The sequence below is a fragment of the Nicotiana tomentosiformis genome, chromosome 6, assembly GCF_000390325.3.
Source record: "Nicotiana tomentosiformis chromosome 6, ASM39032v3, whole genome shotgun sequence".
Taxonomy (NCBI): Eukaryota; Viridiplantae; Streptophyta; class Magnoliopsida; order Solanales; family Solanaceae; genus Nicotiana; species Nicotiana tomentosiformis.
The window spans coordinates 128,063,467-128,134,765 of record NC_090817.1 but is presented as its reverse complement, the minus strand read 5'-3'; the positions used below and the strand labels follow the sequence as shown (position 1 = coordinate 128,134,765).

The window sequence follows — 71,299 nt, the reverse complement described above, 5'->3', positions numbered from 1 at the left end:
TACGGTGTGTTGATGCCAAGGAAGCATCCAGATTGCTTGAGGAAATACATGTCGGAATGGTTTTGTCTTAGCCAAGAAAATACTAAGAGCGGGGTATTTCTGGATGACCATGGAGACATACTGCATCAGGTATGTACAGAAGTGTCACCAATGCCAGATACATGCTGAAATGATACGAGTGCCTCCCAATGAACTCAATGCAACAAGTGCACCATGGCCTTTCTCCGCTTGGGGTATGGATGTCATCGGTCCAATCGAACCCGCTGCTTTAAATGGGCATAGATTTATTCTAGTGGCTATAGACTATTTCACAAAATGGGTTAAAGGTGCATCTTACAAAGGTGTAACTAAGAAGGTCGTCGCAGACTTTGTTCGGGATCGCATTGTTTGTCGGTTCGGGGTTCCAGAGTCAATCATCATCGACAACGCCGCCAATCTTAACAGTAATTTAATGAAGGCTATGTGTGAAACTTTCAAGATCAAGCATAAGAATTCCACAGTATATAGACCGTAAATGAATGGAGTTGTAGAAACCGCCAACAAGAACATCAAGAAGATATTGAGGAAGATGGTAGATAATTACAAACAATGGCACGAGAAGCTACCGTTTGCTTTGCTTGGATATCGTACCACGGTTCGAACATCAGCTGGGGCAAATCCTTATTTATTGGTTTACGTCATTAAAGCCGTTATTCCTGCCGAAGTGGAAATTCCTTCTTTAAGAATCATACAAGAAGCTGAGCTCAGCGACACAGAATGGGTACAAAGCCGCCATGAACAACTGGCCCTCATTGATGGAAAGAGAATGAACTTGGTTTGTCACGGTCAACTCTATCAGAACAGAATGGCAAGAGATTTCAACAAAAAGGTCAGACCAAGGAAATTCACATCGGGGCAATTAGTGCGAAAGCGAATTTTTCCGCATCAAGATGAAGCTAAATGGAAGTTTTCACCCAATTGGCAAGATCCCTACATGGTTCATCGATTACTAACCAGAGGAGCACTTATACTTGCAGAAATGGACATAGAGATTTGGCCAAAACCTATCAACTCATATGCAGTCAAGAGATACTATGTTTAGGATTGTTTACATTTCTTCATTTGATGTAACTGAACTACGCTTGACCTGATTCCCGTTTAAGAGGGGATACCTAGGCAGCCCTGTGGGTTCGGTCATATCTTAATAAAATCTTCATTTTACCATGATCAGAAAACTGGGGCAGAATTTTGAGGAGGACCCTCAAAATTCTAAAGCAAGTTCATCCAACATCGTCATAAACAGAACAACCAAAGTATTGCATTTAAACTGGGGCGGAATTTTGACGGGAACCCTCAAAATTCTAAAGCAAGGAGGTCGCAATGTCTCTAAAATATGTCACAGTCACCGGTTCATCTAAATTATTTGAAATCTCATACTACTATATTTCAAATAACTATATTTATCAAATACATGCATATTTTTCGAAAACTTTATTTCTATGACAGACAGATGTTACCCAGGGTAACCCAAACAAGACCTCAAGACAGGAGCAAAGGCAAAACATAAGACAAAAGCACAACCCAACCTTTCCCCACAGAACTCACAATTTTTCTTTGGATGCAGGTATAATAAGACAATGATATCCGCAGACACATCAAGTCACTGCCTTCTAAACAACAAATTATCTAGCGCAAACATCTCCATCAAAGAAACACTTTGCTTTCTCACTATCACTTATCATGAGGCTAAGTATTGCCTCCTTAATTGCATAAGGCTAAGTACTGCCTTACCCTGCATGATACTATGCATTGTCTCCTGATTGCATGAGGGTAAGCATTGCCTCCCTAATTGCATAAGGTTAAGAACTGCCTCTGCTTGCATGGGACTAAGAATTGTATCCTCTTTGCACGAGGCTAAGCACTACCTCCATAATTGCATAAGGTTAAGCGTTGCCTTTCCCTGCATGAGACTAAGCATTGTCTCCTCTTCCTGCATGAGGCTAAGCACTGCCTCCCTCTTTGTATGAGGCTAAGCATTGCCTCCCTAATTGCATAAGTCTAAGAATTGCCTTTCCCTGCATGATACTAAACATTGTCTCCTCTTTGTATGAGGCTAAGAATTGCCTCCCTAATTGCATAAGGCTAAGCGTCGTCTTTCCTTGCATGAGACTAAGCATTGTCTCATCTTCCTGCATGAGGCTAAACACCGCCTCCCTTATTTGCATGAGACTAAGCATTGTCTCTTCTTCCTTCATGAGTCTAAGCATCGCCTCCCTAATTCTATAAGGCTAAGCACTGCCTTTCCCTGCACAAGACTAAGCATTGTCTTCCCTTTTGGCATAAGTCTAAGCACTGCCTTTTACTTGTATAAGATTAAATACTATCTCCGCTATGCCATCTAAGGCTTAGCACTATCCTCTATTCGCCCGGGGCTAAGCACTACCCTAATCTTACACAAGACGAAGCTTTGTCTTGTTTTATTTCGCATATGACCAAGCATCATATCTTTGCATCTCATGGGTTGAAATATTGCCATTTTTTTCAAAGGCGTCATAGTCCAAAGGCATCATCCTCATAGCCGGAAGACACTATTCCATGGCCTGGGAATCTCTCAAAAGTGCACATCATTATTCAAAGGCGTCATAGTCCAGAGGCACCATCCTCATGGCCTGAGGACATCATGTCATGCCCTGCGAATCCCTTATCACACGATTCAAGGCCCAGGACGTCATAGTCTAAGGACATCATCCTCACCGTCCAATGACAACTTTCATGGTCCAAGGGGAATATGCATCATGTTTAAATTTTTGCAATAATCCATATATACCTGCATGCATCGTGTTTTAAGTTTTGCAGATAATCCAGGGAGTAATCGTTATTCAAACGGGAGCAATCTTCACTTCGGTTTCCGTTCATAACGTTCACATCCTGCACTCATTTCAACATAACCAACCACCATCAATTATCCGCCTTTTACTCTATAACCGTTCAGATACTCGCTCTGAGATACATCCATAACATTTCAAACTCACATTCATGATTTCGTATAAACTCATTTGATATTGTCCTACCCAAAAGAACCCTTTCCGAAACATATGACCATTCCTATAACAACTTCATCGGTTCAGTTCACCGTTGGATCCAGAACTGCATGTGACTTGATTCCCGTAACACCAGGGATATGTAGGTAACTCAGGAACTAGGGTTCAGCCTCTATTTTTTCAAATCATATCATTCGGCCAAAATTGGTCATCATTTTCTTTATCCGACAACTCCTTCATTATTCCCGGGTAAAGAAGGGCAGCTATTGATACCCAATTTTGCCCTCATATTTTTAAATAGTATATATATATATATATATATATATATATATATATATATATATATATATATATATATATCAACATGTCATTCTGCATCACTATTTAAGTTACAAGATTTATACAAGCATTTTTTTAAAATGTTTTCACAATTTTTAGAGCCTAAAATTAATTTTCTTGCATTTAAATTACCTGAATATTTACTAATTATTCCTTTAAATTATTCTCGTGATGATCTAATCATCTAAAATTATTATTTGCATCCATAATACATGTTTCAAATATTTTTACTTTATTTTATATAATTATATTGGTATTCTTAGGCTATTTGCACAATCTTGCAATAATAACCTATATTTTGCATTTTACTGCATTTGTCATTTTATTCAGGGTCAAAATGATATTTTTAATTTTTTATAATATTCTACCCGTGTTTAAAGTATTAATTTGCATAAATAGCATTCTTTATATATTTATTTAACTATTTTATTAAATTATTTCCTTTTTAATCTCTTATCTAAAAGCTAGCCCAATTTTTGAGTTATTTTTCGGACAAGACAGACCCAAATCCCTGGCCCAATCCTCAAGCCCAACCCCAAGCGACCCTGCCCGGTCTAAAATCCGACCAAGCTCATTTTTAATCTCAATCGTTGATCAAAAGCGATCACCGACCCACAACACCCTACTCTCTTTTCTTATATCCCCAAAACCTAACCCTAACCCCATTTCCTAAAGATAACCGTCTCTATTCCCTCTGTCACTCATCTCCTCTTCACTAAACCCTATCTGCCTCCCCTTAATCCCTCTCCTAATTCCACTGATAATGGGATTCGACTACTATTCTCTTTCCATATTTGAAACCTTTTGGTACTGGTTGTTCATTTGTGGTGTTACCTAGGTGCTTGCCTAAACATGGCAAGCAATACCTTCTGAAATCGAACCACCAAAGTAGTTCGAATCTTTGATTTTGAGCATTATTTCGTCTACATACGTTCAATACCATATTATGTGAGTACGATTTCATTTAGAGCTCTGTTGATTTATACTTTCCCTAAAAAATTAAGGTTTACCCGATTTCTCTCCTAAATTGAGTTTGAACTGATTTTGCATGCTTTCTTTCCTTATTTGTTGTTCGATTTACTCCTTTCCTTGTATAGTCATTCAATATTTACTGCTATATAAACCCCTCCCCATTACCCTTCGAGAATGACTTTAATCGACATATTCTTCACTAAAATTGGGGCTTTTGCTATTATCTTGTTCTATATTCTATTTTGGCCGGCTGAAAGCCAAGGCCACTAAGACCTTGTTACTCAATCTCCTCTTGGTGCGCGCATTGCCCGGAGTTCTTTCGAAGCTCTTGAAAACTTTGACGCATTGAGATTCTGGGTTCTTGTGGAATTTTGATTCTTTACTATTATTCGTTTAACTTGTGAGTTACTGTACTTTTGCAATTTCAATTCTTATATATCTGAAATTCACATATGTTTTCACTTTTGAGGTTCATAGCTTAATGTATTTTCTGGGTTATTCTTGTGTGCAATTCTATTTGCTTTACTTAAATTTTAGGTCTCTTTACCTTTAACTTCATAATGTTGCTAGTCGAAACGTGCCTAAGTCTGATTCAAGTAATTTAGATTCTCCTTAGTATTTAATTATGCTCAAAATGCCAATTCTATTATTCGAACATGCTTCATCTGCATAATTTGTACTCTCTTTAGTTTAACTAGTCGATTGTGTTCAAAACCTAAGTGTTTGCATTTTCTATATGGCACGGGTTTCTCTTCCTATTATATTCTGAATTTCTGTAATGGTATCTTGCATATGTAGCATGTTTTAATCCTGTATCAAGATCTTTTATTTTTTATCAACCATGACTAGTTCTCTGTTAATATGTCATATAGCATATTTTTGGCTCCCTTGATTCACTAGTAATTATCATAATCTGCTTCCCTATCATGTTTAAATTAACACGATATTTTGTAACACCAGGACCTATACTTAGTATAATTTGGACATTTTAGATTTTCACTTATTTGGTATTATGAATCTGTGTATGATAATTTTTGCCAATCTTACAAACTTGTTCTTTCCTTAACTCTGCTAATGTGTGACTGCCTATGCGCTAAGTATTGAACTTATTTCTAAATCTTTACTAAGTTTGTTCTTAAATCCTGTGACATGTTCGATTATCTGCTCTATATGCTCAACTTGACTATGTATGTGTCCCTCAATTCTTGTCTCTCAACCTTGGTTCACTCTCCTTCACTTGTCACCTGTGCTCTCTTAACTTCTTATTCTTAGCCGGCTGAAAGCCAAGGCTACCAAGGCTTTTACTACTGACCTCCCTAGTGTGAGCACTCCTCAGGATCCTTTTGAGGCCCTTGTGAATTCTGACATACTAGGATTTGGGTCCCTAATCATTTCTCCTAATACTGGAACCTGAATTATCTCAGTTCCTTCTTCTTATTATCCCACGAACATGTAAGTTGGTTGGTTTAAGTAATCCAATGCTTGGCAATATGATTGTGTGATTTGGCTTCGAGCTCTTCTATAGATTCTGGGTTGTGTTGATGAACATGGCTCTTTGTTGAAAGTCTGGGTATGGTGCTGAAGGCCCAGACAGTGTTGGGTATTTTATGTGGGCCTATTGTCATTATTTTTATAACATTTTATATCTTACTCATTATTGAGCCTGTAATAACTTTTGTATAAACGATTAGGGTGTTAGTAAAAATGGGGTAGAGGTAGATTCTTAATGTTTGTGTAAAAGGGAGTAGACAACATGCATATAAGATTCATTCATTCACTTGCAATATGTGTCGTTCAATTTATATGTGCACTGTAGAAACCATGTCATTAGGATAAACACACACACACACTGTCTGTTGGCAAACATGAATTCAAATGCTGCAATTATTCTTACTACTACGTGTTACTAGAAAACCTGCCTATATGAACAAATGTCAATGAACTTTCTTTCAATTCATTTCAGCAGATTCACTAGAAAACATGCCTATAGGATTTTGATCGCCTCATTTTCTATTATCTCGTACTGTTCACTAGAAACCATGACTATAGAATTTTTTAATCATCTCATTCGTTACTGCATCACACTGTTCACCTAGAAAACATGTCTATAGGGTTGAGTGTAATGATAAAATCAGCTTCAAGTGTTAAACATTATAGATCTTGTTTATAGGACAACACTGTTCCGTCTTAATAAGAGTCAATGTTGCACCTCTCAATATGGTTTATTATGCACTTATGTGATCCTCCCAATGGTCCTTTCATTATTCCTTACTGCACGAGTCACCTAGACACAACATGCTTAATAACCAAAAATCTGCAATTTCATTAATCAGCATGCAAATCGTATAATCCTGAATATGAGCAACGCTTGGCCTTTGAAATTGCTTGCAAGCCTTAATGCCTTGTCACATAGAAATCATGCCTATAGGGTTTAAGTTTCTTAATTATGAATTGCTTAACATGAAGATTGTCTTGCGTGCATTTGTTGCTTAAGTGTGGAGGCAAACTTGAGCCTTAACTGCCTATACCAGAGGCAGATCCAGGATTTGATGGTTACGGGTGCCACTTTGATGTAAACTTACCTCTAGTTAAGGAGGTCGAATTAGGGTGTACATTTGGCTAGAGGTGTCAATCATTCGGTTCGGCCGGTTAATTTATAAAATTTATACCATAGCAATATTTCGGTTATTCTATTATGTATAACCAAAATTAGACTTTTCGAAATCGTTCCAATCATGTCGGTATCGGTACGGTTCTGTTAATTTTTGGTATTTTTATAAATGTCATTTAAATTCACCAGTAGATAACATACATTCTTTTATAGGACTTAGCAAAACTTTCTAGACATTTTTACTGTTTAAAGGGTGATAAATTTAAAAAACATGAAAGATGGCTAGAGTATATATAGATCCATCAACTATTCGACAACAACGTAAAAGAAGCCAAGTAAAAGCAAAGAAAATAAAAGATATTAACCAAGGTGAGATTCAAGAATAAAGTCTATATTAAATATTCAAAAAGATAAATCTAAATTATATGATAGAAAACATATTCAATACATTATAGTTTGCTACTCATAATCGCTAGAATATTGTGTCTTGCTAATAAAGATACTTGAAATAACTTAGTTTAAGTATAAGTAGCATAATAGGTTTTAGGAATTAGTATTTTGAGTTTAATTACTTGTTGGTTTGTAACAATTTTCATAATTCCAAGGCTCAATGAAAAATTTAATGCTTTACGTATTAGTTTTAAACTTACTATATAAGTATTCCACATGTAAAATTTATTCGGTATGGTTCGGTATTTTTTTGGTTTATTTTTATGAAATAAAAAACCTACCCTAATTATCGGTACAGTTATAGATTTATATAAAAATATACAGTTTCTTTAAAAGAAACCTAAAAATTAGTTCGGTGCAGTACGGTTCAGTCGGTTTTCAAATATCCATTGACACCCCTACATTTGTCTAGTTCGCTCAATTTTGAATTAACTTGGTTCGATTCGGTTCGTTCCATTTTTTAATTAATTCGATTCACTTCATAAAATTTTTGGTGCATAAATACACACGTGATAAGCAAACTAAAAATGTTTGGTCCTTGAAGGAAAAAATAACATTAACCAGATCAAAAGAAAAATAATTAAAACATATTGAAATATCAAAGTCCAAGATTCAGAAAAGGAAAATAGAAATAAACATATTTTTATAATTTAAATAACTAATAAAAATGAAAATGTATAAAGAGAGAATACAAAGATGAAAATAATAGGAAAGAGAAAAAAAGAAAAATCTGGAAAAATAGGGAACAAGGAAAAGTAAAATAGGCTTTATTAGAAAATGAGGGTGAGGGGAATCGACCCTGGGTCTCGGACATGACAAGAAGCATCTAGACCATGGCACCTACCATAACTCTGTTTGTCAAGGTGCCACAAAATTAATTTATACCTCTTCCACATGAAATATCAGTGGAATACCAATACTAATATAAAATTCTACCGGAACGATCGGGTGGCGTACCACCCCCTTCCATCTACATAGATCCGCCCCTGCCTATATGTGAAGTCCAATGTATTTTTGTGTATCGCCTGGTTTTGACATTTCTGAGCAGCCTAAGTGAGGTCTAGAACCACCCAAATAGAGGTTCAATACCTCATGGACCATAGTTATGGGACGGGTAGTGCACGCATAGGGTACGACTTAGAATTGAATTAGAACGCTTTTAGGCAATAACTTTAACATAGTAATCGGGTAGCAGAAGATGATAGTCTGTGCTCGCTGAATAATATGAGTAACTCCATATTCCAAGGGAGTTACGAAGTATTATTTATGTTATACGGGGTGATCCTTTAGGCTAAAAAAATTTAGGACCCCTCATTTTTTTCTTTATGTGTGGTTATTAGATCTAAATAATTGTATCCTTATATTTGTACTAACACGTGTACTAATCATGTTCTTTGACTTATGAATTCCCTTTGTTTATTTGATCACCTAGTTTAAATGTAATCCACATAATCTTAAGTTCAGTCGGGACCCACAGTTGTGGACCTCGAAGAGTGCCTAACATCTTCTCATTGAGGTAATTTGAGCCCTTACCCGATCTTTGGTGGCGTTGACTAGTCAAATAGAGTTGTTTGCAAATAGGTGCTCTAACGCACCTTAAAACATCGTTAGGTGGCGACTCTCCTCTTTTAATATCCATTTAAAAGAGTTGTCACAACGTCGAAATCCGCTTTCGCGAGAAACAAGGGGCGCGGCAATATGTGCATGTAGCACCGCCATATCGCACCAAAATGGGTCCCCAAAGAAGGTTAGGAATATATGTTGGGTTTGAATCTCCCTCCATTATTTGCTATCTTGAAATATTAATGGGGAATTTATTCACTGCTCGATTTGCAGGCTGTCAATTCGATGAAACATTTTCCCCAAAATTAGGGGGAGAAATTGGTGAAACCAAACAGGAGATTTTGTGGAAAAATCCATCATTATCTTATCTTGATCCACGTGGCTCTATTTGTGAAAAAGAGGTGCAAAATATTATTCATTTGCAGAGAATAGCAAATCAAATGCCAGACGCATTTACGGATCTTAAAAGGATAACAAAATCACATATCCCTGCAGAGAATGTTCCAAACCGTATTGATGTCCCCGTTGGACAATCTTCTAGTGCCATAGCTAATGAGTCAAAAGCACGCCTAAAACGTGACAGACCATTGGGTTCTAAGGATCGAAATCCTAGAAAAAGGAAAACAAATTATCAAGATGCCACAGTGAAAGAGCCTCACGAAGAAATCCACGATTTAACCAATCCTAAGGTTCATGAGAAATCAATGAGCCTCAGACTCAAGAAAATAAGGAACTATCAATAAATCCAATCAATATTGAGACAAATTTGAATCGATTGGATATAGTGGTGGATTATTTATTTGCATATAATGTTGCATCTAGCATTATGCAATATAGTGAGGATCTTGAACCTCAAACTGTTGGAGAATATCGACAAAGATGTGATTGCCAAAATGGCAAGAAGCAATCCAATCAGAGTTGAATTCACTTGCGAAACGTGAAGTTTTTGCGCCTCTAGTCCAAACACCTAATGGTGTTAAGCCTGTTGGCTATAAATGGGTCTTTGTACGTAAGAGAAATGAGAAAAATTAGGTACAAAGATATAAGGCATGCCTTGTTGCACAAGGATTTTCACAAAGGCCTGGTGTAGATTATGAAGAGACATATTCACCCGTTATGGATGCAATAATATTTCGTTATCTCATTAGTATTCCTGTCCATAAAAGGCTTGACATGCATTTAATGGATGTGGTTACAGCCAACCTTTATGGTTCACTTGATAATGAGATATACATGAAAATTTCTGAGGGATTTAAAATGCATGACGCACATAATTCAAAGTCCCGGGAAATATTTTCAATCAAATTGCAAAGATCTATGTATGGTCTAAAGCAATCAGGACGAATGTGGTATAATTGTCTTAGTGAGTATTTATTAAAGGAATGTTATATAAATGATGCCATTTGCCCATGTATTTTAATAAAGAAAACAACATCAGAATTTGTTGTACTTGCTGTATATGTCGATGACATAAACCTTATTGGAACTCATACAGAACTCCAAAAGGCAATTGATTATTTAAAGAAATAATTCGAGATGAAAGATCTCAGAAAGATAAATTTATGTCCCGGTTTGCAAATTAAACATATGGCAAATGAGATTTTTGTTCATCAATCTACCTACACAGAAAAGGTATTGAAACGGTTTTACATGGATGGAGCACATCTATTAAGTACTCTGATGGTTGTTCGATCACTTGATGTGAATAAGGATCCATTCTGACCGCAAGAAAAGAATGAAGAGCTACTTGGTCCTGAAGTACCATATCTTAGTGCAATTTGTGCACTAATGTATCTTGCTAATACTACAAGGACTGTCATAATCTTTTCAGTTAATGTCTTAGCAAGATATAGTTCTGCTCTTACAAGGAGACATTGGAATAAAATCAAACACATATTGCGGTATCTAAATGGGACTACCGATATGGGCTTATTTTATGGCAATAATTGAAGTCCTGATCTTGTTGGTTATGCTGATGCTGGGTATTTATCTGACCCACACAAGGCTCGATCTCAAATAAACTATGTGTTTACATATGGAGGCGCTGCCATAACTTGGCGATCGACTAAGCAATCAATCATGGCTACTTCATCCAATCATGCTGAGTTAATTGCTATTCATGAAGCAAGTGGATAGTGTGTGTGGTTGAGGTCTATAATACATCTTGTTCGAGACAAATGTGGTTTGAAGTGTGACAAACTACCCACAATTTTGTATGAAGACAATTCAGCATGCATAGCCCAATTGAAGGGAGGATTCATAAAAACAGATAGGACAAAGCACATTTCACTAAAGTATTTTTCACACATGATTTTTAAAAGAATGGTGATATCAATGTGCAACAGATTCGTTCAAGTGATAATATGGATGATTAATTCACAAAATCTCTACTGACGTCAACCTTCAAGAAGCTAGTGTACAAGATCGGGATGCTAAGGCTCAAGGATGTGAATTGATGCTCACATCAGGGGGAGTTAATACGCGTTGTACTATTTTTTCCTTACAAGATTTTGTCCCACTGGGTTTTCCTTGCAAGGTTTTTAATGAGGCAACCAAAAAGCATATTTCTAAAGGTGTGTACTTTTTTTCCTTCTCTAGAATTTTTTTCTACTAGGTTTTATTTTAGTTAAGGTTTTAACGAGACACATTATCTGTTGAATAGATATTCAAGGGGGAGTATTATAAATAGAATTGTATTTAGGGTGAATGTCTATATTTTAGAGAGATTTTAGGGTTTGTTACTTGGTGGCTAAGTCACTTTTTCCCTATAAATAAAGGGGTTGAGGTCCATTGTAATTCATCACTGATCAATAAGAATTCTCTCTATTTTTCTCTGCAATACTCTTCTTCTTCTTTTACTGTTTTATAACAGTTAACAATATGTCACGACCCAAAATTTACATGTCGCGATGGCGCTTATCTCAATACTAGGCAAGCCGATAACCTCAATAAAACACTATATTATTTTAAGTTTAAAAATATAATATTTGAATTCAATAGAAAATCTCACAAATACTGACATAAATACACTCCCAAAACCCGGTGTCACTGAGTACATGAGCATCTAAATGATAACATAGTTTATCTGATACAATAACACTGTCTAGAAATATAGAACAGTTCAAATAACTGAAAGAAATGAGAGTCAAGGTCTGCGAATGCCAAGGCAGCTACCTCGATAGTCTCCTATAGATAAATCATCAGAGTCTAGCAACCGCCGTATCCGGAAGTACCTGGATCTGCATACGAAGTTCACAGTGTAGTATGAGTACAACCGACCACATGTACTCAATAAGTAACAAAACTAACCTTTAGGCTGAAAGTAGTGACGAGTTCAACAGGTACGGTCCAATATAGAAATAACAATACAAAAATGTAGGCATGTTCTCAAGTTCATCAAATAAGTCCAATACAAGTAAAATAAATAAATTCTGCATGATATGAGGAATTTAACATCTCTACATCTACATGCAAAAATATATGTTGTATGTGATGTACCACAATAGAAACCGCGTGTACTCACACTCTCAGAATACTCAATCACTCAGTACCGTATATGGCCAATCCAGCCCAGGGAACTCCATCCCAAATATATGTATCACTGACAGTCAGTCACTCAGTACTGTATAAGGCCAATCCAGCCCAGGGAACTCCATCCCAAACATGTAGAAACTGTGCTCACTGTGGGGTGGGTGGGTGGGGGTGTGTGCAGATTCCGGAGGGCTCATTCAACCCAAGCGACTATAATAAACTATTTAGGCATGCTGCGGCGTGCAGCCCGATCCCATAACAATAAAGTCTATAAGGTATGATGCGGCGTGCAACCCGATCCAAACAATGATATATATATATATATATATATATATATATATATATATATATATATATATATATGAAGCCAATATGGCATGCTGCGGCATGCAACTCGATCCCATAAATATCACTAAAATCTCCAGTCTCTCGGACTCACAATGACACGAAACTCAGTCCGACATGATGATATGATGTATCAATGAATGATAATAGAGATTGAGATATAATATGCAAATGATGGATGTGACTGAGTACAAAATTACAATGTAAGCATATAATTCAACAGCAATACGACCCCTGTGGGTCCCAAAATTTCGGCACGTAGCCTAAACATGATCTTTGATACGAGTCTCAGCTTAATTACTCTAACATGTGAAGGATATATGGATAATGACATGATTTTTTGATTATACAATTCTACGAAATTTATTTAAGTCACACTTTCTAGGGTACACGGCCACACGCCTGTCACCTAGCATGTGTGTCACTTCCAAACAATTCATATAACACGTAATTCAGGGCTTTATGCCCTCAGAACCAAGTTTAGAACTGTTACTTACCTCAAACCGTGTAAGTCATTTATTCCAATATGCATTTGCCTCGCGAATTGGCCTCTGAACGCCTCGAATCTAGTCACAATTAATTCGATACAGTCAACACAAATTATAGGAATCAATTCCATATGAAAATACTAAATTTTTCATTTAAATTCAAAATTTAACTCGAATTTCATTTGGGGGGGGGGGGGAGGGTACACCTTGGAACCCGGCAAAAGTTTTAAAATATGAACGCACATTCAACCACGAGTCCAACCATACCAAATTTTCCAAATTTCGACATCAACTCGACCTTCAAATCCTCAAATCTTATTTTCAAATCCATACGCCCAAATCCTCAAATTTGACCTCAAAAACACGTAATCTAGTCGAAATACTCGATGATAATTCAATATTATTGACTAACAATGATCACAACTCACAAGTGACTTGCCTCAAGTTTTTCCGTGAATCCCCTCTGAAAAATTGCCTCAACACGTGTTCGAAATGTCCATAAATGAGAAAATCTCGGACTCCTCAGTTTTTGTACACTGCCTAGAGGTTTCCCTCACAATGACACGATTATATATATATATATATATATATATATATATATATATATATATATATATATATATATATATATATATATATATATATATATATATATATAGCCAATATGGTCTGCTGCGGTGTGCAGCTCAATCCCATAAATATCACTCAAAATATCCAGTCTCGCGGGCCCGCAATGACACGAAACTCGGCTGACATGATGATATGATGTATCAACGAATGATAATAGCGAATGAGATATGATATGCAAATGATGTATGTGACTGAGTACAAAATTACAATGTAAACATATAATTCAACAACAACACGACCCCTGTGGGTCCCAAAATATCGGCACGTAGCCTAAACATGATCTTTGATACGAGTCTCAACTCAATTTCTCTAACACGTGAAGGATATGTGGATAATGACATGATTCTTTGATTATACAATTCTACGGAATTTATTTAAGTCACAATTTCCAGTGTGCACGCCCACACGCCCGTCACCTAGCATGTGCGTCACCTCCAAACAATTCATATAACACGCAATTTAGGGATTCATGCCCTTAGAACCAAGTTTAGAAGTGTTACTTACCTCAAACCGTGCAAGTCCTTTATTCAAACATCCCTTTGCCTCGCGAATCGACCTCCGAACGCCTCGAATCTAGTCATAATTAATTTGATACAGTCAGCACAAATTATAGGAATCAATTCCATATGAAAATACTAAATTTTCCAACAAAATCTGAAATTCAACTCAAAAATCGTCAGTGGAGCCTATGCCTCAGAACCCGACAAAAGTCATAAAATATTAACGCACATTCAACTACGAGTCCAACCATACCAAATTTACCAAATTCCGACATTAACTCGACCTAAATCCTCAAATCATATTTTCAAATCTCTAGGCCCAAATCCTCGAATTTCACCTCAAAAATATGTAATCTAGTCGAAATACTTGATGATTATTTAATATTATTGACTAACAATGATCACAAGTGACTTACCTCAAGTTTTTTCGTGAATTCCCTTAGGAATATCGCCTCAAACCGCGTTCGAAATGTCCAAAAGTGAGAAATTCTCGGACCCCTTTATTTTTGTTCACTGCTCAGAGGTTTCGCTTTTGCTGAATTTTAACCGCTTTTGCGGTCATTCTTCCGCTTCTTCGACTGCCTTCGTTCCTGCGGACTCGCTTTTGCGAAGCAGCTCGCCCCCCTCATTTTTCGCTTCTGCGGTCACACCTTTGCTGATGCGTGCCCGCTTCTACGGTCAGCTACACGCATATGCGATTGCAGCCTTTGCCATGCCAATTTCACTTCCACGCAACCTGGCTTGCTTTTGCGAGCTCGCACATGCGAGATAAGGTCCGCAGGTGCGATTGCATCAGTAGGCATTAAGTTCTAGCTTTGTTCTAAGTCCAATTTTTTGATCTGTTAATCAGCTGAAACTCACCCGAGGCCTCACCCAAATTATACCAATAAGTCCCAAAATATCATACGAACTTAGTAGAGGTCTCAAATCACATCAAACAACGTTAAAACCACGAATCGCACCCCAATTCAAGCCTGGCGAAAACTAACAAATTCCAACTTCTACATTTGATGCCGGAACCTATCAAATCAAGTCCGATTGACCTCAAATTTTGCACACAAATCATAAATGATATAACGAACCTATAAAAATTTTCAGAATTGGATTCTGACCCGATATTAAAAAGTCAACTCCCGCTCAAACTTCCAAACTTTAAATTTCCAATTTTCGCCATTTCAAGCCTAATTTAACTACGGACTTCCAAATAATATTTTGGACACACTCCTAAGTCCAAAATCACCATACAGAGCTATTGGAATCATCAAAATTCTATTGCGGAGTCGTTTACACATAAGTCAACATCCGTTCAATCTTTTCAACTTAAGTTTTCATCCTTGAGACTAAGTGTCTCAATTCATTCCGAAACCTCACCGGACCCGAATCAACTACTCCGACAAGTCATATAACAAAAGCACAAAATGAACATTAAATAGGAAAATGAGATTGTAATACTCAAAACGACCGGTCGGGTCGTTACACAATATCTCTTATCAAGGGCGAATTTATTGGGGAGATTACGGGACACGTGAACTCATGATCACTCCGCAAAATTAGATATTTTATATACATATTTTCTAAAATTGGTATAATATTAATTATTTGCACATATGCTCCAAGAATGTTGAATAATGTCCTTGGTTGAAAATTGAGTTATTACCAATAAAAATAGGGATCAGTTCTCACTTAATACATTTTACCTCCTTTTTCTTAATAATGCATTGATGTACTAGAAATCTCCGTCTCTACCTCTTATATACATTTCTATATTTTGTAATTATATTGGTATTATTGGAGTAAGTAGAGACGTGTTACTCGATCCACTAGCAGCAACTTCAAAAGTGGTGAGTTCTGTCCATCGTCTGGCCGGCTGATTAAATGCTACATATATATGTGCACGGCTATTTTCATGACTTTTATGTTTTAATAATGTCCAGCATTCACCTGTTAATTAAGTTGTTTCTCCTTTCTTATTCAGACACTACTGGTGCTAAATATTATTGCTCGAGTCTCCGAACAAGTACAAATATTTAATCATTCTACACTAAGGTCCTATTAATTTCTATTTGACATTAATACATAGAATTCCAAATGACCTATTCTAGATTGTTACTTTCTAATAAGCCAGCAGTTTGCCTAATTGGTTTTCTTCCTAATCGTTCATTAATTAAGTTTAGGTGTCTAATCGACAAATCATGCTCCTCTTTCCGGAAATATTAACAACCTAACCATGCAAAAACCTTTTGTTTTGGAGATTTTTGGGAAGGGGTAAAGGATTCCTGTGTAAAAATAAATACGGAGATTTAGGTGAATGTTGAATGTAATACAAAATACAAGTTTAATTTTCCCGTTCCAAACTTATATTCAATCCAATTACGCTATTTTCCCATAAATTAAAATATAAAATTTCTAGAAATTTATTTTCTAAAATCATTTAAAAAAAAAAGAAAATAATGAAACTATTATCAAGGAACTAATCAACCTGCATTTTGATGTAGAAATGCATATATGGTCCCAGCCCACATGGTGATTGATATTTTTTCTAATTTCCACCAAGCTAAGTGTCAATTCTTTGTGACTTTTATATGGGAAAGGACAATTAAACAACTAAAGTACCATTCCCATTTCCCACCGTAACGTATTAATCACGTTTAGATTTTTTGTAAATTTTAAAAAATGAAAACTCATACTGTCTCGTTCCAATTTACGTAAAACTGTTTGACTTGATACGAAATTTAAGAAAAAATAAAAAATTTTGGAATTTGTTGTCATAAACAAGTCAAAAGGGGTCCAGAATATTTATTTGTTATAAAAGCCTCTCATTAAGGATATAATTGTAAGTTTATGCTAAATTATTTCCAAATTTAGAAATGAATCATTTTTTTTAGAACCGACCCAAAAAAAAAAAAATTGAGTGGAATAGAAGGAGTAACAAAAAGTCAATGATGGAATTAGTGCGGACCCTTGTTTAGAAATTGGAACCAGAAATTGACTCATACAAAAAAGAAAAAGAAAAAAAGAAAAAAGAGAGACGTGCATAAACAAATATTTTATGTAATGAAAATTATGAATTATGTCTTTCCAATCAATTCCTAATAAATAATCAATTTAATTAAATGGATAGGATTTCGCATGTTTGATTTTGATGTAGAGGAGTGGGAGGCCTCACCTGTAGGTCCCAAACGTAAACTCTGCCAACAACCCTATTAATAACGTTGCAATACTAAATAGTACAAGAAAAATTACAGGACAAAATAAAGAAATTGCTTAAGTACTCCTTATGATCTAAATATTTGTGTTTTGCCAACTTGAATTTGTTTAATATTTGACGTTTAGAAAAATACAAAATCGTTTATTACATGCCTTCAAATCTTACCTTTTGTTCTTTAGTAGATTGTTAATTAAGTGATATACTTAAATAAATAAACAACAGAGGGAGTATAATTTTATTTCAAATGCATTAATCAAAGTCTTTTATCAATCCAAATATATTACTATATAAAATACTTTCACTAACATTTTAATTTATTGAGTTATAAATCAAATTAGAAGAGTACTATGTTTGATTAGAAGTATCAGATGACAAATGACAGCTCACACAAATATATAATTGTGATTTATGTTGCAAAACGTATTAGAATTAATCTTAAAAATTAGGTAGGATTCTGAATCTTATTAATATCCAAGAGATCTACTTCTTTGTTTTCTTTATGTTTCCACCCACAATTCCATATTTCACAGAAAATATAGTAATACCATGTGAAAATAAGAAAAGAAAACCGAAAATTAGACTCGCTTGTGAAATGAATGCAAACACAATGTAGAACTAGCACCAAACTTGTAGTTTGATTTACGAATAAAATTAGGTGGAAAATACAATACATAAATTATAATTTTAAAAAAATCAGTATAGGATATTTTAATGAATATATATTTTTTCCGGATATTTCGTTAATTGTTAGAAATAAAATACGATTTATAATATAAAAGTTCATACTTTATCTTTATTTTTAATTAAATAAAAAATAGAAAGATGGAATTAAGATTATTTTTTTCTCGTAAAACTAATTCCCTATAAAATTATTAAATTTGACATAAAATAATACTACCAAAATTATAGTATAACATTACATCAATATTGCTTATATTGAAAAAAAATGCCATATAGACAAAATAGGAAAAAGAAACGAAAGAAGAAAACGTTGGAGTTGTTTGTGTTATGGGCACAAAAAAGGAAATAGCCAAAAAAAGAAAAAAAGGACTGCCGGCTCTATTAATAGACCCATGACCATCTTGTCAGAAAAACCAATCATCTTCGATGTTTTAGTTAGTGCCACGTATTAAAACGTGGGACCTACTTCATTCAAAAAAACTCCTACGCCTGTTTGATTCCACATTAAATTAATTCAAGTAGGAGTGATGAAATTATACATTTTTCGAGAATAATAATGAGAAATAAATGGGAGATTTTTCTAATTATAATTTTTTCCTAGCGTCGGGAAGGTTTGAGTAAGAAAAAGGTCCCGGATGAAAAAATCAGCACTTCTTTTATGGACTTATCATAAATTTTCACGAATAAGAATGAGATGTTATAAGTTACGGTAGAGTCGGATCCAACAGTTCAGTTATGAGTTAACTTTTATCATATATATGAATTTTCAATACAAAATTTATCAAAATTGTTGTAAAAAATTGAGTTACGAACCCACAACTCAAATAATGTGGTGGGTTGAAATCGAAATTTTGAATACATAGAATTCAAATCCTTGATCAGTCTATAAGTTACGAAACTAATTTTGTACCAGAGCAAATACTAGTAGATCCGTACTTGCCATCATACAAATAATTATGACTTTCACTCACGCATATTTTTTAGTACATATATATAATTTGAAATGAAGGAAGGTGACTACATTGTGAGAACTTTTTATTTTGCCAGATTCAAGTAAATGATGGTAGTTGATTAAACTTTTTACTTAGTCCATATGAGACTTTCAAAGTTATTACTATAAAAAAAAATCTTCTTTTCGGGAGAAAAAATACAAGCAAGTAAGGATCAAGAGCTACTTCCAACTTCCATGGCTATATATGTATTGGTAAAATTCGGTCTTAATGGCCCGTCGTATAATGACACATAGCAGAAATGGTTCGGTACCTAGAAACATGAAAGCCAAAGCCGGGGGCTGAAAAACCACGATGGGGGTCGTCCATTTGAACAGAAAAAGTGACCGTAAGGGATTCGCCAGGAAATATTCGGAACAAACTAGATACCTTCGGTGCCAAACGCCGATATATTCAAGATCTTCCTGAGATCATGGCCCCCGTCCGTCACGCCATCATGGTTATAGCCAAAAAGGATTTCACTATCAGTTAACCACGCACTCAGCGTACGAGCTAGAAACTCGGAACGATCACATTCCATTTTAGCTATAAATAATTTACTTTGTTCACTTGTAACTAGCATTCTAGATTATAAATACTATATTATACATATCTCTCTACAGAAGTATCATCACAGATATATCCCCGAAGGATTGTATTGTGTTCTTGTATAGCCGCTTCAAAGGCCGACGTGCAATAACAATTACTTAATTTATCTGTTTTGATTATCATTATTACTTTTTATTTTATGCAAAACACTTTGAATAAATCTATTTGCTAGTGATCCTAAAATATAAATTTAAATATTAATTCTAAGATTAAAATTTGGGTTAAACTTAAAAGATAGAGATTAGAGTGTATGTAATTGGTCAAGTAAAAGCCGGCCAAACTACTCCTACTACTTTATCCTTTTAGATGACCAACTTCACCAAGACTTAGTCATGCTCCAAAGTATAGTTTGTAATTTTAGAAGAATGATACTTTTTTCAAAAAATAAAATAAAAATGTTACAATGATTAAGTGTTATATTTCTACAAAATAAAATTGAGAGAATGAAGTAGAGTAGTAGTGAATAGCATGTCGTAGTCGAAATACAAAGCAACAGCCTACATTTCTTAAATACACTTCCATAAATAAATAAAATAAAAATTCAGTAAAGGGACAAAGCCCCGTAAATAATACTGAAACTGGTTTGAATCTTTCTTTCAACACAGAGAAGAAGTCTTTTTTTGGCCTAAACCCAAAATCCCCTCCTCTTTGTCCCTTTCTCTCTCTTCTCTCTTCTCTTTCTCTCTCTCCTACATTGTACATTGCGCGATCTCTGCAATTCCAAAGCTAATTTGGTTTTTAAACTATCTGGGTCTATCTCTGCTTCTATATTTCCTCTTTCCATCTTTGTTGATTTCAGGTGCCCATTTCTTCTCATTGTTTTTATCATTCAAGGAAAAATGTATGACTTGTTTGAGCTTTTTCTGTGTTGGATCAATTGTTTTACAAGTATGTTAGTTTTCGTTTTGTCGGTTAATTTTTTGTTATGTTGTTAATTTGTTATATTAATGTGCTTAATTAGCTGCAACTTAGCTGAAATTTTATGTGGTTTTTGCTCCTTTTTCTTTATTTGCTTTTAATTTTTTAATTATCGTATTCTGGGTAAATGAGAAGATTTTTGCAGCCATCAAGTTGGGTAAAGTGGATTTTGATCGTTTCAATTTTCCTATTTTACTTATTGATTTTTTATATTTTTGGGTTGGTCAACATTAAATTTGTTTGTGATTTGGATAAGCTAAATCTGCGGTAATTTTAGTTTTCCCTAGATATGCTCTTGCAGGTCTTTTTCTCCAATTTACTTCGTAAGTTGACTAAAATGTCAATTAAAATTTTTCTATGCAATTGGATGGGTCTTAAACAATAAATAGCATTTTTATAGGGATGTTATTTTGTTGAATCTTGGTGTCACTTACATTCTGTTGAGATTAATGTGTGCTTTTGAGGTTAATGTATCATCAGGAATGTTGTTTGCTGGAATTTTTCAGCTTTTGAGTTATGGGCTTGGTCTGTCTATTTCTTGTTTGCACTTGTGTATTGTATATTATATGTTAATCAAGTTTTTTGATTGGCAACTCAAACCTCAGGGGAAGTTGAAGAGGGTCTGTTCCCCTATTCAGTCGAGCACGATTCTGTGCACGAGTATCAACCCTTCAATTTTCCTGGTGAAAGCAAGTGGTAACAATTGTTTTTGAAACATATAATGTGGGTGTATGACTGATTTTGATTTTCATTGGGAGGAAAAGAATGGCACGAGGCAGCATAAGGGCAAAGATTCAATGGAGCAATCTGTATACATTTGGTTGCTATAGGCCACGAGCTGATGAAGAAGAGGGTCCTCATCAGCTAGGTGCCGGTTTTTCACGAGTTGTCCATTGCAACCAGCCCTATCTCCATGAAAAGAAACCTCTTAAGTACTGCACAAACTACATATCGACCACAAAGTATAATTTCATCACATTCCTACCCAAGGCCATATTTGAGCAATTCAGACGTGTTGCTAACTTGTATTTCCTCATGGCTGCTATTCTGTCAGCCACAACGGATCTTTCTCCATTCTCACCTATCAGTATGATAGCTCCTTTGGTCTTTGTTGTCGGGTTGAGCATGGCGAAGGAAGCATTGGAAGACTCACGGCGGTTTATACAAGATATGAAGGTCAATCTGCGAAAAGCTCGTCTACATAAGGAAGGTGGTGCGTTTGGTCCCAGGCCATGGATGAAGATTCGTGTGGGAGACATTGTGAAGGTGGAAAAAGATCAATTTTTTCCGGCTGATTTACTTCTTTTATCATCCAGTTATGAAGATGGAATTTGTTATGTGGAAACTATGAACTTGGATGGAGAGACAAACTTGAAGGTAAAAAGAGCTTTGGAGGTTACCCTACCATTGGATGATGATGAGGCTTTCAAGGAATTCAGAGCTACCATAAAATGTGAGGATCCCAATCCTAACCTTTACACTTTTGTGGGCAACCTTGAATATGATCGTCAGATTTATCCTCTTGATCCTACTCAGATTCTCCTCAGGGATTCAAAGCTTAGGAACACGGCATATGTCTATGGAGTTGTTATATTCACTGGTCATGACAGCAAAGTTATGCAAAATTCTACGGAATCTCCTTCGAAAAGGAGTAGGATCGAACTACAGATGGACAAGATAATTTACATCCTCTTCAGCCTCCTTGTCATGATATCATTTATCAGTTCCATCGGCTTTGCCGTAAAAACAAAATTCGACATGCCGAACTGGTGGTATATGCAGCCTAAGGACAAGAACAAGAATACAACTGATCCAGACAGGCCTGAGTTGTCAGGCATTTTCCATCTGATCACTGCTCTAATATTATATGGTTATTTAATTCCTATTTCCCTCTATGTTTCTATTGAAGTAGTGAAGGTCCTACAGGCATTGTTCATAAACCAGGATATTAATATGTACGATGACGAGACAGGAACTCCTGCTCAAGCACGGACATCAAACTTAAATGAGGAGTTGGGGCAGGTTGATACCATCCTCTCGGATAAAACTGGCACTTTGACATGCAACCAAATGGACTTCTTAAAATGCTCCATTGCTGGTACTGCATATGGGACACGAGCCAGTGATGTAGAACTTGCAGCTGCAAAGCAGATGGCAGAGGACCTTGGTGGGCAAGATCTTGAAATTTCACAGAGACGGTCATCAGAAATTGAATTAGAGACGGTTGTCACTCCTAAAAATGAGATCAGGCCTGCAATAAAGGGGTTCAGCTTTGAGGATAGCCGACTTATGAAGGGGAATTGGATAAAGGAGCCAAATGCAGATGTGATCATGCTATTCTTTAGGATACTTTCACTGTGTCATACTGCGATTCCCGAGTTAAATGAGGAGACTGGAAGCTATAATTATGAAGCAGAATCTCCTGATGAAGCAGCATTCCTTATTGCAGCTAGGGAATTTGGCTTTGAGTTCTGTAAAAGAACTCAATCAAGTGTTTTTGTACGGGAGAGAGATCCTTCTTTTGAAGATCCCAATGAAAGGTGAGACTGCCTAAATTGTTGCCAGTTGTTTCAAGAATTACACTACCCTTGTAGTATATTACCAACTTACTCTTGATCTGTTGTCTTTAGGGAATTCAAAGTTCTCAATCTACTGGACTTCACCAGCCAGCGAAAGAGAATGTCTGTTATTATTCGGGATGAGCGGGGCCAGGTTCTTCTCTTGTGTAAAGGAGCAGACAGGTCTTTTTTATTTTTTTTTTGACAATTTTTAAAGTTAGTCTCTATTTTGTATCTACTTCGGTATCCAGTGAAGTAGGTCATTGAAGAGGCTATTGTGCTATAAAATATGCTGTTAACATGCCTGTAAATTCCAGTCAGTTTGTCTAGTTATTACTCTCCATTATTACAAAATATGCTGTTAATATGCATGAAAAAGGAAATTCTAAGTTCTTATTATCACCTTACCTTGGCTAATTGTTTAGTCATAGATGTGGTATATGGTGACCTTTCAGATGTAAAATTTTGGATGATATGCTGTTTTTCGGATTATGCAGCATCATCTATGATAGATTAGCAAAAAATGGAAGGAGATTTGAGGAAGCTACCACAAAGCATTTAAATGATTATGGGGAAGCAGGGTTGCGTACTCTTGTGCTTGCCTACAAAAAGCTGGATGCAACAGAATACTCTGCATGGAATGAAGAGTTTACTAAAGCAAAAGCTTCAATCAGTGGTGATAGAGATGCCATGCTTGAACGTCTATCTGACATGATGGAAAAGGATTTGATCCTTGTTGGTGCTACAGCTGTGGAGGATAAACTACAGAAGGGAGTATGTACTTTATGCTCCTCAAGAATCTGAAGTATATCTATTCTGATATAGTAGCCTTTTTTGACTATTTCACATCTATCCTTTTCATCAGGTTCCTCAGTGTATAGATAAGCTGGCCCAAGCTGGTCTCAAGATCTGGGTTCTGACAGGTGACAAGATGGAAACAGCCATCAACATAGGGTCTGTCTCCCGCTCAGATATATCGTCTGCCATCTCTTTCTTACTTGTTTAGTTATTGGATTTGAGCTGGTAAATCACAATTCCTGTTTCCATGTAGGTATGCATGTAGTCTACTTCGGCAAGGGATGAGACAAATATGTATAGCGACTACGAACGAAGATTCAGTGGAACGAAGCTCTGAACGGGTTGGTCATTATAAAACAAGTTTATTAAGTTGTTACTTGTATTATTATTCATGTCCATCTCTTTATTTATTTATTTATTAGAATTATTCATGGCCATCTCAATTGCTCTTTCACTGATCAGGCTATAAAGGAGAACATTTTGATGCAAATCACAAATGCTTCTCAAATGATCAAGCTTGAGAAGGACCCACATGCTGCATTCGCCTTGATTATCGATGGGAAAACTCTAACATATGCTTTGGAGTATGATATGAAGCATCAATTTTTGAATTTAGCAGTCGATTGTGCATCTGTCATTTGCTGCCGAGTCTCTCCTAAGCAGAAGGCCTTGGTAAGATATGACATATCAATATCTGATATGTGAAATCAAATTAGCCTTTTCAATTCTAGCCCAACTATTCATCTGTGAAATTGGTCATATTTACATTTATTTGTATCAATTTGGATCTCAGGTTACTAGATTAGTAAAGGAGGGAACTGGTAAAACCACCTTAGCAATTGGTGATGGTGCAAATGATGTTGGGATGATCCAAGAAGCGGATATTGGAGTTGGCATTAGCGGTGCAGAAGGAATGCAGGTTGGTGATAAATCTAGCTTGGCAATTTGGTGTTCTTAATATACTAAAAGATTTTTACATTTTCCTTTGGACAATTTTTTTTAATACTGCATTTAAAAATTTGTTAGAAAAATAAGATCAAAGGGGTGCGACACATACACTTTATAGTCTACAAGCTGACTTGAAACAACATGATACCGGGTTCCAGGATTACCAGAGTCAATTCTAGTGCAATTTTGTTCCCATATTCCAAAATTTTACTGTTTGTTTCCTTATCATAGGACTAGAATGCATCTGTATTCATTTTTATGGAATCTGTATATATGTCTAGGGCGTATACAATAACAACAACAACAACCCAGTATAATTCCACTAGTGGGGTCTGGGGAGGGTAATGTATATGCAGACCTTACCCCTACCCTGGGGTAGAGAGGTTGTTTCCGATAGACCCTCGGCTCCCTCCCTCCAAGAACTCCCCACCTTGCTCTTGGGGTGACTCGAACTCACAACCTCTTGGTTGGAAGTAGAGGGTGTTCACCACTAGAGCAACCCACTCTTGTCTAGGGCGTATAGATTAACTATAAAAACTAGGGCCTATAGCTGACCATTTGATAATGTGTCACAAGACCACTTAACAAAACTTCAGGCCTAATTAGCCAAAAAATGATTTTTCTGGAGACTTCTGGAAACCACTACTCTTCCTGTTGAACTGTAGAAAAACAGTATGTCAAGAACCTTTTCCCTGTTTGAATTTCTTGCCAGAATGATCTGACAAGAAAAACAGAGTGCATTTCTGAGATATTTTTTGTACGCTTCTACTGAATATATATCTCCCAGGGATAACCTAGTATCATCTTTCGTAAAAGCTAGCCAGATTAACATAAGCCGTCTGATCCAAGGAACAGTAGCAGCTGGGATGGAGAATCTTTCCTAATTGAGGAAGATGATTGTAAATCTATTTGCTAGGTAGATTGCTGCACATTGAAGTTCACTGAAAAATAGAAAGTGATCTCATCGGAAGATATGTTATGTCATACCAAACACACCCTAGCTTGCCTGTCTTTGTCAAATTAGCTCTGGTCAATTTAGATTACTCCGGTTGATTGGTGAGAGAGCTAACTTATTTAACTGAAATGGTAGAATATTCAAATAGATTCGCTCATTTTTTCATGATGATTTTCAAATAATTATACAACTGTAGATTTCATGTTACTTCTGGAAAACAAGTATGAGTAATGTATTATCTCCATGTAATAAATTAAGTCTTGCATTTCTTTGATCTATGTAAGTTCAAACTACCAAGTAACAAAAGCTTTTATGTTCTATTCCCTATGGCCTTGGACGAGGTTTCCCTGGTTTAACTTGCTACCTGTTGTCTGCATAGATTGATTAGCCTAAGTAGGATCTGGAGAATATTTTCTAATTTGGAAAGATTACCCTAAATCCATTGTCCCAAGTAGATCATTGCTGCATTTATAAATTAAAAGGATCAATAACAACTCATATTTGCTTTCCAGTTTTTTATACATTAACTCACCCATTTTTAAAGTTTGGGATGCCGGATTACAATGATTGAGGAATAAAACAAGGCTACTATCCTCTGCAAGCATATTTTGCTCTTGGATGCTGTATTTCAGCTTACTTGATTTTCAACTTCTTGCAGGCTGTGATGGCTAGCGATTTTGCTATTGCACAGTTTCGGTTCTTGGAGAGGCTTCTTGTTGTACATGGGCATTGGTGCTACAAACGAATTGCTCAGATGGTAGTAACTAGGAATCTGTTTCATTTTATTGATTGAAAATGATCACAATTTGGATTCTTGACATAATTCCCATACTTGTCATGTTTCATCTAACTTGCTGTGCATTCTGCATGCAGATATGCTATTTCTTCTACAAAAATATAGCATTTGGCCTCACACTCTTTTACTTTGAGGCTTTTGCGGGCTTTTCGGGACAGTCTGTCTATGATGATTCATACATGATTCTGTTCAATGTGATTCTTACCTCACTGCCTGTGATCGCGCTTGGAGTATTTGAGCAAGATGTGCCTTCTGAAGTTTGCTTACAGGTGAGTCTATTCTCAATACCCTCTTTTATAAGATTGACTTGCAAAGTAACCTCCACTGAACAATAGTAATTTAAACCGTCATGCCCTGTGCAGTTTCCAGCACTGTACCAGCAAGGGCCCAAAAACTTGTTCTTTGACTGGTATAGAATATTCGGTTGGCTTGGCAATGGTGTCTATACCTCCCTCATTGTTTTCTTCCTCAACATTATCATCTTCTATGATCAAGCCTTCCGTGCTGAAGGCCAGACTGCTGACCTGACTGCTGTGGGTACTACGATGTTCACCTGCATTATCTGGGCCGTTAACTGCCAGATTGCACTCACGATGAGCCATTTCACATGGATACAACATTTTCTTATCTGGGGAAGTATTGCTACTTGGTACCTATTTCTTTTGATCTATGGTATGCTAGCACCAGATTATTCTAAATATGCCTTCAAAATCCTTGTGGAAGCTCTAGCTCCTGCTCCAGTCTACTGGTGTACCACCCTTTTAGTAACTGTTGTCTGCACTCTGCCCTACCTTGCGCACATATCTTTCCAAAGATCATTCAATCCGATGGATCATCACATTATTCAAGAAATCAAATACTATAAGAAAGACGTTGAAGATCATCATATGTGGAAGACAGAGCGGTCTAAAGCAAGACAGAAGACCAATATCGGGTTCACAGCTAGAGTAGATGCAAAAATTAGGCAGTTGAGAGGGAGGCTGCACAAAAAGTATTCCTCAATGGGTCCCCAAATTGAGTCACCGCGTGCATAGCTGTGCGTTACTGATTTTCTTTTATTTTTTTGGGATTCTCCCCCTTGACAAAGCAGAATTTAGGGTTTTTGCCATTTGCAATTCTTTTGCTGGCCCTTTTTGACTTGATTTGTAAAATTATTTGTGCAGTATAGGGAGCCTCAGTTGAGGTCATTCGTTAGTTCCAAATTAGTGTGCACATTGTATTGTACTGTATTCAAGTGATTCAAGTACAGTTTGGGAAAGTAGCCAATACATAGTTTTTCTTTATTATTCTCATATGGTTTGTATACTCTTTTTTCAAACAAGTTCTGGATGTTGATTCACTTGAAAAATAGTGCTATATTCAGATCTGGCTATATTTCATTGCTTCTTTATTTTACCTGAAATAACAGATGATCATATACATTACCAGTCAAGTTCAATCTGTTCTTCTGATCATAGTAATATTATTCTCTTTAGTTGGAGCAACCTTATTCTTTGCTTATTGTGGTCATAATAATATTCTTCTTTTTAGTTGGACTAAACATATATAATCAGCTCCTAACATACATCTTATTATTAGCTAGTAGTAATAGATTAGTCATCCTGAAATATCTTAAAGTAGTAATTTAAAAAGTTGTTGAGCTTACAGCCTACCTCATTGACTAAGCTTGCAGTGCGATTGCGACTCTGGAATTTGGTTCTGTTGGGTAATCTTTAGCTAACAATCTTATTATATTTCATATCAGACCTAGAGATTGAGCCAATGGGCCATTGTTTTAGGTTGAACCAAACTACCCAACCACTTTTTTATACATAACCCTTTCTCCTAATATACCTAAAATAACATCCCTTTTTAATTCACCTTTTGTCTTATAGATTTAGTACATTAGTCGGGCAAGAGGGACTTGGTACGAAATGACTAAAGAAAAAAAAAATGATACTATGTACATACACTAAAAAAAAAAATGATACTATGTACATACACTAACATTTTTTTGTCTTTGGATATGAACCTTTAGGATTTATAATTTCCACCCACATTGTTGATCACTAAGTACCATCCTTCGTTAAATTGGTAATGACATTGGATGAATCTTTTTTAAACAACTGTTTATATTTTGACCCCTTTAAGAAAAATTTTGGGATGACAACCTCGCGTTAGAATTTTAACGCACGCTAGTCAGAATTTTAAAGCACACTGACTAGAATTTTGAAGCACCATGAATTCCGACGATTACTAAAATATTTTCTTTGAAATTTTAACGGTAGCATCAAATAATCTTATATGTGTCATTCTTCCTTCGGTAAACACACTAATATATATATATATATATATATATATATATATATATATATATATATATATATATATATATAGTTTTTCTTAGATTATCTTAAAAATTGAATACGACTATGTATGGGCGGTCTAGAAAATACACTGTATACTATATGCAGTTTTTTCTGACAAACTTGCCAAGGATTGTCATTGAAATATCTATACGTGTAGATATAGCAGACCCGAAGATCTCGTAAGACAAGAGTACGACATCGTATTTTCGGAGTGAGGGGGAACAAGAAGATATTACAGAAAGCAAAAAGACAAATAAAAAACGTATAATAATAGCAGCAAATAAAATGGGGTAAAGAGGATAAAATCACGGCCTATTCAATTCCAATGGGTTGATAAGCATCGTTGAAGCCGTGATGTAATCTTGGTGATGCTACTTATTCCCTTTTCCCTTCTTGAGCCCAAACTCAAGAAGGTCAAAAACAAAAAAATTACAAAAAGCTGGAATCTTGCAGTTTTTTTATTTAATTTATTTATCCTATGTTGAATTAATTTTTGGGGTCAATATTTCCCAATTTGTAGTCTCCAATGGAGCCTCGTGTTGGTAATAAGTTCCGGCTTGGCCGGAAAATCGGTAGCGGTTCTTTTGGAGAGATCTATCTCGGTAATATGAACACCTTTCATTCTTTTTCAGGTTTCATTTTCTTTTTGGGGTTAATTTAATTGGTGATTTTGTATGCTTTTCAGGCGCTAATGTTCAAACTAACGAAGAGGTTGCAATTAAGCTGGTAAGTTCAAAAATTGATCTTTTTTCTTTCCCAATTCATAATCTATTAGTTCAAACTTGTTACAGAAGTATAGTACTGTAGTTTGTAGTCTCTGCTTATGTAATTGATAATGTAAAGAATATGTTTTTGCTACTAAAAGCTTGAGAATTAATTGTTATTCGATGATGGAAGGTTATGGTTAGCCATTAAAACAAACAATTATGCGGATGCACGGTTTGTGTTCGGTTGCTACTTTTTTTTTGGGGGGGGGGGGGGGGGTAGGGGTAGGGGTATTAAGCTTAAGCTGTTAAAGAGAATGCATTTAGTTATACTTTAACATCCCTACTTATGTGCGGATGTGATTTTGCCAAGCACACGGAAATCTTTTCTTGATGAAGAGTGATAGTGAGGCTTAGACCCACGACCTTTGCTTGTTCTAATAACGTATTAGTAAATGATTTGAGTAAGCAACCCAAAACCTTAAGATAATGAGTGGAGTGACTCAAGACCATTATAAACCCCTTGCAAGCCCTTACATAACCGTGTGGGACAATTTATAACTCAACGCCTCCGGCGCGCTTAGCTCCATTTGGGTTTCACTTGTGAACCTTAATGTGTGCTTTTGGGGTGGGAGAATAGGTTTATTAATGGTTGGCTCTAGTACCATGTTTATTGTGTGCCCGGCTCAGTTTCTACGCGCATGGCATGAATCAAGCCCACTTTTGAGTTGCGTGTTAAAGATGTAATTAAGCAAATAAAGTTGTGCCATCTTTAATCGCTTAAGGTTTTAGATTAAATAAATGCTCACACACTCAGCAAGCAGTGTTGATCATTTGATCGTTTGGTTTATTCTCTGGTTAATATCTACACCTTTGTTACTTAGCCTGCAATATGAGCTTGAGCGGTGAATTTGCATGAACTAAGCAAGTTCCGTGGTTTTGAAGAAATGAAAACAGTTTCACTGCTTCACAATGGTCTTTCTGGAGATTTTGATATAAAACTTGATAGATATTGCATATTAGATTTTTTAAACTGAAGTTGTGCCTGTAACTTGTTGATACTCATGACAATATTGTACAGAGCAGTTCTGCTAATGCTCGGTCATTCGCGACTTTCCTTCGATTGCTTCACTGAGGAAATGTTCTTTGATTTGCATGATTAAGTTGCTGATTTCTTATTTCTTGTACTCAGGAAAATGTGAAAACAAAGCATCCTCAACTATTATACGAAGCAAAGTTGTATAAAATACTACAAGGAGGAAGTAATTTCTCATATTCATGTTGCCTGCTTTTCCTTTTCTCAATACTCTGCTTATTTCTCGTCCTTATCAGTTCGATTTCTTTTTTGATATTGGTAGCTGGAATCCCCAATTTAAAATGGTTTGGAGTTGAAGGAGATTATAATGCCCTTGTGATGGATTTGCTGGGGCCTAGTCTTGAAGATCTCTTCAACTTCTGCAGTAGGAAGCTGTCTTTAAAGACCGTTCTCATGCTCGCAGATCAGATGGTAAGAAGTTTTGCCTTTCTTATTTATTCCATTGACGATTTAAAGAACTCTTCTCATCCTTGTCGATTTGCAGATTAATCGGGTTGAATTTGTTCATGCCAAATCTTTTCTTCATCGAGATATAAAACCTGACAACTTTCTTATGGGATTAGGAAGACGTGCAAATCAGGTATTGGGATAAAATTTCTTACTTTGCTGCTTATTTCACCTATTGGAGGCATGGTATCTGTTAATTCCTAATTGCCATGGATTAATATAGGTCTATATGATTGATTTTGGGCTGGCCAAGAAGTATAGAGACTCATCAACTCATCAGCATATTCCGTATAGGTCAGCTCCCTTGGAACATTCTATTCGGCTGACTTTGGTTTGCTTAAGAAGATATAGTCCTTGAAATATGATCTTCATGCCCATGCGATTCCTATATGAGCTTGTGTTCCTAGCTATTAGTGGTCTGTTTGCTCTTTCCATTGAGCGACAAACAATGGTGATTTCTTTTAGTTTGCGTCATCTTTAAACCCCTATGACGTATCTCCTCACCTTCAAATGTATAACCATTGCGAAATAGACAGAGAAGACGAATTGTTTCTGTTTTCCTCTTTTTTCTTTTTTGATAAATTGAAAAAGCTTTTATTCTTATCCCAGTTCAAAGAATCTCCGCATCCAAAATGACTGTCTGAATAAGCATCTTCTACATATGTTGGTATCCACAGGATATGATACTGGGCCATCTTTCTGTAACTTCAGGACACGTGTTTGACTATATATATGTTTTTCAATGTTCAACTGTACTGAAAGCATGTTATCTCTTTCTGTTTGGCATAGTCATAATGTATCAAACTTTTCCAGTCTCAAGTACATAAAGGAAAGAGTCTGGCTATAAAATCTGAGACGGCATATTTTAAATGTAAAATATCTGATTAATAATGGCTTAAGTGTAGTTCTTAAATTTTTAATTTATAATAAATACATCAGATAATGTCCAAAATCAGGCCAAAGCTTGGTCAATTTGACCTTATAAGTTATAAACAAAATCAGGTCATCTATTTCGGGATGGAATATCATTCTAATGCTCAAGCACATCTTTGATTGTATCCTTGTTTGATCTTCTGTAGATGGGCTATCAGAATGCATGAAGTAGCAAATTTAGGTTTACTTACTATAATCTCAGTTGGAGAATAGCTATATGCACCTTTCTATTTTTTTCTTCTATTAGTACTTATATTTTAGCTATATGCACCTTTCTAGTCATTCATTTAACTATCCTTTTAATATGATCAAACTGCTTCTTGGTCTGCCTGCCACTACCTGTTAAGAGGCATGAAGCCACTGGAACTTCTTGAATGGGAATGAAGTAGTTTAAACAAGAACTTTTTAGCACTTAGTATTCCCTCCATCCCATCTTATGTGGAGGTATTACTACTTGGGAGTCCAACTGTTTTTTTTAACTATGATTTTCTCAAGCTTTCTTAATTATTAACTATGTTTGACTTATAATACTTTTCATGCAGTTTTCGAATATATAAATTTTATTTTTAAAAACTTGATGACTCTATGCCTGAATTCACACCGAAAATGAGGTGCTTTGACCCTCGTACTCCGAACCCCTTCACATAAATAAATTGGGATAGAGGGAGTAACTGATTTTTTTAACAAGTTTACTGATAGGGAAAAGATGCCGACTTCCTTTCAAGTTTTTCTTTAGTTAAAGTGCTAATGTCCTTGTCCTCTTTTTTCACTTACTTCGATTAGGTGGTGAAAAAAGATTTATCATTCTAGTTTCTATTGACTGGGAATGGTTGAATATAGTAAATGATATGATGTAATCTTGAACTTTGTAACCTTTTGCGGTACCCTCTTGGTACTGCTTTATCAATTCAACACTTTACCCTATAAAATAATGATATGGAACCAGATTTTCTTGATCTTTCCCAGCTGTTTTTATTTTGGTCATTCATTATTTCATTGAATTGGAGGGGAGCCTTGGAGCAACAGTCAAGTTGTCTCCGTGTGACCTATAGGTCACGGGTTCGAGCCGTGAATCAGCCACCGATACTTGCATCAGGGTAGGCTGCCTACATTATACCCCTTGGGTTGCGGCCCTTAGCCCGACCTTGCGAACGCGGAATGCTTTGTGCACCGGACTTCTAATAGAAAGAATTGATGGCATCAACAATCTAGTATTGTCGTGCTTACTATAGAGGGTACCATCATACTTACTGTAGAGGATGTCATCTCTTTGTTTATAAAACATGTGCAATTCACAGAAACTCTAACAGTGAATGTTTTGAATTAGGATTGATCATTCTTATTTTGAGCTCGTGAAGAAGTATATATTTATCTATTGAATAATATAATTAATTTCATTGGATGCTTGTATTCTTAATTAGTGAATTAGCTTAAAGAGAGATCTTCCTCCAGGGCGTGGATGCATGATTTTAATTTTTCTTTTAATGTGATACAGAGAAAACAAAAATTTGACAGGAACTGCTAGATACGCAAGCATGAATACTCATCTTGGCATTGGTAAGCTTTTGTTTTCTCTTACCTACTTGTACCCGTTTGTTTATATGGATTGTTTTTACTCTATTAAGCATGCTTGCCTCCTCTGAGTTACCTCTGAACCATATAGAACAAAGTCGAAGGGATGATTTGGAATCGCTGGGTTATGTTTTAATGTACTTCTTAAGAGGAAGGTAAATGTTTCTCCCTCCAGATTTTCTTATGTATTTGGTCTTTTGCTCTTCTTTCATGACAGTCTTACATTATGCTTTCAAAAACATGTAGTCTCCCTTGGCAGGGGCTGAAAGCAGGCACTAAGAAACAGAAGTATGAGAAGATCAGTGAGAAGAAAGTATCAACATCAATAGAGGTAATTTATGCTCCATCAATTTTCATATGCTAGCTATTTTTTTTAAATTCACTAAAATGATAGTAGTGCAAATTTTCCTTTATAGACCTTGTGTAGGGGATATCCTGCAGAGTTTGCATCATATTTTCATTACTGTCGATCACTAAGATTTGATGATAAACCAGATTATGCTTATCTGAAGAGAATTTTCCGTGATCTTTTCATTCGTGAAGGTATGGTCATTTCTGCTCTCCATGCCTTACTTTTTCATCTGTACAGAAGATACTATAACTTGTACCTCAATTTCAATGTTCTCAGAATTTGTTCTTCCATTTTTCTTCCCCCCCTCTTCCTTTTCCTTTTACTCTTCTATTTCAGGGTTTCAATTTGATTATATATTTGACTGGACCATTTTGAAATATCAGCAATCACAGCTTGCCAATCCTCCATCTCGTGCTCTTGTGAGTGGCTTAAATAAATTAATTTATGTTGAATTGGCATCAAAATACGAAAATGAAATGATATTTTTGGGACAGGGTGGTACTGCTGGGCCAAGCTCAGGGATGCCTCATGCTCTTGTTAATGTTGAGAGGCAATCAGGTATGCTCCGGCACAAGGCATCCCTCTCCCCCCAACACCCCCTCCCTCCCCCTACCCAAAAATAAGAAAAAAATTACCCCCCCTCATGAAAAAAAGGGGAAGGAAAACTAAATCATTCTGTGCTAACTGCTGTGGCATAAAGTGGTCAGGAAATTACTTTTAACAGGGAGCTGGTAATTGATCTATTTTTTCTCTTTCCTACTTACTTTATGGAACATGTCATCCTCAGCTCTGTCCAAGCTCTTCTATTAGCATGTAAAAAAAAGGGCAGCCCGATGTACAAAGCATTCCGCATTCACGTAGGGTTCGGGGAAGGGCTGCACCCCAAGGGGTGTGATGTAGACAGCCTAACCTAATGCAAGCGTTAGTGGCTGCTTCCACGGCTCGAACCCTTGACCTATAGGTCACACGGAGACAACTTTATCGTTGCTCCAAGGCTCCCCTTCTCTAGAAGTATGTGTCTTGTCTCATAAACATAATGCAAAGATAAAATTAGAATCAGTTTGGACTAGTCCATCATATCATTTATTTTGGATGGCATGCCAGCTACCCTGTTTAGGGAAGTATACTACCTCTAAATTTGCTTGTTTCTTATTCCCTGGGAGCTATATATACATGCGACACTTATTATGCAGGTGGAGATGAAGGTCGACCAACTGGTTGGTCTTCATCAAATCTTACACGTAATAAGAGCACAGGGCTGCATTTCAATTCTGGAAGCTTATTGAAGCAAAAAGGCACAGTTGCTAATGATTTATCCATGGGTAAAGAGGTCCGTCCTCTCTCCCTATTTTTGAACCCTTTGTCCTGTTTCGGTTGGGGTTGGAAAAGCATAATACTATTGCAAATAAATTCTGTGGAAATTTTACTTATTATAAGTTGATGTGACTGCATTTGGCTTTATCTGGCTGTATAAAGCTAGTTTCTGTAGCAATCCTAATTTATCGAGTACTTCGGCATGAGGATGGATGCATGCAGTTCCCAAAGTATAAGCAGAAAATCCTGAAGTTTGTGGGGCAATTTTAATTAGTCGAGTACTTCACCAAGTAGAGGATAAATCCTGCAGTTCCTGAAGGATTAAAATTCCTGAATCACTTCCTCAATTATTTCATCCTGAAAAATCATTTGATGTGAGCAACTCTTTTTGATCTCTAGGTTTTTCTTTTAAGTTTGTGGTTGGGAGGGGGTGCAGAGTAGACGTGTAAGAGTAGAAGTGGAATAATTAGAGCATGAAATGTTGTGCCTCTAAAGCTCATTTGGGTTCTTTGGAGGTAAAGGAGCTGGAGAGCTTTTAAAGCAAAGGAACATGACTTTGTAAAGCTTAGGGCTTATCTGTATTTTGCTCAACTTTTGGAGCTCCCGCGAAGTTCCTATAGGGATATAGGATTGGGTGTCTTTATAGAGAATCATATTTTTTTGTGTAGGCTTTCTGCTTTGTATACCTTTTATATATTTGGGTTTCCCCAACAACACCAGTAAATTATTACTTCCATTAAGAAAAGGGTGAAGTGGAATAAGATTAAAGTCTCCCTTGGCAATCATGAAGAGACAGAGGCGGATGTAGTGCTTTAGTTACGAAGAAAAAAAGAAAGAAGTGGCACAAGGGCATTGAACAGCCCCCCCCCCCCCCCCCAAGTAAACACAGGAAGTGAGGCGATAAAAATTGGCCCTCCTTTTCAGATACTCACCCTTCTCTATGGATATTGTTTTCTGAATCTCCTTCACGGAGTGGTTGATGATTGGCTATAGGTTAGACGGCCAAAAGGGTGGTGTGGTTTGTCTGTATGACAAAGAAAAGGTGGGTGCACAATTAGGGTTAGCATTATGTTACCTTTATTTCGATTTCTTCTATATATGTGTGCTTGGTCATCATGGAACATGACAGAAATCCTGTATTCATTTGATATTTCTTCAATATAACTGCCAACGGGAGATCAAATAGGTGGCATACATTAAGAATCAGAATTTAGTACAATTACGGATTCACAGCTTACACTTTGGGGAAAACGCTCAAAACCTACGCATGTTTTATGATCTGTAGCTACTGGTATACGTAACAGAATTTGACTGAGTTTTTGTTTGCAGTTATCCAGTTCTAATTTTTTCCGGTCAAGTGGACCATTGAGGCGTCCAGTTGTCTCTAGCATCCGAGACCCAGTGATTGCAGGGGGTGAACCTGACCCCTCCGGCACTCTGACAAAAGATGCAAGCCCGGGACCATTGCGTAAAGTATCCAGTGCTGCACGGAGGAGTTCACCAGTTGTGTCCTCAGATCACAAGCGCAGCTCCTCTATCAAAAACGCCAACATAAAGAATTTAGAGTCCACCGTCAAGGGAATAGAGGGTTTAAGTTTTCGATGATGAGGGACTGCATTAGTAGCTGTGCTTTGTCTCAGTTCTCCGTTCACTGTAAATTTTGGCACACCAACTTGGGGAGTAAGAGTTCTGATATTAGTTGCTGTCAGGAAGTACCATAAAGCTGAATTATACAATTAAAATTTGGGATCCAATCGCAAAAGCACATTAAGGATATGATGGGGTTGCAGATCCAAACTCACAGATTCCAGTTTATGCTCGTCCATACAGTTATAGGCACTTTCCATATTCTTTTCTTTAATCTCTGTCTCTTGCTTGTTATTGTTATGTCGTGGTATTCTTGTTGAGGTCATGTTTGTGAATTGCGAAGATGGTCATGTATAATTGCCGAGAAATCATGTACTAGTTTGTTTTAAACATGAGCAAACTGTTATTTTGTTCAAGCTACTTTAATATCAGTCAATCACGGCGTGGTCAATTTAGGGGGTCTTAGCCGGTGATTCATTTCAGGCTGTTTCCCTCTCGACGAAGCATTGTCGTATTGGTTGATATTGGCCTTTGTATCATATATGGGACAGTAATTTATTCGAGTATGTCCAGTCAACCTTTATACATGCAAATATTTTTAGTTAGTTTGCAGCCATTGTTACTAGTAACAAGCAGTGTTTTAAAAGGCGTGGGCGTAATGCGAGGCATGAGGCGTAAGCCCCATAGGTATTTAATTTTTAATATTTTATATATATTTATAAATAGGTAAAATTGCATAAAAATTAAAGAAAATTATAAATATGTGATATATATATATATATATATATATATATATATATATATATATATATATATATATGAGTGTGTGTGCGTGCGCGTTCCATCCTCACAAAAAACTAGTCAAAACAATCTTTGTATTTGTAAAAAGAAAATTAAATATTCGTTGCTTTTGGGAGATATTAGCAGACTAGCGGACAAGATAAAGAATTGGGAAAGATCATGAATTAGGGCTTCAATCAATAAAAAAGGTCTTGACTTTTTAATTTAATATATTTCAGTTCCTTTTTAAAACTTTGGAGTAATTACCAAGCTCACTTTTGAGAATTTGGGTATAATATGAAGGACTTATTCAACAAATTTTGTTTTAATTTGAAAAAGTCTCTGTGGCTTACGCCTCACTAAAAGAACGCGCCTGATGACAGAGGAAGGTATTCGGTTCAAAAAAGATACGGCAGTCAGAACAGCTTCAGTCCAAAATTGACTAATGACAGAAGCAAGCTACAAGCCCCAAAGTGTTCCCGGACCGCATGCATACATCCGAACGCATGGGCGTACGCCCCGAATTGATGGGCGTACGCCTCTTGAGACTTTCGCCCCACACTATCAAATCGAGGCATTTTTAGTACGCCTCACCCAAAAAATGCCTTTTAAAACACGGGTAACAAGTATAGTGAAACTTGCACATGTTATGAAAAAGGCGGAATACGTAAAAATTCCCCTAAATTTGGCACGGATTTTTAGTTACAACCCTAAATTAATTGTGATCTTAGTTATCCCTCTGAATTTGGTTATTTGAGAGCCGTTACCCCCTGGATGCTCAGTGGGTTATTTTTCAACCGTTAATTATCACATAGTCAAGTATAATGATTTATTTGTTTCAATTATATTTTTTGTTGTTACATAGTCTACAGGGGGTCAAGACTATATAATTGTTATATCTTTTTTAGATGCCATGACTATTTATTTAAAATGTATAGTTCTTTTTTAGGTCAAATTCAAAAAAGAGTAACTAAAACTTCATTATTTTTAGCCAAAATAATGTAGTTATAACCAAGTTTTATTATAAATATTATCCGAAAAAGATCATCTAAAAAAGCAACACACTTAAAAAGGTAATGAATATATTTTATTATTCAAAAAATACCATATGGGTGTAACAACTTTCCGGGATGAGATTATCTAAGGAAGTAACAACAATCGAATAATTAAGTTTAGGGGATAATTAAGATTAAGAATAATTTAAGGATGTAACCAATAATCCAAGGTTTAAAAGGTATAAGAAAAAAGAATCTGCCTCCTCAAGCGCCAATCATCCATATCGATATTATTATACAGTTATGAAGAACCAATAAAAAAGGTTATGGAATTCAGTGAAGTTTCCTAGTACTAAATGCACATGCTTTGAGGGACTCACAAAATCTCTCTTCTGAATTCTGATTCTGTTATACTCTTTTTTAGCAAAATATAAACTCCCAATCTACCACTTTATAATACTCCCTCCGGTTCACAATAAGTGACTATTTTATTTTTTTATTTTGGTTCAAATTAAGTGTTCATTTACATAATCAAGAAGGAATTAATTTTATTTTTTTAAAATTTATCCTTATTTACATATTTCAATGTGTTAAGGTAACAATTAATTAAGATTAATTTAATGAATACATCTTTTTTCTCTCTAGGAGTTCGTATTTCCTTAATAGGTGTGCCAAAAGTAAATGATTACTTATTGTGGACCGGAGAGAGTAACATATTACTTCCACCCGTTCATAATAAGTGACTTTTTTACCTTTGGTACACCCCTTAAGAAAGTACTAATTCTTAAAGAAAAAAGTGTATTGACTAAATTACCCTTAATTAAATTGCATATTGTTACGTTGACACATTGAGATATGTAAATATGTAAGGGCAAATTTTGAAAAAACAAAATTATTTTCTTCTTGATTATGTGAAAAGACACTTATTTTGGACTAAAATAAAATAAAAAAGTCAAAAAGTCACTTATTATGCACCGGAGGGACTATTACTAATTGAAACCAGCCTTAACCAAAAACCCCACGGACATTTGTTACTCACTTTTTCTAGAATTTTCTGATCAATTTTAGTGTTAGGTTCATTATTAAAATATAATTTTTGTTAAAAAAGAAAAAGAAAATCCAATTAAAATAAATTGATGAATCCTTGCTGAAATTTATCTTCTAAATAGAATTTGTCTGGAAGCCACTTTTTTTCTTTTTAACTTTTATCGTTTATATAGGGTAAGACAACTTTTGATTGATAAAAATAAGAGGATGTTTCGATAAGCTTATAAGTTGATTAGTTATATTTGAAGGCGATAACTATTGTAATTCAAATGAACCTATGTTTTGAATTGACGTGCGTATCTACCAATGAAAAACTAAATAACCAAACGAATGCACCCTAAAATATACTACTGTACTATATATAAAAGTGAAGTCTGGAAAGCATAATGTACGAAGACATCCTTCTTGAATCACTTCCACATTGCCAGATACAATTCGTTTCTTTTGTGAAAAAAACATACAAAATTTTCAATTTTATTTTTATTGGTAGGAAAGGGTCAAGTTATAAAAGATCTGGAAGAGGAGAATGATCTGTTACATTACAGTGATGAATATTGCAAGATCACAACAATCTGAGTTCTAAGATTTTTCTGACTTATGGACACATTGATCAGATCATATTTCATAAAAAGAAAACTCTCTCTATCTCTCATTAAAAAAAAAAAAAAGAACCAAGAAATTAAATTACCAACCAAGAGGAAAAATTAATGACAATTCACCACAATCCATGTACAACATGGTTGCAAGTATTCTTAATCCATCTAAAACTCTTTCTAAATGAACCTTTCATCTTACCTTCCACAGCATAAGACTTATATCCAACCACTCTTTTCTTCCTTTGCAATTCAGGATCATTAAAAGTCCAATTCTTTAAAGAAGAAGATGACATTACTTTGCTCTTGCTCCTCTTGATCTTCACTTCCTTATCATAATTAGGATTTGGCTCTACAGATGAATAATTACAAGAAGTATGTGAAGTACTATAACTCCTTAAATCTTGCATGTTTGTTGGACCTGCCCTGCCACTTTCACTGCTATAGTAGTTTTCTATTGGCATATTTCTTCTTTCTCTAGTTGATTTAGATCTAAAATTCTCCATTTGTACACAAAAGATCGAAAGAAAAAGGTTATTAGGCTTTGCTTCAAGTTTCAGTTTGGAATAAATATGGATTGATCAGCTCAATGTAGTGGCTTTAATATCTTTTTTTATGTTTTCTTTTGTCTTAAAGGTGTGCTATGACTTTTCCAATGATGCAAAATGGCTGTAAAAATTTAATGCTGTTCCCCACAAATTGCATGTTTATAGCGCATGGGGTATGACTCATGAAAGCTGCTGAGTGGCTGAGTGTATCATTATTTCATAATCACATGCCATATGTATTATTATTAGTCAATGTTGACCGTTGGACCATATTGAAGTTCCTTTCTTGGAATATTATCAAATGGTTGATTCTTTCATTTTGAAGTCTCAGGTTCGGACTTTTTGGTATATAATCGTTTTTAATAGGGAGCGCTTTAATCCCAATACGAGACTTCTCAATACGAATCCGAATGCAGTCGTACCCCTATACGATTATATTGGTCATGATTCATGAGGCTACAATTCAACCAGTATACCACCATGACTTATGGTAATACTTGTAATAGTCTCGCACGCAATGTGTGTAGATTTGGTTCTTGCTGTCCCCTTTTTTTTAATTCTATATTGATCCCCATGTAATAGATATTTTAAAAAAGAAACTGTATTATCATGAGTTTAAATCTCAATAAAATTGGTCTATCTAGTTATCTTTTTAAATTCCTTTTTAACTCTTAGGAGAACAAGATTTTATCTTTCTTTTTGTTTCTTTTCGTCTTTTCTAGGTAGTTTATATAAAGCAAATGACATATGACAAATAAGCTCTAAAAATGACTTGGGATTGTGATATTTTAAGATTTTCTGTATTTTTAAGTCAATCCAAAGAAAACTTGATACATATTTGGTTTATCCAATTGACTTGTTATATGAGGTTCAAGAAAGTAGAAGGAAAATTTCCATGCTTAGACTTTATATATGGGGGAGAATTAAGAAGTAGTATATCTTCATAATAAGTCAAATATCTTAGCAGTCTAATTTGAAGGGAATGCAGAAACTCCCAATTGAACAAGCAATTGACAAATAGAAGTTTATTTGACCAAGTCTGGCATTAATTCTTTGCACATGATAGTTTGTTTTCACATGTAAATTGTACCAACTATAATTAACGTTATATATGCCTTCACACTGTTTTATGCAATTAAGTAAAGAGAATCTAAACCAGAAACCTAAAGTATACAATGATGAGTCCTTGTCGAGTCAGAACCTCAACTTTTTTTGTACTAACAACGAATTAATAACTCATGTACATTGAACAACATACCACAGCTACCCAACAACTTGGATTATTTAATGTCATGTTTATTTGTTTGTTGTATGCAATGCATTTCAAGTGTGTCAACTGTCAAGCAAATTGTGTAACCGACAATTTCAAAATCATTTGTTTTCTTTTTCTTTCTCGAGACAAAGCTAAAAACTTTAGCTAAAAGAATCAAGACTGTACAAGCTTAAAAAAATCACTGCAGTCCGGTGCACTAAACTCCCGCTATGCGTAGGGTCTGAAAAATGGCCGGATCTAATGTACGTAGCCTTACCCTGCATTTCTATAAGATGTTGTTTTCACGGCTTGAACCCGTGACCTCCTGGTCACAACACTCTCATAAAGAAAAATGATAGGTTATATGTGTATCCCTGTTATGTTTTGATGATCTAACAAACTTACTGTTAAGAACAAGATAAGGAACCTGTTACACATCTTCAAGAACTCACGATCAACAAGTCTCCAGTTGGGAACACTATTCAACTCTTGAGAGTCAAAGGAACAACAGAGGAAACAGGTCGCTACCAGCTCCCGAGGTGACTGTACAAAGTCAACTTCACAGCTGTAAAGTTGCTGCCTGCATAAGCTACAGTACAGAAACAGTGCAGCAGTCAACTTTATAGGGAATGCCTTTTACCTAACTTGCTTGCATCATCCAAGTGATGTCACAAATGAGATATTAACATCAAGCAAAGGAAAAACAAATCACTTGCACATTCAAGAACTCATCAAGCATTCTCTCAAGTTTGTATCAATCCTGCAAGTGATCCTCAAGGGCATCAAGAACGAAGAACAACATAACCAAGGACCAGTTCCATGTATTGAAGTTATTACATGTCCTTAGTTGTGTTGTACCTTTGTTAAAGCACTCTACTTGTAATTCCTACTTAGCTTAGTTAGAAGCATTGTGTAAGAAATCTTTGTAAATCATAAACCCTTGTATTTGTATCTTGGCTAGAGTTAGTCAAGTTGTAAAGTCTTTGTAATAAAGTTATTACAAAGTGGCTTGTAATAGAGTGTTACAAGTTAGTTAGGGATTAATAGGTTAATTTCTAGGTTTAAAGTCATTGTAATAGAGTTATTATAAAGTGGCTTGTAATATAGTGTTATAAGTTGGTGAGGGATTAAGAGGTTAATTCCTACAATAGGTTGTAATCTAAAATTGCTCAGTAGTGAAGTTGGAATCCTACAAGGGTAGGTCGTGGTTATTAATCCCATTGAGCCGGAAATTTTCCACGTAAAACTCCATTGTGCCATTTACTTACTGCAGTGTATTTTGTGGGAATTAATAGAGAACCTGGTTCTCTATATAGTTTGGTGGACCCTTAAATTCTATCAATTAGTATCAAAGCAGGTTCTTTCTATCAGGCTAACACCTAGAAAGGATCCTTATGGCTGCTCCACCAAACTTCGAAGAAGGTCAATCTACTTACAGGACACCTAGGTTCAATGGTCAATACTATAGGTGGTGGAAGACAAGGATGCACGACTTCATCATGGCTAAAGACTCTGAGCTGTGGGACGTTATCTGTGACGGTCCCTTTGTCCCTACAAAGAAGGTTGGAGATCCAGCTGTGACAGTTCCTAAGACAAGAAAGGAGTTCAATGATACTGATCGAAAATCCATTGAGAAAAATTTTCGTGCTAAGAAAATTCTGGTTTGTGGAATAGGTCCTGATGAATACAACATGATATCTGCCTGTCAATCTGCAAAAGAAATATGGGAAGCTCTACAGACTGCTCACGAGAGAACCACTCAAGTGAAGCAATCCAAGATTGACATGCTCACCACTGAATATGAGCTCTTCAGAATGAAGGACGATGAATCCATTCAAGATATGCATACTCGATTCACTTCCATCATCAATGAGCTGCACTCTCTTGGTGAAATCATTCCGAGAAACAAGCTTGTGAGAAATATCCTCAGCGTGCTGCCCAGCTCTTGGGAAAGTAAAGTAAATGCTATCACAGAAGCAAAAGATCTTCAGAAGCTGACCATGGACGAACTTGTTGGCAATCTGAAGACTTATGAAATGAAGAAGAAGGACAATGAGAGAAGAGAGCCATAAAGGGAGAAGAACCTGGTTCCCAAGACGGACATCAATGACTCAGGTAGTAAGGATACTGATATGGCCTACCTGACAAAAAGGTTTCAGAAAATGGTTCACAGAAATGGAGGCATTCCAAAAGAGGGCAGCTCCAGCAAGCCAAAAGGTTATGACCTATGTCATAAGTGCGGCAAGCCAGGACACTTCATTAAGAATTTCCTTCTTCTCAAGCAATATCAATACAAACACAACACTAACAAAGCAACCAAGAGGAACCAGATTCCTGACAAAAGATTCAAAAGAAAAGACGTTGCTGACAACGTTGTGAAACAGGCCCTTGCTGCATGGGGAGACTCTTCCAGCGAATCCAGAGAAGATGATGGGCAAGGTGACAGCTCTATGATGGCAGTAGAAAGTGAAGCAGCTGAGTATAACTCTATTTTTGCCTTGATGGCGCAGTCTAATGATGATGGAGATGACGATGATGATGATGAGGTAAACCTTCTGGATGTTCAAAGAAATTTGAAATACTATTCTCAAAAGAAGCTTATATCTTTGGAAAATGTTTTAATCGATGCTTATCACAGTCTCATTAATGATAAAAATGCGCTAACCACGGAACTAGGAGAAATAGAACACGAGAGAGATGATCTAGTGGTGGTTGCAGGTGATCTAAGAGAGACCATTGGGAGTTTAAAAAGGGAAAAAGATACCTTGATTGAGAGAATTGCAAACATAGAGCACGAGAGAGATGACCTATTGGTAGTAGTTGTAGACCTAAAGGAAACAATTGAGGAACTAAGAAGGGAAAATAGGCCTGTGAACACTAAAAAGGGAAAGAAAGTTGCAAGTGAGGCACGCCTTAAGCTTGAAAATGAGTTAAGATCAGTGAAATCTAGTTTGTGTGCTGAGCTTGAGAAAAACAAACAACTTCAAGAAGAACTAGGAAGAGTGAAGAGTGATCTTAAAAAATCACTTAAGTGGACCTGGTCCTATGATACTATCACTGCCTTGTACACAAATAATGGGGAAAACATGCAAGGAATCGGGTTCCAAAGGGAAAAGACTCCCTACAACCCTCATAGCAAGTACGTTGCTGTACCTGATAATTGGCTTTGCACTCACTGTGGCGACACTGGGCACTTTAAAGAAAACTGTAAGGCCACAGTTCAGTCTCAACAGAAAAACAAAGTTTTTGCTGAAAAAGTAACTGTTGCTAGGGAACTTGGTCCTTCACATAAAAAACGTATAATGACTGCTTGGACTAAAAGATCCCTCATTCACCCCTTTTCTCATTACAAGGGACCCAAACTTGTTTGGGTTCCTAAGTCTAACCCTTGATTTCCTTGTGCAGGGAATAATGAAAGGGAGCAATCAACAGTGGTACATGGATAGCGGTTGCTCGAAGCACATGACTGGAAGTACAAATGATTTTCTTTCACTAAAGGCGTTGCAGGGAGGGAGTGTATCCTTTGGAAATGACAAAAAGGGATACATTCTAGGAGTAGGAAGAATTGGAAAGTATCTCACTCACTCAATCGAGAATGTGTTTTACGTGAATGGCTTGAAGTACAGCTTGTTGAGAGTCTCTTGGATCTGCGACAAAGGCAACAAGTTGTCTGAGTGCTGTTGATGATGATGCTGAACTATGGCACAGAAGGCTGGGTCATGCAAGTTTCACGTTGTTGAACAAATTGGTCAGGAAGGACTTGGTTCATGGTCTGCCCAAGTCAAGCTTCAAGGATCACAGGGTGTGTGATGCATGTGTAAAGTGAAAGCAAGTCAGATCCTCTTTCAAGCTCAAAAAGTAAGTAAGTATGTCACGACCCAAACCGATGGGCCGTGACGGGCACCCGGTACCTTACTCAACCGACTACCAACATAACGTATCTTTTCATATCATACTATCATAGATAATTGAGCCGGAGAGGCTGCCGTGAGATAAGTAGAATACAACATGAAATACCAACTTATACATAAGACATACATGCCTATAAGACCAAAATAACCACTTGTACACTGAACATAGGCCAACAAGGCCATACAAACTTTTACGTACATGAAATCTGTCTACAAGCCTCTAAGAATTTATATTTGTGATAAAGGTCGGAACATAGCCCCGCCATACCAAACAATACACGTCTAAATCATACAGACCAAACAAGCAACTCCGGAGTAAATGGAGCACACAAACACCTTTCGCTGAGCTGATAGCTTACTTGGAGGGCTCATAACTTGTCTATCGGGACCTGCGGGCATGAAACACAGCGTCCCCAGGCAAAAGGGATGTCAGTACAAATAATGTACTGAGTATGTAAGGAATAAAATTCAGTAAATAATAGACATGATAGAAACATGGAGTAAAAGACTCAACATCTAAATCTGAATAACTCTGTGAATCACTGATATTTACAATGCCATGCATATGCGTATAAATGTCATACCATGCATAGGTATATGCGTTCATAACATCATCAAGCCTCTGAGGGCATCCCATCATATTATCTCGGCCACTGTGGGCAAATCATCAATGTATACCAGCTGATCAGGTGGTGGTGCGTATATAACGCCGTAACCTTTTCCATATTCTATATATATATATATATATATATATATATATAGAGCGTATATAACGCCATCTGGTCATAGGTCAATGTGCATGTATAAATGCATGAAATGCATATGAAACACGTTAATAAGATTTCTTTTGTCATAAAAATAATATGTTTGTCGGATAACTTTTATCAAATACGTATTTTTCTGAGACCCATGAACAGAAGATATAATAATAATTCATATGGAGAATCAAGAATATAGACATCCCTAGTATTTCTATGAATAGAGTCATTTATGAAAGTTGTGCATTTGCTTGTTTCGTTCGTGTCGTATAGATCATGCCAAAAAGAAAGAAGAGATAGCCTTAACATACCTGAACCGATTCTCTTGACAATTCCTTTAACACCGTTGATTGTGACAAATCATAACGGCGGATCGAAGTAGGAAAAAATCTGTATGATATTCTTGAGGAAGATAGTACCGTACTCCCTTAAAATCACAAAATTCCGTTGCTATAATATTACGTAGTATAACTTCTTTTGCTGAAAATCCGTTGCTTGGTTGATGCAAAACATCTCCATTTTTGTAATTTTGATCATAATATTGCATAAGTTTTCTTGCTGAAGTTCATCCGTAACTTGAAGATGAAGTATCTTTATTTTTGTCCATTAAAGAAGTGATTTGATGACATTCTTTAATCCAAAGAGATAAGGTGCCCATCTCTTGAAGTGTTGCCACCTTGCAAGGTGATTCAAGAGTCACCTAATATATTTCCATGTGGCTGCCACGTTTTGCCTTAGTCTTTATCCAAAAGACTTTAATTAATCAATCACTAATTATTAGTTAGCTTGTTAGTTCCCCCCATTATCCAATAATTCACATAATTAAGGATTATCTCAAATTACTTAAAATACTACACACTTTTAACATACCTTATACACTTTACTATCATGGTCATGTGGTACTTTGTATGGCATTGGTCCATAAATATCAGGTATTTTAGCTCGGGCCATATTTTATCCCAACATGTCAAACTTTGACGAAAATTCATTTTTTTGATTTTCTTATCCTCTCACCTTCACAAATTTACTCATCACTTGTTTGAAATAGCATAATGCTTATAATCTCAAAATAATCTCATTCCCGAACTTACGTGATTAGCTTACGACGAAACTTTAACGTACGAAAATACGAAAGGTAACATCTCATTTCTGAGCTTATATCAATTTACTTATGGAGTACTTATACGTACGAAAACATGGGGTGTAACATCATTCCCCCCTTTGGAACATCCTCGAATGTTGACTAATGCACTTATCATTTTCATGACTTATGCCTTTCGAATACTTTAGTACTCTCCTTGCCATCTAGGCAACTGTTCTGTGAATAATTCCAAAGGCTAGGACATTCCCCTCTTTAGGCCTCTTTCTCACGCCATGACTTACAGTCGGAATCATTCCAATCTCGTAACTGGTGTTACCTTCTATCATGCAGCCTATACAACTTCGACCTTGTAAGTGCGCCTATGCGACTCTTCTCCCCCTTTTCCTCCAGTTTTTGGACAATCTCTAAGCCTCACTTTATAAACCTATACAGAGCTTGACAAGATGTCCCTCTGGGCATCTCATAGGTATACTGAAGTTCTTCGCTCGGTACTTTGTTGAACTTACGAATACTTATATACCTTATTTCATATATCCGTTTATCCATCTGTATGACTTTACTGTCATAACTCTTACTTTGATTTATCATTACTGAGGTCTGCTACAAAACTCTAGGTTACTCTCATTGCTTATCCTATATATAAATCTATGTCCTTTAATGCTTCTTTATTATCGTTTATCTTAAAAATGACGGCCTAATCTCACCGTATACTTTGTGACTGTTGTTCATCCATTATCGATTCACCTTAATGTTGAGGTATCATCTATCACTGATAACTTGATCTCTTATGTAACACTGCCTCTAGGGCTCACGTCTCATCATGGAACATTTGAAGTGATTGTCTCGATCCACGTGAGGGCGATACGATACGATACTATACTTTCATAATCGTATTTCATGGCATCCCAATGTGATTTTACCTTACGTGTGTATTTTAATCCTGTACAATTCATGAAATCATTACTCAATCGAAGGCCCAAACGTCATCCTTCATCTATCATAATTACACCTTCATTCTACTATCAGGGTAGTATTCCATCTCCTCTAAATGCTACTAGTCTTAGACTCTTTTGAGTTCATTCAAGCAATACTGAACTTTCTATAACTTAGAGTAACCATCGGCTCTCTTATTTTCATGGGCTTAATCTTGAGCACTTATCCATTCTCATCACCTTCTCACTCGCCCTTTCTTATCCTTACTCCTGTCTTCCTAAAACCTTGTCGCTTTACCATACTTTAGCTTGCGACCTATACATATTCATTTATACTATTCGCAACCTTTCTTTAACTTGCTTGCATCATAGATTTCCTTATGTTATTATGGAACATCAAGCGAGACATCACATAGTACCAAACTCTTCTTTTACTCTTTTAACTAGATCTCTTGATACATTGAAACCATAGGTTGGAAGATATGCTACTCACAATGCCGCTATCATTCCTGGATATTGAATCCCCACGCTTCTAGCCTTTTATCCGAAGTATGGACTATTCACAACCTTCTGCATTTTAGTATTTTGTACATTATTCACTTTTACCTTACTACCTTAAAATCTTGCATCGTACCTTCTATTTTTTTCATGACTCCCTTCCACATAAGTATAATTCACGTCCATAACTCGAAGCTCTATTATAATACTTGCACCTCTGGTGCATACACTATCTGGTGGGAGCTTCGTACTGACTTCTTATGAGGCTGGTACTTTTCCAATTGGCTTTATCGTAGGGCCGTTATAGAAATGGTTATTGTACTTTCTCTCTTGTACCTCTGATATTAAGAGTGATCCTGCAATGTTCTCAATCACGATTTCTATAATTTTCTTGGTCCAATAATTAGACTCCTGATTTACTTGGTTAATGTAACTCTTTAGTTTTCTCTTCCTTCTGATCAGCCTTTATGTAGGCTTAAGCTATCTTCCGATTTGTGGCTCCTGGTATTAGTTATTACTTTAGCCTTTCATGGGTATTATGAAATATCTATGATACAATCTTCTAACGACTCAATCCTTTGTCTATGCGCGAGGCTCAATTCTTTCTTTTTAACTTATACCAGAGTCTTCTATGTCTGTATGATTATCAATATATATGCTGCATGTATAAAACTCCGAACTCTTAAGTGGGTTCATAACGTAACTAACTCTGGATTATTAATCGAATGATTCTTTCCGTTCCTGCTCAGCTTTCTTTAAATGTAAGCAATTACTTTTCTTGGTCTTTTTGCCCCCTTGTTGCGTGCATACTTAGCTTACCTTAGTGCCAACATATATTGAATTCCATACAACTCATGTGATCTTGAATATCACTTCTGATTTTACTTCCCGTTCATTAGCCACGGCAGGTGCCACTTTCTTATGGAGTGCATACAATGTTGTGGCAAGACTATTGTTACAAGACCATTTCCTCTTTAGGTCATTGTGCTTAGGCTGAAGCCTTATTCCTTATTCCCTCATCTAGTCTTTTGTTTTAGTACTTAGGGAGGATCCTCTGACTCTAGTAAAGCTGCGAGCTTATTGCATCGTATACTTGACAGAATTTTTGATGTTCTTCCTTGCCTATAATTATCCGTAATTACTTATTTCCACGCCCCCCCCCCCAGTGGCATTCTCTTTTATTTACCTTTAACTACTCCAACTCTTATCTGAATATATCTCAAGGATCACGATGTTATATCTGCGAGACTAAATTCCCATGTTGGGGTTAACTATATTTATCTTGCACGATCTGTTGATTTGTTTGTAACCTCTTATCTAGCCATAACTAGACTCTTCCTGAATCAACTACTAACTGCTCGTTGGTCCATTTTCATATCTATATTCCGCGCAATCCTTCTTGGATTATTCCCTTTGTCTTAACTTACGTCTTGCACTAGCTCCTTATTTCTCAATAACATCTCGGGTAGGAACCCTTACTTCCTTTCCTTGACATCGTGTTTGCATAATGTTCTAGAATCGTAGCATATCTGCAGGATAAGTACAATCTCATTCCTTTTACATTTTTTATCGCATTCTTCCTTTACCATTCCATAGTTACTAGAACCACTTAATTCTAACTTAATGCCACATCACTCCATATTCCCCTATTTAGGGGAGTACTAAGAGTTGGAGCTACAACGATCTACCTATAGATGTTCTACCTCTTCATCTTTAGCGTCTTTCCACATCATCGATGACCCTTACTCGCCTTGCAGTAATCCTTCTGTACCAAGGATAACAAAATTCCTAACTCACGAGGGTGACACTTACTGTAACTGGAACATACAGTGCCTTAAGCTTAACCATTTCTTGCTTTAGGAAAGCGTCTTTCTGAATGACCATTCTCTGAATTTCTCATGAATCTTCTTCTGTTGTCCATTCTATTATCACCGGAATGAAATCCGAAATTCTCATGATGTCGACCATTATCAAATCAATCAATCCCTAATTCATATTTAGTTTAACTTGTTCACCAGTCCATACTTATTTCTATTACTCTGGGGTCTAACTTTTCCTTTTGGTAATCACGTTAGAGTCACGAACTTATTTTTCAAAATGAGGACATGGCTTTATGGCCTATATTATTTTGTTGTCTCAAGGCTTGTCACCTCTCGTCTTTTCCTTCACTTGATTATAGAATCTGTAATACTGTCATCATTTTTTTTTCTACCGTTGTCATCCATGTATCATATCTTACTCATAATGCTTCATTAACCCTCTTCTTATTTTCCGCTAACATCTATGCCTATTACTTTATTCTGAAAATTTCAACAAGACATTCTTTTGCTTTTAGCTCCCCTTACTCTATCCATTGGCTCTTCGAATCACCTAACATTCTTTCTCTACTAGGGATGGAAGTCACATTAAGATAATATTTATCCCTTCCAGGCTTCCAATGTCTATCTTTGTCGTACTCATATCTAGCTGTACCATTTTAGAGTGCACCATCTGGGTGTCTCACAAAGAGATCTATTAGCATATTTGCAATATCCTTCGGAAATGTAAGCTAACGCTAACAATCTATCCACCATTTTGGGTTACCCTAACTCAGCTAGATCCTAACATCTTGCCTTCTCTTATACTAATTCTGTTAGCCCCCATAGGGCATAAATGAGATGGGTGTGGCCGATTGTACATACATCTACTACCGTTGAAGGTAACTCAAAATGCTTATATCTCCCTTCCTGAATGGTAAATAATGATAATCTTCACTAGTTGGGTACCTCATACCCTTTTTCATCTTGCTTCTTTTACTTGTTGAAGCATCTCTCGTTGCTTTTTACCATATGGGTGGATAGATATTCATGCCTTAGGGCTCCTTTTCCAGAAGCTTACACATCTTAGTACACACACGATCTGCTGAATATCTCATATTTATCCATCATAAGCATGATGCAAAAATCAAGCTCCTCTGACTCAATTCTTCCACAGTTATATCTCTTACCAACCGTCTTTCTGGATGTAGGTATCGTCGTATTATGAATAAGATAGAGTTTAGAAAATTGAGTTCTTACAACTAAGCTCTACCACACGATCTAGAGTAAGAAGAAAGAGTGACAGTCCTAAATGCCCTGTAGCCTCCTGCTTATAAGTGTGGTGCACGACACACCCATAAACAAGACTCTACTAGACACGGCTTGTAGACTCCTTAGGACAGAACTGCTCTAATACCACTTTTGTCACGACCCAAACCAATGGGCCGCAACGGGCACCCGGTACCTTACTCAACCGAGTACCAACATAACGTATCTTTTCGTATAATACTATCATAGATAACTGAGCCAGAGAGGCTGCCGTGAGATAAGTAGAATACATCATGAAATACCAACTTATATATAAGACATACGGGCCTATAAGACCAAAATAACCACTCGTACATTGAACATAGGCCAATAAGGCCATACAATCTTTAACGTACATGACATCTGTCTACAAGCCTCTAAGAATTTATATTTGTCATAAAGGTCGGGACATAGCCCCGCCATATCAAACAATACACGTCTAAATCATACTGACCAAACAAGCAACTACGGAGCAAATGGAGCGCACCAACACCTTTCGCTAAGGTGATAGCTTACCTGGAGGGCTCATAACTTGTCTATCGGGACCTGCGGGCATAAAACACAGTGTCCCCAGGCAAAAGAGACGTCAGTATAAATAATGTACCGAGTATGTAAGGAATAAAATTCAGTAAATAATAGACATAATAGAAACATGGAGTAAAAGACTTAACATGTAAATCTGAATAACTCTGTGAATCATTGATATTTACAATGCCATGCATATGCGTATAAATGTCATACCATGCATATGTATATGCGTTCATAACATCATCAAGCCTCTAAGGGCATCCCATCATATCATCTCGGCCACTGTGGGCAAATCATCAACGTAGACCAACTGATCAGGTGGTGGTGCGTATATAACGCCGTAACCTTTCCATATCCCATATATATATATATATATATATATATATATATATATATATATATATATATATATATATATATATATATATATATATATATATAGATATAGATATATATAACGCCATCTGGTCATGGGTCAATGTGCATATATAAATGCATATGAAACACGTTAATAAGATTTCTTTTGTCATAAAAATAATATGCCTGTCGGATAAATTTTATTAAATACGTATTTTTCTGAGACCCATGAACAGAAGATATAATAATAATTTATATGGGGAATCAAGAATATAGACATCCCTAGTATTTATATGAATAGAGTCATTTATGGAAGTTGTGCATTTGATCGTTTCGTTCGTGTTGTATAGATCATGCCAAAAAGAAAGAAGGGATAGTCTTAACATACATGAACCGATTCTCTTGACAATTCCTTTAACACCGTTGATTGTGATAAATTGTAACGGCGGATCGAAGTAGAAAAAAATCCGTATGATATTCTTGAGGAAGATAGCACCGTATTCCCTTAAAATCACAAAATTCCGTTGCTATAATATTACGTAGTATAACTTCTTTTTCTGAAAATCCGTTGCTTGATAGATGCAAAACATCTCCATTTTTGTAATTTTGATCATAATATTGCATAAGTTTTCTTGCTGAAGTTTATCCGTAACTTGAAGATGAAGTATCTTTATTTTTGTCCATTAAAGAAGTGATTTGATGACATTCTTTAATCCAAAGAGATAAGGTGCCCATCTCTTGAAGTGTTTCCACCTTGCAAGGTGATTCAAGAGTCACCTAATATATTTCCATGTGGCTGCCACATTTTGCCTTAGTCTTTATCCAAAAGACTTTAATTAATCAACCACTAATTATTAATTAACTTGTTAATTCCCCCATTATCCAATAATTCACATAATTAAGGATTATTTCAAATTACTTAAAATACTACCTACTTTTAACATACCTTATACACCTTACTATCATGGTCATGTGGTACCTTGTATGACACTAGTCCATAAATACCGGGTATTTTAGCTCGGGCCGTATTTTATCCCAACATGTCAAACTTTGACGAAAATTTATTTTCTTTGATTTGCTTATCCTCTCACCTTCACGAATTTACTCATCACTTATTTGAAATAGCATAATGCTTATAATCTCAAAATAATCTCATTACGAACTTACGTGATTAGTTTACGACGAAACTTTAACGTACGAAAATACAGAAGGTAATATCTCATTTCCGAGCTTATATCAATTTACTTATGGTGTACTTACACGTACGAAAATATGGGGTGTAACAAAAGCACTTCAAGGCCACTTGATCTCCTCCATATACATCTATGTGGACCTATAAGAGTACCAAGTAGAGGAGGAAAGAAGTACATTTTCGTCATTGTGGATGACTACTCTAGATTCACATGGACCTTGTTCCTCAGAACTAAATATGAGACTTCAGTAGACATAGAAGTACCAGGTCCCTCAATCACAATAACCGAAGTAGAAAATAGAGTTGTGGATGTTGTACATGGAACTCCAACTGCTGAGGTGAGGAACATGACACATGGATCAAATCCAGAAGAACCTGGATCCGCTCTTAATAAGATTCAGGTGTCCAACTGGAAGCACAAGAGCTCACACCCTCTTCAAAACATAATCACTCCTCTTGATTCAGAAATTCAAACTAGGTCAAAGACAAGAAACTCACTTGCCTTCTCAGCCTTTCTCTCTCAAATAGAGCCCAAGAATATCAAGAAAGCATTGAAAGATGCAGACTGGATTACATCTATGCAAGAAGAGCTCCATCAGTTTGAGAGGAACAGTGTGTGGAACCTAGTTCCATGACGTACTGACAGAACTGTTATAGGAACCAGATGGGTATTCAGAAGCACACTTGATGAGTTTGGAAGCACGTTTTTTAAACTCAAAAAGGCTTTGTATGGGTTAAAGCAGGCTCCCCATGCTGGGTATGAAAGGTTGTCAAAATTCTTTCTAGAAAATGGCTTTATAAGAGAGGAAAATCGACAGCGCTCTTTTTCTGAAGAAACGAGAAAGGAACATGCTCATTGTGCAGATCTATGTTGATGACATCATCTTTGGAGCAACGGTTGACTCTCTATGTGAAGAATTTGTAAAACTCATGGGAAGTGAGTTAGAAATGAGTATGGTGGGGGAACTGAATTTCTTCTTAGATTTACAAGTGAAGCAAACTCCAAGGGGACAATGATAAGTCAACAGAAGTACATCAAGAAGTTGCTGAAGAGATTTGACATGGAGACATCAAAAATCATTGACACTCCCATCGCCACAGCTACTCCCCTATAAATCAAACCATGTATAGAGGTATCATAGGGTCACTTCTGTAGCAGACCAGATATTGTTTTTAGTGTGGGTCTTTGTGCCGGGTTTCAATCCAATCCAAAGGAATCTCATCTGAAAGCTGCCAAGAGAATCCTAAGATATCTCAAAGGGATGCAGGACCTGGTTCTCTACTTTCCCTCAGGAGATAACCTCGACTTAATAGGATATGCTAATGTTGACTATGCTGGGTATCTGGTGGATAGTAAAAGCACTTCTGGCATGGCACATTTTCTGGGTTCGTGTCTAATCTCATGGGGCACAAGAAAACAAAACTCAGTGGCCCTTTCAACTGCTGAACCTGACAACAGTGCTCTCAACATGGCAAAACATCCAGCTCAACTGAAGAGAACAAAGCATATTGATGTGCGACATCACTTTCTCAGAGGCAATGTTGAGAGAGGGCACATATGCATAAAGTTCTGCAGCACAGAAGATGAAATTACAGATATCTTCACCAAAGCACTTAGCAGAGAGCATTTTGAAAAGAATCGCTTGGCACTAGGGTTGATGAAATCAAGCTGAGGACCTGGTCCCTCGATGATTGGCTACGGAAGAAATATACAGGTAAAATAGCTAAAAAGTATTTTCTGGCAAAGTCTAACTCATCTCTATACCGTTACAGGTAGACACGCATAATGATTACAGAGCAAACAAATAGCTAATGCATTACACAGTGGTCAAAAGATGAGGCTTACATTTGCAAAATCTGTCAGGGAACCTGGTTCCCTTGACACAGGTTAGTAGTTCCTCTATATTCTCATGCATAATTTTTAACAACTGAAATGGTTCCACGCCATTAAATTGTCAGTTTCTCTCTTTCCCGATTTTTGAACCCAAACGTCTCACCTGAAGTGACCCGACTACCCAAAATTGATACCCATTACTAACCGGTCCCTCATCACTGTTAAATAACTCCTCTGACAGTCACTCTCATAACTGTTCACATCAAAAATCCAAAATTCCTCTTTTCATTCTTCTAACCAAACACTCTCCTCTTCCAACATGTCTGACTATCAAGAAACCCAGAATACTCCAAGCGTCGTCCCCACTGTGTCTTCATATTGAAGCACCAATGATAAAGCCCATACTACCCACTCCGACTAGTCCAAACCCTAAACCAGAGTCACAACCACCCTCTGCTTCCTCTCCAACCCAGTCGAGTACAGGTTCTCATCAGAGTCGCAAACTTCGACTCCCAAGAAATTTGTGGTTGCGGCCTCTCCTTCTGCCTCGTCGAAAATAATGGTCGAAGAAGTTACAATGGAAGAAGTAGAAAATCAAGAAGTTTCTAGCCAACCAGTGGAGAAAGATCTGAGAAAGGACAGGGTGTGGTTCATACAAGTGATGAATCAACAATGACAACCCCGGGCCTTGTTTTTACAAGTAATGCTCCTAGATTACAAGAACATGAAGCTAAAGAAAATATGTTGTCAATAGCTGCTGAGGGAACTCTGGTTGGAGGTTATGAGGTTGTGTTTGAGTCTCAGGGGGAAGAAAATGGTGCAGAGGCCGAGGGTAGGGAACTGGTGCCTGTCGAAACTTTGGCACTTGATAGTACTACTAGGAAACTAATTGAGGGACCTGATCCCTCCGCCCAAGAGGATCCCTCTGCTTCCACTTAGGATAAAACCCTTGGTTCTCCACAAGAACCCCAGGTCAGTACTGATCCTGCTCCCTCTCCTCATTTCTATGCTGAGCCATTAACAATTGTGGTTCCTGAGATGCGATCTTTGTCTGAGGAGGAGAAAGAGGATAGTGAAGAAGAAGATTATGATAATGTGGATCTGGCGAGCTTTATTAGTGCTAGGAGTAGAAAGGAACCTCCCCAGGGGTCAACTTCTAAGAGACCCATCACGAGGTTGCAAAAGAAGGAAGAAATTGAGTCCGTCTTAAGGAAAAGTAAAAAAAAAGGAGATTGCTGAAAGATGGAAACGTTGTCAATGAGAAAGTAGTGGCTTCTGCACTAGTCGTGAATGTGGATGATGAGGTCGAAGAGGAACTTGGTCCCTTGGTTCGTAAGTCCTCAAAGAAACTTACTGTTACAAAGTCCAAGAGGGAGTCATCTGTGAGTGAAAAGGAGTTGAGGAAGGTTGAGGGTGAAAAATCTGGTGAGAAAGAGGATGAGAAAATGGTTGAGGAGTCTTGTGAAAAAGTGGCTGAGGAGTCTGCTGAGAAGATCTCCAGGAAATCTACAGAGAAAGGCAAGAGTGTAAGAAAATCAGTGAAAAGGAAGGCTGATGCCAGTGAGGAACCTGGTTCCTCCAAGAAGACCAAGGTTGGTGATACCCAGGACGCTGGCAAGGAAAAATTGAAAAACCAAAAGGTACTGTAGGAACGTACATAAGGAAGCTGGAGGCAAGGAATGCCATTCTCGAAGGTCAACTCAGTCAGGTTTAGGAGGCACCTGGTTCCAGCAGCTCTCAAAGCATAGAGATTGCCCATCTGACAAGAGAAAATGCCGACCTCAGGGAGAACCAGTTTTTGCCAAATCATAAAAGGACCTGAAGGAGAGACTGATTAACGAGCAGGTGTCAGCCAATGCTTGAATCGACATCCTTCTTCGAACCCTTGCTTCCTCATCTGGGCCTTTCTTTTCCAGTGCTCCCTAAACAGTGTCTCTTTCCCAAGTGTCAAGTTCCTAGTGTCTGTCTTCTAGTTCTGATGATGTTTTATGACTGGTACTTTTGTTTGTGCTGTTTTTATTTTGTGGATGTGTTTGGAAATAATGGAACTGCTCCCTGCTTAAAAATCCAAATATTAATGAAAGCCGCCTCCTTTTGTTGTGTATGCATTGCTCTTATGTTCTGTTTTTAGTCATGTTTGTGTGCACACATGTGGCATCAGTTAACCAAGCTGAACTTCTTTTTGCTTAATGCTTGTTACTGATCTTTTTATGATGCCAAAAGGGGGAAAAATAATTGAGGGGGAATAGAGATGGGGAACAGATTCAGGGTGAATACAGGAAATGCGAATGTCATTCTGGTTCTCAGGGGGAACTTGAATTATAAGTTTGTCATCATCAAAAAGGGAGAAATTGATAGGTTATATGTGTATCCCTGTTATGTTTTGATGATCTAATAAACTTACTGTTAAGAACCAGATAAGGAACCTGTTACACATCCTTAAGAACCCAAGATCAACAAGTCTCAAGTTGGGAACACTATTCAACTCTTGAGAGTCAAAGGAACAACAGAGGGAACATGTCGCTACCAGCTCCCGAGGTGACTGTACAAAGTCAACTTCACAGTTGTAAAGTTGCTGCCTGCACACGCTACAGTACAGAAACTGTGTAACAGTCAACTTTATAGGAAATGCCTTTTACCTAACTTGCTTGCATCATCCAAGTGATGTCACAAATGAGATATTAACATCAAGCAAAGGAAAAACAAATCACTTGCACATTCAAGAACTCATTAAGCATTCTCTCAAGTCTGTGTCAATCCTGAAAGTGACCCTCAAGGGCATCAAGAACGAAGAACAACATAACCAAGGACCAGTTCCATGTATTGAAGTTATTACATGTCCTTAGTTGTGTTGTACCTTTGTTAAAGCACTTTACTTGTAATTCCTACTTAGCCTAGTTAGAAGCATCGTGTAGGAAATCTTTGTAAATTATAAACTCTTGTGTTTGTGTCTTGGCTAGAGTTAGTCGAGTTGTAAAGTCTTTGTAATAGAGTTATTACAAAGTGACTTGTAATAGAGTGTTACAAGTTAGTTAGGAATTAAAAAGTTAATTTCTAGGTTTAAAGTCTTTATAATAGAGTTATTATAAAGTGGCTTGTAATAGAGTGTTACAAGTTGGTGAGGGATTAAGAGGTTAATTCCTAGGTTACAATAGGTTGTAATCTAAAGTTGCTCAGTAGTGAAGTTGAAATCCTACAAGGATAGGTCGTGGTTTTTAATCCCATTGAGCCGGGAATTTTCCACGTAAAACTCCATTGTACCATTTACTTATTGCAGTATGCGTATGTTCTGTGGGAACTAATAGAGAACTTGGTTCTCTATATAGTTTGGTGGACCCTTAAATTCTATCAAAAAAAGATTTCAAGACTTCCCAGTTTATAATTCATGTTTCCATGCCAAAAAAGAAAAAAACAAGAACACAAACTTTAAAACTCAAATAAACTACAAAATGCCAAAGAAGTTTAAGAACTGGGAAATGAAAAACAAAGACCTTACCTACTGCAAAATTTGGAGCAGCATTAATGCCACGGGCCTGTCTTAGACACTAGATAATAATGGTAGTTAAAAGACTAATTCTATGCTATAAGCTGGAATGGTGTGGACACTATAACATGGTTACTCTTTCTGCTTAAAGCTCCAGCCACAAACATAAGTTTTTCAGAGGAGATCAGCAACATTTGAGGGGAGTTCTTCGATTATAACGTTGTAGAACTTCTGAATATCGAACAACATTCTTTCATCATCTGTTGTCACAAAGTTGATTGCAACTCCTTTCCTTCCAAATCTTCCACTTCTTCCAATGCGATGGAGATAATTCTCCGGCTGAGTTGGGAGATCATAATTGATCACAAGTGATACTTGTTGTACATCTATACCACGAGCCAGCAGATCGGTTGTGATAAGGACACGGGAAGAACCAGAGCGAAACTCGCGCATGATTATGTCCCTAGTGTTCTGGTCCATATCTCCATGTGTAGCTGAGACTGTGTGATCACGGCTTCGCATTTTGTCTGTTAACCAATCAACCTTGCGCCTGGTGTTCACAAAGATGACACTCTGTGTGATTGCTAGCGTCTCGTATAGATCGCAGAGTGTCTCGAGCTTCCATTCTTCCTTATCAACATTGACATAGAACTGTTTGATACCCTCAAGTGTCAATTCATCGCGTTTAACCAAGATTCTCACGGGCTTATTCATGAACTTTCTTGTGATGTCAAGGGCTTCTGGTGGCATGGTCGCAGAAAACACTCCGACTTGAACTTTGGTAGGTAGCATCTGAAAAATATCATATATCTACAAGTATAGACACATGAAAAAAGAATCAAAATTAGCAGCTTTTCAATGTCTGCATAAAATAAAATAAGAGGGAAACTATGATCAACTCTGTATAATTACTCTTTATAATCAGCAAATTAAGGAATAAATTGAACAGGATAGGTTTTTATATAATGGCCTTAGGAACTAAATGAATGGGAGGGGTACTAAATGCCACGCCAATAACACAAATGGAAAAAAAAACTTCAATTTCTAATTCCCAACAATGATTAAAATGACTGGTCGACAGAGTACAAGAACATCTAACATGATCTAAATTTGGATTTCTATATTGGTTGCTCCAAAGAAGTAATTCCAGATATTCTTAAATTGGCAAACCTAGTAGACCTCGGACCTGAACTTGTTCAAACACAGTTATACTTATAAGGTGTAAAATGCATTACTGCAGAGGTTGAAGTACCTGATCCTTAAAACCACGTGACAGCATTTCATCAGCCTCGTCTAGCACAAACATTCTGAGGTAATCAGGACGGAGAGACTGTCTTCGCAACATGTCAAACACACGTCCCGGGGTGCCAACAACAACATGAACACCAGCCGCGAGAATACGTTGATCCTCCCTGACACTAGTCCCACCTACACAAGCATGGACCTTAACCCCAAGGTAGTCACCAAGTGCTCGCATCACCTTCTCAATCTGTTGAGCAAGTTCACGAGTAGGTGCCAACACTAAGGCTTGGCATTGAACTAAACCATAATCAAGCTGCTGCAAGATTCCAGAACAAAAAGTAGCTGTCTTTCCTGTGCCAGATTGAGCCTGCTGAATTACGTCAAGTCCCTTGCAAAATGGAACTATACCTCTTTGTTGAATTGCAGAAGGTTTCTCAAAACCTTAAAAAAAAATGCATAAAATATTGCATGCAGCAAAAAAACCATTAAGTTGTTGGAATATAAGGTCGGCTCTTTGTAATATCATAAGGAACAAAGAGGATAGAAAGAATTGCTCTAGCGGTGAGCACCCTCCACTTCCAACCTTAGAGGTTGTGAGTTCGAGTTACCCCAAGAGCAAGTTGGGGAGTTCTCGGAGGGAGGGAGCCGAGAGTCTATCGGAAACAGCCTCTCTACCTCAGGGTATGGGTCCTAGTTAGGTCTGCGTACAAACTACCCTCCCCAGACCCCACTAGTAAAATTATACTGGGTTGTTGTTATAACAACATTAAAAAAGGGTTTTTATATGTGCTAAAAGATAATTCTCTCGGTACTACTAAAATCTTGAAAACGCAAAAGCATGCACCTAGATAATACAAAAATCTTATTATACGAGCTATAGCATGTACATAATCTAGTATATTCAAAATCATATTTCCAACATAAAGAAGCACGGAATGGGAAAAGGCAAAGAGGAGAAGAATAATTCTTAAGTTTCAGCACCACTTTGAAGAAACAAAATTAATAAGTTTTAGCCAATTAAAGTATATAGTACCTCTGAAGAAGAAGCTACTGAAAACCAATATGATAACTGACTACTTATCAGATTAAAAAGCAAAATCGAAAGATTTTTCCATAACTGGAGAAAAAGTTAAACAGTTTACACACAGTACCATAAGCATAAATGCCCCTGAGAAGGTTCTCTTGCAAACTCATAGCATCAAAACTGTCATAAACTTCGTCATATGATGTAAAGAAATCTTTTCCATCAGCGGCAAGTCTGCACCATATAAGTAATAATAGAGACAAGTTCAAGTTTCAACCATCCATCACTGAGAAATTAATCAAATATAAAAATGTAATGACTCAACGAAGAAGCTCAAATTAGTACTATGCAATGAATACCATAATAACTTACAAATCATTCATCTTAGAATCATATTGACGGGCATCAAATTGAGCTCCATCTGGTGCCAAACGTGCCATGACTGCAATGTATGTACGTTATGCATCAGTAAATACTAGTACTACTATATACCAATGTACATAGATATAAGTTATAACAATACTCTAATAATACTACGCACCAAATAGATATATAAAACAATAAGTAAATTAAATGAAAATAGTAAAAGAAATTGAATCTCGAAATATTGATTTCCCATGACAAATATGATTCAGTAAACTTCAAGAAACAAAAAGAAAATTTTTACACAACGAACCAATATGAACTCAGATTTACATCACTCCTTTTTTGATGGATCTCAACAAACTATGCAAAGTGGATAAACTATACAGGCATTGGTCTAAAAATTACTTTTGCTAATCTTAAACCACAGATCTCATTCATTAATTCAATAACTATATATATTTACTAGTATATACTTTTTCAACTTATCAAAATCTCCTCTGTTTTCCAACACAAACACAACAATAAACATGATCAGAAAGGGAACAAAAGAGAAGAAAGTACTTCCGCTAATAAATACTGCTAGTATCTATCGCGAACAGAACATAACACTCTGAATTCCCGCAACTAAGTGCTTTCTGCACCTAATGAAAAGGTTGATCTTCTCCAAATAAGATCGACGAGAAATGCATCCCAAAACAATGTAAAAGAAAGAATTAGAGAGTTTGCAGTTAATTTCTCCATGATTTTCTCAGCGATCAGAAGACAAAACATTCGACAACAAACAGATATAATCCAGAACGCAACGTTAATTAACAAACAAATTATGTAAGTAACATGCGAAAATGAAGAAAAAGACAAGATTTAATGAGTTCAAACCTCGGAATGACGATGATAATAACTTTAGCAAAACTGAGAATTAAACAGAAAATTTTCTGTTTGAGAGCTTTCAAGATGGGGTCTGAGTGAGGAGCTGAAGAAACGAGGCAAAAGTCTTTCTAAAAGCATATAAAACGGGTCTGAAGACAGGTGTCAACACAACATTTCATGCAATTCAATTCGTAATAGTGTAATAGTAAAGTTTTACACTAGTGTATAAGTTCAGTCACAATAACATGTAGGAGTATTACTTTTATACCCGATAAATTTAATTTGATTAGAGTAAAATTTCTTGACATTGCTAATATTATATACCCATATTTACATTATGAAGCTAATAAACCAATTTACTAGCGAGATCCACGTGAGTTTTCCAAGAGAACACTTGAACTAACGAGATAAAGGAAAATATTAGAAACCCATTCCCACTAAAAAAGAAAATAAACGACAGGTCATGAAATATGCATATACCGTACTTTAGCATTTACATAAGGAACTCAAAAGTATGGTAAAAAACAATAATTTCAGCAAGTAAAGACTTTCTAATTAATAATACACTGTACAGTCAAACCTCTTTATAACAATCTCGTTTATTCCGATATTTTTTGAATGTTATAGTGAAATGATGTTATAAAGAATATATATAGCATGAAAATTACTTCCGAAGAAACCTTGGTCATTATAAATGATGGTTGATATAAAGAGGTTTAACTGTAACAGAAAAAAATGAGATAATTTCACCAAAAAAATGACGAGTTACTTTCTGAAAATTAAGCTACAGCAAATTAAAGAATCACTAAAATGAAATGGTTTGGTATTTGTCCGAACTTTATGAAATGAACGAAGTATAGCGGAATCCAAGTAGGGAAGTACACAAGTAGTCATTTTTAGGTTTGCTATTTAAAAATTAGCCCGTATTTATTTTATTCTGAAAATTTAAATTAAAAATTTTAATTTCAAGACTTTGTACTGAAATTTGACTAATTTCTAAATAACAGTTTTCTAAAATAGCTACCTGATGTCATTTCTACGATCCAAATTCATCCAGCACATAAGTGGAGTATGGGACATGGGCCCAAATGAAAAAATCAAAGGCCCATTGACAGTTTCGAGATCCGTTCATAATCCTTCGTTGGTTCCTATGCTGAGCTCTCTCTCTCTCTAAAGTAAATCTATTCGATATTTTTTGCCCTCTCAATCCTTATGTTAATCACTTTCTGAAACGATAGATCTCGGTCACCCTACTGTATCACTAAACATTTACAAGGTTCGATTTCCAATTTCTTTCTGTATATTCGCATTGATTCTTTATCTTTCTTTTTGCGTTTTTAGGGAGAAATTTATTTATTATGATTTAGATCTTACGGAACTGAATTTTTGCTATGTTTTGCACCTTTATGCTACCAGTAGACAATGCTTAAGTTTGACTTACTGTTTGTTAGGGTGAATATCGTAATTCAATGGTGAAATTTTGATTTTTTTTTTTAGGTTTCCAATATTTCACTATTAGATTATGTAAAAACTGATTTTAGAACAATAATGAAAAGTTTGATGCTTGATCAGGCTTACGTTGATAATGTGGAATTCAGCTTGGAAAATAGCTTTGCTATCCTCGTCAACAGTTACAATTGAGCTTATTTTATTCTCAGATAGGGAAACATCTGATGGTAGTGAGTTTAACAAGGGAAAAAGTTTCAGTGTAATCAACACCTTCCCTTTGTGTGTCCCCTCGTATGACAAGTCTGGCCTTGTACCTCTCAAAGCCAAATGCCTTGTGCATTTCAACTAATATACAACTAATGGCATTTCAACTAATATACACGCTCTCAAAGCCAAATGCCTTGTGCAACTATTTAGCTGGATTCTCTAACACCTGTAAATAATGTAATTCCTCTTCTAGATTTCATTGGATCTCTGAGTCTAGCTTAACTCATTTTTTTTTTTTTTTTGAGTTAGCTCCCTAAGCAGATTAAGTCCTTTGTTGTAATGGAACTAATTCAATTCCTTCTTGTAACTTTGCATCTTCTAGATGCATGCAATGAAGAATCTTATTTCATCAAAAAAAAAAATTAGGAAAGGTGTTACTAAAGGCTTAAGATTGTGAAGTAAGTGTTTATGTGGTGTCATGTGGTTGGTGGCACCAGAATCTATGATCCAAGGGTTTAAACCTAAGTGTGAAACTGCACATGCATGAAAAGGAGCTGAATGCACCTCAGGGTGATTGTGCACACTTGCAAAGTTGGCAAAACCTACATTTTCAGTGACAACATTCTCAGAATGAAGAGTAGGAGATGTGTGGATTTGTTGAAGCAGAGTCATGAGATGTTGGTATTGTTCTTTACTGAATCCATGTCCACTGTCATCAGAGGAATTTAGTTTGGTAAAAGCAGACTCTAGGAGATGGACATCAGACTGAACACAAGCTGCAGACCTCCTATTCTTGGTAAACTTAAAATCTGAGGGGAAGCCATGCAGCTTATAGCACTTATCAATGGTGTGCCCATGCTTCTTACAATATCTGCATGAAAGATTGGAAGATGAACTAGATCCTCTCTTTGCATCAAATTGGACCCTCTGATTAAAACCCCTAGAAGTGTTCATAGGACAAGCTGAAGCATTGAAGGAGGCTGAATCATGGGAGAAACCAGGGACAAGAGCAAAAGTCTCTTTCTGTTTCTCATCATGTTGTAGCATGAAGTATGCCATACTCGGGGAAGGAAGGGAAGGCATCATAAGGATGTTGCTTTTGCAGGTAGGATAAGACTCATTCAAGACCACTGAGGGAGGGGATACCAGGTGAGCACTTGGACTGTCCGAGGGATGTATGTAGAAAGGATGAGAGGGAGGTATAGTGAAATCATCAAAACCATCAGCTGTAGTTGACGAACTCACTTCAGGACTACTCATTTCTAAACCCTAGTTAGGTCAATTTTGTACAGAAAAACATAAAATTGGTATCTACCAACACTTCAACCCAAAATTAAGTAATGAAAGGATATTACCGTCCTTCTTTGCAACCTAAAGAAGAAAGGCATTCAATTTATCACAAAAAAAACCACCACAATCTTTGATACCACCGGTAGAGTCGGAAATTGGGGATGAATGTACTCCGCAGAATCGGCCCACAAATTTACCAGAGAAATTGCTCACAATTTCTGGAAACAAACATTCATCAATTTATGACCAAATCGATCAAAATCAAAGAAAACTCCAGAAACTTTCCGGCAATGAAAACTTCGACAAAAACTTGAGAAACGAACACCGTCAAATGGACATGTAGAGCCATAAACGATCGATAATAGGCTCTGATACCATGTTAATTCATTGATTCTTAGTGTAATCAGAAGATTTGATTTAGAGTTGAAGCACTAATAACGAGAAGAGCAAAATATATGTGAAAGAGAAATGAATTTCTTATTTTGTTGTTATGTCCAGAATGTTCTATATCAGTGGTGGCCGGGTATACAGAGAGGCCCAGACTAAGTATAAAACTATGAAGCCCAATATTTAATCCTTTTAGCTGCTGTCAAGAGGCCCAGTATTGTAAACAGAAACTTAAATATGATTTGAAATTATAGTTAAATCATACATTCATTGATGTGAAAACTAACACCGGAACACATGTAACTCAAGTAGTGTTTGTCTGGACGTTTTCTATTCATCTCGAGTAGCCAATACAAGATTCCTTGTTTACTCTTTTCTTTCCAGTATTTTGATTATGATTTTTTTTTTAGTATTTTACTTTATGCGTCACAGCAATTAGGAATCAAGAATTTATATCTTTAGATCAAAGAAAGGTCTAGCTGTTGGAATAATGGTATCTTGCTGTGGTATTGCGTTCAACTCGGTCTCTGTGCATATGTAGTTGTGATTATTACGTACATGCATATAGGTCCGAACCCATTTCACAAGGAAGTAGTGGGTGCAGCAGTACTCTGCATTTTACTGACTTAAGTCCATTATACACCTTCTGTTGGTAGTACCTTTATTAGAGCTTATGGATTCTACCCGCATGTTTGCCATAAATCTCGTATGTATTTGCTAATATGTTCTCCATGTTGCTCATGTGTTTTATACTTAGTACTGGATTTTAATTTATGACGTTATTATGGCAGAGAATAATATATTTAAGTCTGGAAAATGGCTGACGACAGTAAGGCAACTGAGAACCATAGCATCACTTCTGATAATAATTTATCTCTGGAGAGTGGTAATGAGGTATCAATTGATTCCTTAGCACGACAGGTGCAAGAATCTCTCTCACTGGCGAAGAAGCATAAGTTTTGGGAGACTCAACCAGTGGGCCAGTTTAAGGATCTTGGAGATACAAGCTTGGCCGAAGGTCCTATTGAACCTCCGACACCCTTATCTGAAGTTAAGCAGGAGCCTTACAATCTCCCTAGTCCATATGAGTGGACCACCTGTGATTTGGACTCAGAAGATATGTGTAATGAGGTCTATGTTCTGCTAACAAACAATTATGTTGAAGATGATGAGAACATGTTTAGGTTCAATTACTCAAAGGAATTTCTTCGATGGGCACTTCATCCTCCAGGTTACTACAAGAGCTGGCACATTGGAGTCAGAGTGAAGACCTCGAAGAAATTGGTTGCTTTTATTACAGGGGTACCGGCAAAGATACGCGCTAGAGATACTGTTGTGGTCATGGCAGAGATAAACTTTCTGTGTGTTCATAAGAAGCTTAGATCAAAAAGACTTGCTCCTGTCATGATAAAGGAGGTCACGAGGAGAGTTCACTTGGAGAATATTTGGCAAGCTGCTTATACAGCTGGGGTTGTCCTTCCGACACCTATATCAACATGTCAATATTGGCATAGATCTTTGAATCCAAAGAAGCTTATCGATGTTGGGTTTTCTAGGCTTGGCCCGAGAATGACGATGAGCCGCACAATAAAGCTGTATAAGTTACCTGATCAGACTGTCACACCTGGGTTCAGAAAGATGGAGCCCCATGATGTTCCCGCCGTTACTCGGTTGCTTAGGAATTACTTGAAGCAGTTTGCAGTTGCACCTGATTTTGATGAAAATGACGTGGAACACTGGCTTCTGCCAAAGGAGGATGTTGTTGACAGCTATCTGGTTGAAAGCCCCGAGACTCATGAAATCACGGACTTCTGTAGTTTTTACACACTTCCTTCATCGATTCTTGGTAATCAGAATTATTCCACTCTGAAGGCTGCTTATTCTTATTACAACGTTTCCACTAAGACTCCATGGATTCAGTTGATGAATGATGCCCTCATTGTGGCAAAGCAAAAGGATTTTGACGTTTTCAACGCCCTAGATGTTATGCATAACGAAACTTTCTTGAAGGAACTTAAGTTTGGCCCTGGTGATGGGAAACTCCACTACTATCTCTACAACTATCGACTAAAGCATGTTTTAAGATCATCAGAACTTGGGCTTGTACTGTTGTAGTTTGTGTACTGAAGATTGTTGGCTGCCTGGGAAGCATTTTTGGTAATATGTGTTCAGTTCTCGTTTTAGCGCCCCCCCTAATTGCCCTGTTAAACTATGTTTGCGTCCATGTCTACATTTAGGCGCCAGTGTGAAACTTCTGAACATAATTTCTTTTTTCCTCTTAATTTAATTGTACTTTATGATGTCTGATCTTCCATGGTTCATCCATTTTTGATCCCAAGATCATAAGCATTCTTAACTATGGAGAAATAATATCTTTCTTCTCTCTTGTTAATTGTCATCTTTTGCACAATTCCAGATTCTTTTCTTTTCTTGATTTCCCTTTGGAATTTTGAAAGCAATTATATGGAGTATCATATTCAAAGATTGCTAGAATAATGACTCGTCTAATTTTCTTTTGCATATGCTTGTATTGCATATATGAAGAATTCTAGTAGGCTTTTCTATACCGTGAAATAGGGACCCAAGAAAAAAGAGAATATTTTATCTACTTTGATTAGAAAACAAGTTCCCTCCAAGTTATTCCCCCTTCCCATTGGAAGACACAATGCATTTGTGGGGATAACAAGCTGATACTCTGTTAACAAGGCAATCTTAATTTACAGTGCTGTTAATATATAAGGATACAAGGTTTGGGTTGTCATATTTTTGACAGGATTGGAAATGCTATTTAAGAAACTAGTTCAAAATCAAAATCTTCTTGTGGTTTCTAAACCCTACATAGTTTTGAAAAGTCGAAAGGGTCTATGCAAAATCGATGTAGATTTTGGTTGTTTCTCATTTGCTTTCAATACAAATAATTATCAAACGAACAATTCAAACACAATTTATTTTGTTAAACTTTCTTCCAAAAATATTTTTCAAGAAACTAACCAAAGGACTATCTAAACGCACCCTTAGAAAAACAAAATGCGTAGGTTAGTCTTTTTGGCTTCTAGCTATTCATGTCTAATGTTTTACATTGTTTAACGGAGAAAAAATATACAGAGCTGGCTGATTCAGTACGCCAGCAAATGTTTAACTATTCAACAATATTGTCCCTCGCCACTAAAGAGGGCAAGAAAAAGATCATTTGAAACTCTGAACAAGAACAAGTGAAATCGAATGTGAGAGTTAACTGACAGCTTGTATTACAGAAGAGTTTAGATCGGTGGAATACCCAAAACGGAATATATTAATGGCCATAATCTCATAAGCTTCGCAGCATGCCCGCAATTCTTCGCAAAAGGTGATTTAATTTTACAGGATATATATATATATATATTATTTGGCAGCCTTTAGTTACTAACCCATTGCTACCAGTAATTTGAAAAGCATCAGTTCGTCTCAACGAGCTTTATATGCAAACCATTGCACAAAGTGATCAAGCCAAGAGCACAAATTCACCTCGTAAACCTGTAAACACAACCAAGACAAGAATGAAAGACTTGATAACGAGATGAAAAGAAGCAAATTTGAATATCAAATCCAACCAAAAGTGGGTGGAAGCATTTTGGCAGGACGAGTATGGAAATGGCGAAGTGATGGCATAGGGTCCGGCTTAGTCCCTTTGCTCATCTATGAGCTGGTTTACTACCTTTATTCGTAGCTTCAAAAACGTATACATAGCCTCTCCTTCGGTGACATAAAGTAATCAAATGATATGGGTGACACATGGTTAATCTTCAAATTAGCCCATGAATGGTGATAACTCATGTGAAACTTAGTTAAGGGGAAAATTATTAGGTGTGTGAACAAAGTCTCACGTGAAAAGTAAAAAAAAAAGCTACTTATAAGGAATTGAATCCTTTTGGGAGAAACCGTATAGGCTCGACCCAAAGCGAATAATATCGCAGTATGTTATGTTGGGCCCAGATTGTCCACCCTCCAGTTGGCAGCTTCAAAAAATCATTTCGCTATCCCTGCATATATGGCAGAGACGTCATACAGCAAATAAAAGTCAAATACACTGAAAATCTCTTAAAGTTGTCCTCACTTTTCACCGTTACGATCTAAGTATATGTCATTTAAACACCTATAACTGACATGTCATTGCGCATAATTCACAGTTTCACACCTCGTTTGAGAGCGTGAACTGCATATATAAGGCTATTCATGTGGCCCAAAAGTACAGGTGGCAATAAAAGAAAAAAAGACAATCTTTTAAAAAAACATTCTTTTTCTCTTGTTCGT

At 36.6% G+C, this 71,299-nt stretch overlaps 8 protein-coding genes across 10 annotated transcripts; 6 read left to right on the top strand and 2 right to left on the bottom strand.

The window, feature by feature from the left end:
• Positions 1-20,507: 20,507 nt before the first annotated feature.
• Positions 20,508-28,201, top strand: LOC104121293 (probable phospholipid-transporting ATPase 4). 2 transcript variants are annotated; one of them, XM_009633251.4, is made up of 11 exons: positions 20,508-20,735; positions 21,460-23,394; positions 23,485-23,595; positions 23,910-24,186; positions 24,278-24,366; positions 24,476-24,551; positions 24,673-24,882; positions 25,004-25,129; positions 26,772-26,870; positions 26,987-27,178; positions 27,272-28,201. In XM_009633251.4, the coding sequence occupies exons 2-11, from the start codon at positions 21,620-21,622 to the stop codon at positions 27,941-27,943; spliced, it is 3,627 nt and encodes a 1,208-aa protein (XP_009631546.1). In that variant the 5' UTR covers positions 20,508-20,735; positions 21,460-21,619; the 3' UTR covers positions 27,944-28,201. The 2 variants fall into 2 exon arrangements, with proteins under 2 accessions (XP_009631546.1, XP_009631545.1); XM_009633250.4 differs by having other exon boundaries at positions 24,464-24,551.
• A 1,280-nt stretch (positions 28,202-29,481) lies between these two features.
• LOC104121294 (casein kinase 1-like protein 2) lies at positions 29,482-37,678 on the top strand. The gene is made up of 15 exons (XM_070177799.1): positions 29,482-29,622; positions 29,778-29,859; positions 29,943-29,983; positions 31,154-31,223; positions 31,320-31,468; positions 31,542-31,637; positions 31,728-31,798; positions 33,933-33,994; positions 34,101-34,164; positions 34,256-34,340; positions 34,426-34,552; positions 34,698-34,780; positions 34,856-34,919; positions 35,555-35,691; positions 37,005-37,678. Exons 2-15 carry the CDS (start codon positions 29,784-29,786, stop codon positions 37,278-37,280), a joined length of 1,401 nt encoding a protein of 466 aa, XP_070033900.1. The 5' UTR covers positions 29,482-29,622; positions 29,778-29,783; the 3' UTR covers positions 37,281-37,678.
• Positions 37,679-40,799: 3,121 nt separating this feature from the next.
• LOC138894752 (uncharacterized) lies at positions 40,800-41,183 on the bottom strand. The gene has a single exon (XM_070179479.1). The coding sequence runs from the start codon at positions 41,181-41,183 to the stop codon at positions 40,800-40,802; it is 384 nt and encodes a 127-aa protein (XP_070035580.1).
• Positions 41,184-43,871: 2,688 nt separating this feature from the next.
• Positions 43,872-44,549, top strand: LOC138894751 (uncharacterized). Its single transcript, XM_070179478.1, has one exon. The coding sequence runs from the start codon at positions 43,872-43,874 to the stop codon at positions 44,547-44,549; it is 678 nt and encodes a 225-aa protein (XP_070035579.1).
• Positions 44,550-44,609: 60 nt separating this feature from the next.
• On the top strand, positions 44,610-46,161 carry LOC138894750 (uncharacterized). Its single transcript, XM_070179477.1, has 2 exons — positions 44,610-45,734; positions 45,883-46,161. The coding sequence occupies exons 1-2, from the start codon at positions 44,610-44,612 to the stop codon at positions 46,159-46,161; spliced, it is 1,404 nt and encodes a 467-aa protein (XP_070035578.1).
• Positions 46,162-57,731: 11,570 nt separating this feature from the next.
• LOC138894749 (protein PXR1-like) lies at positions 57,732-58,342 on the top strand. The gene is made up of 2 exons (XM_070179476.1): positions 57,732-57,909; positions 57,963-58,342. Exons 1-2 carry the CDS (start codon positions 57,732-57,734, stop codon positions 58,340-58,342), a joined length of 558 nt encoding a protein of 185 aa, XP_070035577.1.
• Positions 58,343-60,109: 1,767 nt separating this feature from the next.
• LOC104115917 (eukaryotic initiation factor 4A-8) lies at positions 60,110-63,821 on the bottom strand. 2 transcript variants are annotated; one of them, XM_009626641.4, is made up of 5 exons: positions 63,686-63,821; positions 62,816-62,885; positions 62,571-62,677; positions 61,430-61,860; positions 60,110-60,987 (listed from the first exon to the last, which is right to left on the bottom strand). In XM_009626641.4, exons 2-5 carry the CDS (start codon positions 62,881-62,883, stop codon positions 60,352-60,354), a joined length of 1,242 nt encoding a protein of 413 aa, XP_009624936.1. In that variant the 5' UTR covers positions 62,884-62,885; positions 63,686-63,821; the 3' UTR covers positions 60,110-60,351. The 2 variants fall into 2 exon arrangements, with proteins under 2 accessions (XP_009624936.1, XP_009624937.1); XM_009626642.4 differs by having other exon boundaries at positions 61,430-61,821.
• A 972-nt stretch (positions 63,822-64,793) lies between these two features.
• Positions 64,794-69,309, top strand: LOC104115915 (glycylpeptide N-tetradecanoyltransferase 1-like). Its single transcript, XM_009626640.4, has 2 exons — positions 64,794-64,952; positions 67,801-69,309. Exon 2 carries the CDS (start codon positions 67,826-67,828, stop codon positions 69,122-69,124), a length of 1,299 nt encoding a protein of 432 aa, XP_009624935.1. The 5' UTR covers positions 64,794-64,952; positions 67,801-67,825; the 3' UTR covers positions 69,125-69,309.
• Positions 69,310-71,299: the final 1,990 nt, after the last annotated feature.

What these genes read in the sequence shown, in the direction of transcription:
- LOC104115917 (XM_009626641.4), bottom strand. Translation starts at nt 62,883, where the DNA reads ATGGCACGTTTGGCACCAGATGGAGCTCAATTTGATGCCCGTCAATAT. An exon ending in CAGGGGCATTTATGCTTATG is followed by an intron (nt 61,861 to 62,570) that starts GTACTGTGTGTA and finishes TTTTTTTTTAAG; the next exon opens with GTTTTGAGAAACCTTCTGCA. An exon ending in CACGTGGTTTTAAGGATCAG is followed by an intron (nt 60,988 to 61,429) that starts GTACTTCAACCT and finishes CTATACTTGTAG; the next exon opens with ATATATGATATTTTTCAGAT.
- LOC104121294 (XM_070177799.1), top strand. Translation starts at nt 29,784, where the DNA reads ATGGAGCCTCGTGTTGGTAATAAGTTCCGGCTTGGCCGGAAAATCGGT. An exon ending in TCATGCTCGCAGATCAGATG is followed by an intron (nt 31,469 to 31,541) that starts GTAAGAAGTTTT and finishes GTCGATTTGCAG; the next exon opens with ATTAATCGGGTTGAATTTGT. An exon ending in ATTTATCCATGGGTAAAGAG is followed by an intron (nt 35,692 to 37,004) that starts GTCCGTCCTCTC and finishes TTTTGTTTGCAG; the next exon opens with TTATCCAGTTCTAATTTTTT.
- LOC104121293 (XM_009633250.4), top strand. Translation starts at nt 21,620, where the DNA reads ATGGCACGAGGCAGCATAAGGGCAAAGATTCAATGGAGCAATCTGTAT. An exon ending in TTTGAAGATCCCAATGAAAG is followed by an intron (nt 23,395 to 23,484) that starts GTGAGACTGCCT and finishes TGTTGTCTTTAG; the next exon opens with GGAATTCAAAGTTCTCAATC. An exon ending in GCGGTGCAGAAGGAATGCAG is followed by an intron (nt 25,130 to 26,771) that starts GTTGGTGATAAA and finishes AACTTCTTGCAG; the next exon opens with GCTGTGATGGCTAGCGATTT.
- LOC138894751 (XM_070179478.1), top strand. Translation starts at nt 43,872, where the DNA reads ATGGCTGCTCCACCAAACTTCGAAGAAGGTCAATCTACTTACAGGACA.
- LOC138894750 (XM_070179477.1), top strand. Translation starts at nt 44,610, where the DNA reads ATGGCCTACCTGACAAAAAGGTTTCAGAAAATGGTTCACAGAAATGGA. An exon ending in ACAAAGTTTTTGCTGAAAAA is followed by an intron (nt 45,735 to 45,882) that starts GTAACTGTTGCT and finishes TTCCTTGTGCAG; the next exon opens with GGAATAATGAAAGGGAGCAA.
- LOC138894749 (XM_070179476.1), top strand. Translation starts at nt 57,732, where the DNA reads ATGCGATCTTTGTCTGAGGAGGAGAAAGAGGATAGTGAAGAAGAAGAT. An exon ending in TGAGTCCGTCTTAAGGAAAA is followed by an intron (nt 57,910 to 57,962) that starts GTAAAAAAAAAG and finishes ATGAGAAAGTAG; the next exon opens with TGGCTTCTGCACTAGTCGTG.
- LOC104115915 (XM_009626640.4), top strand. Translation starts at nt 67,826, where the DNA reads ATGGCTGACGACAGTAAGGCAACTGAGAACCATAGCATCACTTCTGAT.
- LOC138894752 (XM_070179479.1), bottom strand. Translation starts at nt 41,183, where the DNA reads ATGGAGAATTTTAGATCTAAATCAACTAGAGAAAGAAGAAATATGCCA.